The sequence below is a fragment of the Equus caballus genome, chromosome 27, assembly GCF_041296265.1.
Source record: "Equus caballus isolate H_3958 breed thoroughbred chromosome 27, TB-T2T, whole genome shotgun sequence".
Lineage (NCBI taxonomy): Eukaryota > Metazoa > Chordata > Mammalia > Perissodactyla > Equidae > Equus > Equus caballus.
This window is the reverse complement of record NC_091710.1, coordinates 48,667,150-48,739,238: the sequence shown is the minus strand read 5'-3', so window position 1 is coordinate 48,739,238 and position 72,089 is coordinate 48,667,150. Positions and strand designations below refer to the sequence as shown.

The 72,089-nt window shown below is 35.5% G+C and overlaps 1 long non-coding RNA gene across 3 annotated transcripts; it reads left to right on the top strand.

Moving 5' to 3' along the window:
- The first annotated feature begins 31,850 nt into the window (after window positions 1-31,850).
- Window positions 31,851-68,495, top strand: LOC111770889 (uncharacterized). Of its 3 annotated transcripts, none has more exons than XR_011433167.1 (5): window positions 31,851-32,044; window positions 59,969-60,217; window positions 61,107-61,201; window positions 62,062-62,210; window positions 63,798-68,495. It is a non-coding gene; the product is annotated as an uncharacterized lncRNA (long non-coding RNA). The 3 variants fall into 3 exon arrangements; XR_011433169.1 differs by having other exon boundaries at window positions 31,918-32,044; window positions 59,969-60,114; window positions 63,798-65,739; XR_011433168.1 differs by having other exon boundaries at window positions 31,932-32,044; window positions 60,994-61,201; window positions 63,798-65,739.
- The last annotated feature ends 3,594 nt before the right edge of the window (window positions 68,496-72,089 follow it).

Genomic DNA, 72,089 nt, shown 5'->3' with positions numbered 1-72,089 from the left:
ATTTCTGGTCTCTGCTGGCCTGTGTATGTGTGATGAGCACATCTTAAATACTGCAGCTCTACCATACTTTCTAGTAGCTAATAGGACTAGCCTCCTCAATGTTATTAAACTTTAGATATCTCTGCCAATTTTCATTTTTCATATGAAATTTAAGGTTAGTTGACATACTTGACAAACCTGTTAGTTTTTTATGAGGATCATATTTGTTTAGGAAGAATTGACATATTTACTATGCATGGTTTCTCTATGCAATCAGGGTTTATCAATGCAATTTATCTACTTTTTTATTATTTTTATCAGCAATGGTAGAGAACTAGGAGAGAAATAGAGAAGAAGGGATATGAATAACTTATGATTGCTTTACGTTCAGCTCTTTAAATTTTTGTTGCTAGTGAGACGTCGTTTTTTTCCATATATATTTATTGTACAGTACATCTTTTACTATTTTTATGTTTTGGTGAGGAAGATTGTCCCTGAGCTAACATCTGTGGCAATCTTCCTCTATTTTGTATGTGGGATGCTGCCAGAGGATAGTTTGATGAGTGGTGTGCAGGTCCACACCCAGGATGTGAACTGTGAGCCCCAGGCTACCCGATGGGAGTGCACAAACTTAACCACTACGCCACGGGATCAGCCCCTTGTCTAATATTCTTATTAATATAATACTATTAATTGTGTATGTTACTTTTAGATTCAACTTCCTTGCTAAATTATATTGCTCTTTTGAAGTGTTAACTAGATTATCTTATGATTTTTAGCTATCAAATTGTAAGACGAACACCTAATAATCACTTAGCTTCAACCATTTCTATCTTATCATTCTTACACTTTTTTCTCCTTCTCTTGTGTTTTTTCATCATCTATGCAAAGAGAACAATGTTAATTAATGATAATAATAATAAACAACCTTGATTTTTTTTCTGACTTCAGGGAAAAGTATCTTGGATTTCAGCGTTAACTATGACTTAGCTTTGGCTTGAACACATCAGCTTTTATACTAAACAACTGGAAGGGCAGCCTAGTGTAATAGTTCTGGGCACAGGATCTAGAGCCCTTCTCAGCTTAGCCACCTTTTCCTGTGCCCATGAACATGAGAGATTCTAAATGTTGCAAAAGAATTTGATATTATTCATATAATAATATTAACAAAGAATTATAAACTTTGCCTTAAATATTATCCTGTAAATGGTAACAGGCTCATAATTGTATAGATAAGTTTTTAAAAAATACTTCAAATAATAGTTAATTCCTTATTATATAAACCCTTACTCAGTAGACAGCATTTAAAAATATTCTGAATGCATTTTGAAAGGCTTGGATAATATTCATACCAAAAATAATGATGGATCAAAATACAAAGAAATTCACTGAAGTTTATTGAGAGAATAGTGACGAAAAAAGTTAACTTAGGGGCCTGGCCCCAGGACTGAGTGGTTGTTCCTGAGCTCCACTTGGGCAGCCCAAGTGTTCACTGGTTTGGACCCTGGGCTTGGACCTAGCACTGCTCATCAGGCCTTGCTGAGGCTGCGTTCCAGAAAGCAGGACTGGAAGGACCTGCAACTAGAATATGCAACTATGTATTGGAGGGGATTGGGGGAGAATAATAATAATAAAAAAAAGATTGGCAACAGATGTACCTCAGGGCCAATCTTCAAAAAAAAAAGTTAACTTAGGAATTAAATGGTATGATATTTTTGCAGGCTTATATTAATAGATCAGTGAAATACAAGAGAGTTTAGAAAACATATATGACTATATCTTCATAAAAGCGACATTTGAAAACAATGGGGAGAAAGATGAAAAATTTATGTAATAATATTTGTAGTCAGATTGACTCATGTATATATGACTATAACTACTTGTTAATCAAAAAATCGTCATGGGGTCAGCCCCAGTGGCATAGTGGTTATATTCAGCAAGCTCTGCTTCAGTGAGGCAGGTTCAGTTCCCAGGTGTGGACCTACACCACTCAGCTGTTAGTGGCTGTGCTGAGGTGGCGGCTCACATACAAAAAAAGGGAAGATTGGCAGTGAATGTTAGCTCAGGACAAATCTTCCTCAGCCAAAAAAAAAAAAGAAATCATTATTCTTATTCCTCAGGTTCTATGATTATATTATTTTATCACAGCAAGGGCTTTTTGTTGTTCTGCTTATTTTTAAAAAACACAAACAATCTAGTCGAACAAAACATTTTTTTTTCTATTGCTAAAGAAATAATAACAGGATAAGTGCTACTATAACAAGTCAAAATACTGAGGGATACTTTCCAAGAATTAAATTATTAATTATATTATGAAACTTCTGTGAAATATCATAAAGACCTTTAAAGCAGATCGCACAATCCATTGTTCCATTTTTATATCACAATATTGTTCCATGTATGACTGAGATAATGATTAAATATTGAGTTTATAATAAAAATAAAGTCTGCATTTTTAACATTATTCACATATTTACCTTCAGCTTCTATGTTAAGCACCTTAATGACTTTTAATTAAATTCAAGTTGTGATAAAACTAACTTACTACATCAGGGAAATGCAAACCAAAACTACACTAAGGCATCACCTTACACCCGTTAGAATGGCTATAATCACCAAGACGAAAAATAACAAATGTTGGAGAGGTTGTGCAGAAAAAGGGACCTTCATACACTGCTGGTGGGAATGCAAACTGGTGCAGCCACTATTGAAAACAGTATGGAGAGTTCTTAAAAAATTTAAAATAGAAATACCATATGATCCAGCTATCCCATGACTGCATATTTATCCAAAGAATTTGAAATCAACAGTACGAAGAGGTTTATGCACGACTATGTTCATGGCAGCATTATTCACAATGCCCAAGATGTAAAAGCAACCCAAGTGCCCATCACTGATAATTGGATAAAGAAGATGTGGTGTATATATCCAATGGAATACTATTCAGCCATAAAAAAGACAAAATCGTCCCATTCACAGCCACATGGATATACCTTGAGGGAATTATGTTAAGTGAAATAAGCCAGACAGAGAAAGACAAACACCATATGATTTCACTTATTTTTGGAACATAAACAAACTTATGGACAAAGAGAATAGTTTAGTGGTTACCAGGGGTAGGGGAGTGGGGTGTGGGCACAAGGGGTGAAGGGACACACTTATATGGTGTCAGGCAAATAAAAACGTGCAACTGAAATTTCACAATGTTACAAACTATTATGACCACCGTAAAAAAATAAATTGAAAAAAAGGCAAAGCTAAGTTAATCCCAAGCTGAATTAAGCACCTGATATGCTGCATCATTCTAAAATATCATAAAAGCAGCCCCATTTTTGTGGTGAGTTTAGACTTCCGCATTTGAGTGTGAAAAGCAGGACAAGAACAGGGGGAAAAAGAAGAGAGAAAGAAAGAAAATAGCATTATAAATGTTCGTATTCTTCTCTCATTCTCGTAGAAATTTTATTTGTGATTGATGCTTCCACCCATTTAAGTTTTATTAAATGATTTTGTCATTGTCCACGACAAACATCATAAACACCTTTTTCCTATGGATAACTACAAATCACACTAAATCTGGAATAATCTATGAGGGAAGTTTCCCTTGTTATAGCAATTATTCATAGGTTGGCTTCTGTTGAAATACTGTCTTAATGAGCTCTTTTCTTTTCCCATTATTTATGAGAAAGAATATGCAAAAGGCCACTGTTTGCTGGGGAAAGGTGATAGTTTTATATTGTCTTTTACACATAGATACAGTGATAGTATTGATTTTTCACTCTAAAAACAAAGTTACCTAAAAGTTAGTAAAATTCATAAATTCTTATGTTATATAGGGATCATTCCTAAAATGGCCATTAAAGGAAAATAATCTTAATACAAGTTATATTAAAGTTAAATTATCTTAAAGTTTCAGTGGAAATGTTATTTCCCAAATCTTCAAATCTTAAACTAATGGACAAAAAAGATATTGAAATCTGTACACTAATTATTATATTTTTATTCTCAGGCTGAACTGACATGTTCTTTATGAATATAATTCTCAGGATACTTCCTATAATTTACTGTCCAAATAGTGTGGAGCAAACTTCAAGCAAGAATGACATTACTTTTTATGAATATTAATACAAAATTAGAGAGTTCTTATTACTCACTTGAGACCAAATCAAAGGTTTCTTCTAAGAGGAAAAAAACATTGTGGATGGCATGAAATCAGTGTGCTAACCATTTACTCAATAAAACTCAGACACAATTTGTTGCCATATTCATGTATGCTTCAAAAGGACTGTTAATTTTCTTAAAGATAAATTTATAAAATAAAAAATGGGTGAAACAATTAGAAGAAAGTTTATTAAATGGATGAATATGGTGAAAATGGATCAATCATTTTATTCCATTTGTTATGTTATTAATATAAATGATTATTTTACAGAATATCTTGATTACTGACAGCTAAAACCGAACCAAGCTTACAGAAATCCCGTGCACGGGGATATTGAGATGGACCTTCACTGTATAACTCCAGCAGCCTTCTAGAGCAGATCCACTCCTTTAGTGGGACCCCGGGATCTCCCTTGCAGCAGTGAGTCTTCCTTGACCAGTGAGAATGTGAGCAAAGATCCTCCATTCAATCCTTATAACACCCTGTATGAACCAACCCGAGTGGGATACTTCCCCAAGGTCCAGTCTAACAAACTACAACTCTATGACATGAATCTCAATCTAGTTCACTCTTGATTTTAGTTCCCTGTAAAAAACAGTTTTGCTGGGTTGTCTGACAGTAGAAGAGGAAGCAAATGAGAGTAAACAGTTTTCTGACATGTTAAATTGGTCTGCTGCAAAAAAACACAGAGCTGTAATTTCTCTTGTAAACTCAGGCAGCAGAACCAGAGGGGATGAATAAGTCAAAGCCATGTCACAGGAGGAAAAGAAGCAGATGCCTCTACAAGTGTCCACTGTCCTTCTTGTGCTCAATCCCCTTCAATTTGGGCAAAATTTGAACAATTGATTTTGGATTATGAGGACTTTGGAGATAAATCTAGATAGGCCACATATTCTTGATTTGAATTTAGGCTTAACTTTTATTTTATTTGGAATCATGTGAAAAAGAAAAGTCCTGTTATTGTTTTCCAGTACCTACTTTTAGTGAGATTGAACACGATTACAATCTCTTGGTAAGGAGGTAGGGGATCAAAGGTAATCAGAGAAATAGGTAGGATGAGAATAAAGTGTTTATTGACTTGGTGATAGGTCAGGATAAATTAATAGATATAATCAACATGTTTGGACAATTGAGCTGAAGATAATTAGGTGTTTGTTTTGTTTTGAATTTTTAGCTCCTTTAATCTTCTCGAAAGTAGATATGAAGCTAAGCTTTAGCAAAGATATATAGCTCGTTTTCTAAACAAATGGCTTGTCTTTGATTTTTTCTCCTGCTCCAGCTGAGAAATTCTGATTTTTCACTTTCACATGTGAACATCAAGGTAGCGAAACAGACACTTGATCAGCAGGGCTGGTCTGAACCCTGACAGACCTCAGATGCACCCGTTCATTTGTGTCTTCTTGCTTGCACTGATCAAACTAATATTTCAGGAATATCTGTTGTTGACAGGCACTAAATAGAAAGCAGTGACAAAAATCAGGCATAGTATGCTTTCATAAAACTTAGACTCTTTTGAACCATAAAAAAGGACATGTAAAATTTACATATAAATTTACCATAAAATGCACACAGTTATGTTGTGTAGGGAAAATAAACAAGATAAAGAAACTAGAATGAGAAAGTAAAGTCTATTTTAGAATTTCATATAGGACAGTCTGAATTCTTTGTAGGCGTAGGACCTAACGGGAAGAGTGGCATATGAAGACTGGGAGAGGAGCAGTGGGAGCAGAGAGAACAATGGTGTTGAAGAGCAATGTAACTCCACAGGACATCACCTTGTACGAGCTGCTGAGGGCATAATGAAAATCTCCTGAATTCTAATTTAAAACGGGAGTTCTAACTTTTTAGGCCTTTTGTTGCAGCTATATATACACCATTTGTAACATATATGGCATTTCCAGTAAAAAAGCTCTTCACTGAATAGTGACACACATTCTAACAATAATCAAGGTTAACTTTTGCATTGTTATGCAGAGGTAATTTAGGTCAAATATGGTAAAATGATAAATTCTCTTAAAACAGTTATGTAAATGAGAATAATTCATAATTTATCTTTATAATGGCTTCACTGCATTTAGCCTTTTAAAAAGGGGATTAAGTCCAATAAGTTTGCGTATACATACACCAATTGAATATGGCTGGACTTTTGGCATTGCGTAGGTGGATTTGTGCTTTCCTTTTTAATTACACCATTTTTCAAATGCTGAAAGAATGTGTCATGACCTTAATTGTAGATCTGACTGTGAATTTCAGTTTTACACACATAGCAAAATTTTGCAGAAATTTATATTGCACTATCAAATAAAATGTCATGTCGATGTTTTAAGATTCAGTTTCTTGGAAACCTGGTACTTTCATGTTGTTTAAATCAACTATATTGAAAAATAATTTACATACAATAAAAAGTGCCAATTTTAGGCGTACAATTTGATGAATTTTGGCAAATGTGTGTAACCACCAATAAATTTCCATCCCTCGAAAAGTTCTTGGAGATCTGCTCCTTTGTAGTCAATTTTGATATGCTTTCCATCACTGAAACTTAGTTCTGCCTGGTCTAGAATCTACCAGAAATGGAGTCATACATGTTTTGGTTGGGTTCTTTCTCACAGTATAACATCAGTGTTGTTGTGGGCATCAGCACTCTGTATTTATTGCTTAGCAGTATATACTATGTGTGGATATGACCCAATTTGTTTATCCATTCACCACTAACGAACATTTGAGTTGTTTTCCAGTTTGAGATTTTTATGAATAAAGTGGCTACAAACACATCTGAACAATTCGTTTGTTCTAATTCCTTTTGAGCAAATATCAAGAAGTGGAATAGTTGTATCATACAGTAAATATATATTTCACATTGTAAAAAACTGTTTCCTACCAGAAATGTACTAGAGTTCCAGTTGCTCCAAATCCTCACCAATAATTAGTGGTGAGTCTTTTTAATTCGATCTATTATAATAGGTCTGTAAGAGCATCTCATTATATATGTTTATCACTGTAAATTTAATACATTTTTGACATGTGTTTACCCCCATGAAACCACCATTATAATAAGGTACTGAACATATCCATCACTTCCAAAGTTGCCTTGTATAATCATTTTCTTCCAGACCTCCCACCCATCTTGTCTATCCCCAGGCAAAAACCAATTTTCTTTCTGTCAGTTTAGTTTGGATTTTTTAGAATTTTTAATAAGTGGGATCATACAGGACATATTTTTTTTGGTACGGTATGTCTCATTCAATGTAATAATTTTGAAATTCATCCATGTTTTGAGGTACAACAGTAGTGCATTTCTCTTTATTGGTTAATGGTATTCTCTTCTATATGTGTATCAATCTGTTTATCCATTTACCTGTTGATACCCACTTAGGCTATTGCAATAAAGTTGCTTTGAACATTTTTGTACAAGTTTTGGGTTTAATGTGCACTTTTGTTTCTCTTAGGCAAATACCTAGAAATTATGGCTAGTAATAATGGCCCGTAATATTGTACCATTATTACTGTAGAATAGAATGTATATTATATAATTTATAATATAACATATATGTAATATATAATACTAATAATGGCTGAGTCATAATGTAGGTGTATGTTTAATGTTTTAAGAAACTGCCAAACTGTTTTTGAAAATGGTTGTACCATGTTACATTCCCACTACAGTATATGAGAGCTCTAGTTGTTTCACACCCCTCCTAAACTTTCTATGATTCTTTTTAATTTTTCCCACTTTAATGGATATGTAGTGGTGGTGCATTGGAGTTTTGATCTGCATTCCCATAGAGTCAAATGATACTGAGTGTTGTTTAATATGCTTCTTCTGCTACAGAAATCTTCTTTGGTGAATTATCTTTTCCAATATTTTGCCCAGAAACTTTTTAGTTGAAGTATTGTTCAAATATTTTTCCCATTTTTAACTGGGTTGTTTGTCTTATTATTAAAATATATATATATATTATATATTTTCTAGTGCAAGCCCTTGTTGGATATACGTTTTGCAAATATTTTCTCCTGGTCTTTTAAGTTTTTAAGTCACTTTGGAAAAGATAAAGTACTGACTTTTGATTGTCTACTTTATTGATATTTTTCTTTTATAGTTCATAATTTCTGTGTCCAGTTTAAGAAATCTTATCCTAAGGTCACTGACTTCTATGTTTTCTAGAAGCTTTATAGTTTTTGTTCTTATATTTGTTTAGGTCTGTTTGTTTTTACATTTATTTAGGTCTCTGATCCACTTTGAGTTAATTTTTGTTTGTGATGTGAGGTGAAGTCTGAAGTTTCTTTTTTTTGCCATGGGTATCCATTTGTTATATATACATACATATATATATATTTAACCTTTTACCATTAAATAACCTTTGCAATATTGTAGCTTTAAAATGTCTTGATACCAGGCAGTGTAAGTCCTCTCACTTAATTGCTTGTTTTCAGAATTGTTGGGGCTCTCTTCTTGGATCTTACGGTTTGGACATTTAATTAAATTAAGAAAATATGTTGATAATTATTCCTTAACCTCCCCTGCCCCCATTTGGGGACTTCAATTACAAGAATGTTAGGTGGCTTATAGTTGCCCCACAGCTCACTGTTGCTTGATTCTCTGTCTTCTTCAGTTTTCTTCAGACTTTTTCAGTCTTTCATTTGGGGAATCTTCCATTGCTACATCTGCAAGTTCACCAGTCTTCTCCTCTGCAGTGTGGGGCTGTTAATCCTATCCAGTGAATTTGCCATCTCACACAGTGTAGTTTGCATCTCTAAAAGTTTGATTTGCATCTTTGTATATCTTTCAGTATCTATAAAATATGCCATTATTCCTCTACCTTCTTGAACATAAGTAAAGTAGTTATAACACCTGTTATAATGTCTTTTTATACTAACTCTATTATTTGTGTCATTTCAATCTTTCTTTTCTTAATTGGTATTTCTCTTCATCATGGGTGGCATTTTCCTGCTTCTTTGCCTGCCTGACAATTTTTTATTTCATGCCAAACATTGTGAATTTTACTTTATGGGTACTAGATACCTTTGCATTTCTATAGATATTCTTGACCTGTGTTCTGGGACACAGTTAAGCAACTTGAAAACAGTTCCTCTAAGATGTTGAATTTGTTGGCAAAAATGATTATCATTTTAACACCTCTAGGATGATTATTGGCATCCTTTTGTAATTTGTGAAGTTTACTTACATTTTTCTCTTGGTTAGTTTTCAGGAATTCAATAATTACATTAATCTTTTGAAGGAAGTAATTTTTGTCTTTGTCAACTACTTCTAATGTTTATAGTTCTTTTCCTTTTCAATCATTTCCCCTATCTTTCATTTCCTTTATTCAAATTATTCTGAGGTTAAATGCTATTTGCTTTTTGAATCTTATACTGGTGGAAATTTTAACACATTATGATGCCAAAACATTAAAAACTCACTTTGTTGGCAATTTAGAATGTTCATACCTTTGTGCTTTAACCTAAAATAATTAGCCTATGGTATTTTGAGTGTTTCTGTGAAATGACAAAGCTATTAGTGATCATTATAATTCTTTATAAATGCAAATATTCACACAGTAATAAATTTAAAACAACCTACGAAGGATAAGATGCTGATTGAATTTTTGTTGTTGTTATTTGCTTGTATAGTTAAATGACTATGAAATTTGGGGAAACTCATAACATTATGGGATACAACTTAAACCATGCTTACTATGTTCTAAAATTACATTGGGAACAATAAATTTTATAAATAGATGTGAAAATTGGACTACCAACTAGTACTTACTTACTATATCTATCTGTACTTATGATTAAGTTTTATACAAATTAATGCATAATTCCAACAAGAAGTGACTTAAGTCCCACAAATCAGTTATATGAACAGGTAAATTACTTAACTCTTTATTCCCTCGTTTTCCTCATTTAAGTGGAATTTCTTAGTATCTTTCAGAGAGAATAAATTGATATATTAGCTGTGAAAGTGTTTGATGTCCTAAAATACTATAAAAATATAAATGCTAATATTAGAGCCAAAATCCTTTATGGGCCAAACTGAGTAAATATTCACGTTTTCTCTTAAAAATATGACCTTGGCTACCAAAATAATATGTTTACTTCAATCAATAAATACAGGTATAAAAAAACTTCATGCTATAGATAAAGAATTTTGAGTGGCCATTTTACATAAGGGTGGAACATTTAACTTAAATGGAAAAAATTGAGACCACAGCCTTGTAAGATGAAGGTACTTCGAAAGCATAAACATTTAATGAAATAGTTAAGCGTTAAATATCTTCTAAATAACAGAAATAACCCAAAATAGAAAAACAAGGGAAACTTCAGCATTATTTTAGAAATAGCTTATTTCATTATTGTTTGATGAAACCCTGGGGCACATCCTATAAAAACCAAACAATAACAAACAAGCTAACAAAAAATGAATAAATAGATGCATTAAACTACAAGTGTAATAAAAGTCACTTTAACGTGAGAATGAGTTTACCTAGATATTAAAGCCTACTTTCACATTTCACCATTTTCTCTTTGCTTTGTACAGATCATTTAACTCTGTGTTTATACATCTATCAGTCTTGACTCTTTCGATTTCTGACTAAAAAATATCAATACACATAATTATTTTAAAATATTCTTGGAAAATAAAATACTAAATGTGAAATGCAATAAACACCATGAAATAAGTTTTGTTTTGGGTTGCATATATTTTATCGAAAGTTTTGTAATGTGTAATTACCGCTATTGGATAGCACCCTCACTGACGGGATTAAATCAATTGATCTTTGATTAGATGCATAGCTATAGTCATTTTAGAAAATACTTTTTCCTTACTACCACATTACTAGATGTAAACATATATTGAATCTTCTCAAAATAAGCAATTTCAATAAGATGTATTGAATGCTAAACTGAGGCAAAACTAGACAAAATAGTAGAGTAATAATAATTCAGATTATGGACTTTGATGTCATATAGGCCTCTCTTTGAGCTCCGTCCAGTATCCAACTTGAATAAGTTATTAATAGTTCAATGTACTCATTTGTAAAATGAGATGAGAAAAATACCTGCCTCATAGAGTTTTTATGAGAATGAAATGAAATAAAGTTTTTGTCACAGTATTTGGCACACTATAGATGTTTGATAAATGTCAGAAAATGTTGTTGCAGAATTATTAATAGAAGGTAATCAATTCAAGAGCTACACATTGGTGGGGAGGAAAGTTAAGATAACTTTGTAATGCTATCAGAGAATCACCTGCGATCTTTAATCCACCTCCTCGTCTCCCCACAGGCAGGACTCTGATATACTCCCTCCCTGGAGGGACAGCCTCCCTCTCTTCTGAATAATATTGAAAATCATCAAGGGATAGCATGATCCAACCCTCAGATGTGTTGCTGAAGAACAAAGTTTGATAAACCCTGCTGGTAAATTCCGTTATCAGCAGTAGACAAAAATCATTTCAAAAAGCAGTTTCAACTGCTTTAAATATGGAAAGCTTACTGCTCGAGCCTGTTATTGTAAGCTCAAAATTGGGCCCTTATCATATGCATATGTTATCTTCAAACTTAAAGTAGACTAGAATGGATCATGCATGTGGTGGCAAATATGCAAACAATATAGTATTAATTGTATTAACAGAAAAAAACATTCTTCTGAGACTGTCAAAATTGAAAGGAATTTCTCTGAATTAAGTACTTTATCTGTACCAGGTGGAGGAATTCAATGCATTATGTAAAGCATTTCAGATAAAATGAAAACCCTCATTGCATAGTTTTGTGATTATTGGAAAAGAGATAAAGAGCATTTACTTTGTTGTACAAATACTATGTGTGATACATACAGTGACCCCAAAGCCTTGATTTAAACTCATTTTTGCCTCGTTTTCATTTTCTCATTCACTCCTTTTCTGAAAAGTCATTTTGGCACTTCAATGTCAGCCAAAAACAAACAAAAACCCCCTTACATTTACTGAGTAAAGATTTTGAGAAGTAATAATGCTCTCTAATATAGGTTTCAGTCTTTAGACACTAAAACAGATTATTTTAATTGTGAATGTATTGTCCCATAAGGAATTTTGTAATATAAATCAATGGAAGCATCAAACAATGATTTTTCACATCATCTAGTTAACTTGAATTGAGTAAAAATATTCAACACTACACTCTCCAAAATAGTTGATACCTAGTTGTTTTATTTATAATTATGCAAAGTTATACTTATTTCAGTAGACAAAGAGCCACGCCATAACGTTTTTGCTAAGACTAGAGTTACTTCCTATCACTTTTATGACAACATACAGGCAGAGACATCAGACATTTGTGCAGCGGGTATTTATTCTTCACACAATGCGGTTGCAGCCATCTTGATCAGTTGGATCAACTGCAAGAACATTCCTATAGAATATATTAACAATGTTTTTAACAACATGACTATTCTGCTCAGAAGCAGTCTTTTTTTAAATTTATTATTTATGTTTTTGAGGAAGATTAGCCCTGAGCTAACATCTGCTGGCAATCCTCCTTTTTTGTTGAGGAAGACTGGCCCTGAGCTAACATCCATGCCCATCTTCCTCTACTTTATACGTGGGACCCCTACCACAGCATGGCTTGCCAAGAGGTGCCAAGTCCGCACCCGGGATCCGAAATGGCAAACCCCGGACCACTGAAGCGGAATGTGCGCACTTAACTGCTGCGCCACCGGGCCAGCCCCAGCAGTTTATTTTTTAATGTGTTCACTTTATCACTTCTTTAAACTATTGGAATCCATTACAATTTTTATCTGACTGTAAAATAGGAAACATCGTCACTTTGGCACTTGGTGGATAGTACCGAAAAAGAAAGTTTATAAACAATGATAAACTATTTGAACTTTCCCTGGAAGCTTTTGAAAGCTATATTTTAAAAATAGAGTATTTCAAATTAGTTTGAAGGATGTTTCTTAATCAGAGGAGAATTTTCTCTCTCTTATCATCATGTAGGTGATAAGAATCAGACTAGAGAATGGTAACACAGGGATGGTACTTATTCTAGCCCCAGGTGGGGAAAAGGGTCTCTTGATAGTGATGGGGGTAACACAGCACCGAAAGGTCAATATTTGGATCCTACAGCAGGACCATACATAAAGAAAATATTTGGATTTGAAACGAGAAACAAATTTGATGTTTTAACATAGCTGACATCTAAGGAGTATGAATACTTTTAAACTGTTAAGCATCTTGATGAATTTGGACACGCAATTGTAAAATAAAGTGAGTACCGGAAAAGACGGAGAATTGGTCAAAATAATGGAAATTAATTGAGAGTTTCAAGGGCAATCAAGGATGGATGAAGGTGAGAATTGAGAGTATGAGAGGGGGAGAATGGAATAGGATTAGTGAAGTGGGAAATGACTGAGTAGTACATGAAGTAGATAAATAGTGGGAATGTTTCAGAGTGACGTAGGGGAGATCATTATTGTTAAACTCAAGCTGTTCCTCTCGATTTTTTTCAGTAGACTACACTATAAGCTACTACTCTCAGAAATCTTTTTATAGGAAGTTTTACTTTTATTTGTCAAAAGTATTTCCTCTTTTGGAAGGAAATAAATTTTTGATGAAACTCAATTTTATTGTTTGGGGCTTCATAATGTGAAATAAATTTAGTAATTACAGAAGATAGAGCCAAAGTCAAGGAAAGACCATGGTATTTTAGGTCCAGAACTGATTATTAGGCATTTGCCCAGGGCTTCGTGTTTTCACAAGTGTGGAATGAGTTTGAACCAAGCACACCTAGATTTCAAGGAACTAAGATATGGCCATGGATAATGACTTTCATAATATGAAATGGTTTACTTTGGTGGTGGTTATTTTGAAAAATAGCATTTGGAGATCAAGTAACAATGTGGAATAAATAAAATAAAGTAGAAGCAATTTGGGAGTATCTGTATGAAAGCATGAATATTTTAAAAATGAAAATTACAGAAATTCTATTAATGTAATGTGGAAAATGGCATAAATCCCAAATGATGATCTGGTATAATTAGATCAACTTCTCAATTAAGGAAAATAGAGTGACACACAGTTGGAGCAAACGGAAATGATTTGAATATCAAAGCGTTTTGAGAAGCCATTAGAAAAAGGTGATGAAATATCCAGATACTACTATTACGATTAGGATGCAAAAATCAACTGTGAATTAAAGAATGTAGTATTGATTAATCTATACTACCTCTGATCTGCGAATATTTTCAATACATATCTTTCGTCATCTCTGAACTTCTGCAGTATTTAACTAATGTATCAAACTCGGATTGGGATATAGGTATACAGGCTTCTAAATTGCTGCTCTCATGGCGTTGCTAATCCTAGTCCTTATTTTGCTATTTGAAGTGTAAATGGGCTTATATTTTTTCTGACCAAGAATATTATAATTTTCCTCTAAAAAATTACTACTAAAAAACTTACAATTTATTTTTGTTTTTATGAATTGGTTAAAAGTTGCTATTTAACATTTTGCTAAATATAAGGAAAATATATTTATTTTATGCTATTTAATTTTATTTTCCAAACTAAGTCCCCAGGAAAACTTCCTTCCCCACCTTGTTTGAAATATGATGCTCTCTCGCAGTATGATTCATGTGAAGAGGCATTTGTACCTGTGTTAATTATAGATAGATAGCAAGGACTCTTTATATTTAAGAAAATACCATTTATAGCAAGTTAAATGACTATAAGTGCAACTACATATAACATTAGAAATTCCATAAGAAATATTAAAGTTCTGAATTTTTTATATCGAATATTTGCAAGTTTCAGATTTTACCTGTCTTTGGTTTTTTGATGTGGGTTGTCCATTGTGCATGCCTCAAATTTATCTTCTAAAATACTGCTTTTTTTTTCATTTCTAGTCAAGAATCTGAGTGGTTTGTTACCATGGAAAACTTAGGCTTTTTTCTCCCTAGGTACCTACCATTTTCTCCCATCACGTAAATTGTTCCTTCTCGTTTGGGCTACTGTGGTCATCTGCAGCTGACTCTCATTGGCTCTAAACATCGCTGAATTTGTGCTATAAGAGACCATAAAATTGGACAGGGACATGGGACTCAACTAGTGCGATCTATTTGTTTTATAAATGAGGGATGTATAATCCAACGGTATTAAATGTTTGTCCAAGATCAAACTACACGGTTTTGCCCAACTCTGATACAGGATTCCATGTTCCTGCTTATTGTTATGTGCTATGTTTATTTTATTAAACAAGCTGCCTTTAATTAATTAATTAATTTTTTTGGTGAGGAAGATTGGCTCTGAGCTAACATCTGCCACCAATCTTCTTCTTCTTTTTTTCTTTTCTGCCCAAAGCCCCAGTACTTAGTTGTATATCCTAGTTGTATAAGTCCTTCTAGTTCTTCTGTGGGATGCTGCCACAATATAGCTTCATGAGGTGTGTAAGTCTGTGCCCAGAATCTGAACCCGTGAACCCCGGGCTGTTGAAGTGGAGTGCACGAACTTAATCACCATGCCACCGGGCGTCCCCTGCTTTTTATATCTAAAGATTTAACTTAAATTTGTCTACTCCAAAAGAGAAATTATTAAACGTATGGACACAAGCCTAATATTTTCTAATAGAGAAAATAATTAAGGTAATGGATATCACATATCATCTGACCTTTCCCAAACACCACTTTCTTCCAGTAACATTTCTGGGGGCTACTGAAATTACCAGGAATGGCTCCTTTCAAAATAGGTACGTCTTCAAGTTTCAAAAATCTCAGCCCTCAATTTGAGTCTGAGCACTTACGAAACCAAGGCTGTAACCCCAAATTTGAGGGTAGGTTTCCTGATATCATTCTTAGTACCAAGTTTTGTATTATTCCAGCTCAGTCAGAAAATCAAAAGTCACGCTAAGTATTTCAAAGAGAGAGAACTTAATTTGGTTCCATAGTGCCATAAAGCTGAAAGGGGAAAACTGGGATGTCGAGATAACTCACATTAGTGTCTGCAGGAAGCAGCTGACCTCCTGGGTCTGTTGGAGCTGGAGGGAAGAGGTGGACTTAATAAAACTTAGGGTACAGAGGAGGGGGTTATGGCCATTGCTTAAACTTAGGCAGCTGGTGCTCTTTTCTTGGAGGAGGACCTTCTCAGGGCAATGCTGGGAATGCCAAAGGAAGCTGGGAGCTGGAGTAAGTAGACCATTTGTTGCTATTGAACTGATTCTGAAAGGAACAAAAAATAGGAAAGAGGTCTTATCTCCCTTCTTCCAACTCTCCATTTCCCTGCAGTATCTTCAGCTTGTGGGATATAATAGGAAAACCCTGCTGGCAAGGGAGTCAGAGTCTTAGCCTCAGTATCACAGAAGGGGGATGGAGGGAGGGTGAGAGGGAGAGAGAGGCAGGGAAGAAGATGGGCACGAAACAGAGAGACAGTGGATTCATAGTTGCAGACCAGGAAGCTAATGTGGATGTCTTTGTGAACTCTCAAAATGGTACAAGGTAGTAGTAGAGGCAGAAACCTGATGTGTGAAGATATAAGAAAGAATGGGAGGAGAGAAAGTGGAAACAGTGAGTGTAGACAACTCTCCTGAAGTGTTTAGCATCATGAGTTACCAAAAAAATGGAGCAGTAAGGTGGAAGGTGGTTGATTTTTTCTTTTAAATCATCTTTATCAAAGTATAATTTACTATGATAAAATGTACCGCCATCAAGATAGAGAACATTTTTCACCTCATAAAGTTCCCTCTTGTTCCTTTTCAGTCATCCATACCCCCACCTCAGCCAAGCTCCACAGCTGGCCCCTAGCAACCAAGTTAACCTTGTTGATATAGAACACTACACCCAGTGACAGCAGAATACACATCCTTTTCAAATGCTTAAGAACAGGGACATAGATCATATACTGTGCCATCATACAAAGGTGAATAAATATAAAAGGAATGAAATCATACATAGTGTGTATTCTGACCACAAGGGAAGAGAATTAGAATTCAATTATAGAAAGTAATCTAAGAAATGTCCAAATATGGGGAAAATGAAAAAATACACTTCATATAGAATATGCATCAAAGAATAAACTATAAGAAAAATAGAAAAGATTTCAACTGAACAAATAAAATCAAATTCTCTTGAATGCATCTAAAGCAGAGTTAAGAAGGAAATTTATTTTCACACAAATATATCAAAGAAAGGGCTCATGTCAATGATTTTAAGCTTCCTCCTTAAGTTGTTGAAAAATTTGAACATACAAAATGAAGTTTTAAAAACAATATCAATTATCAATTAATACAATGCCTGTAATATCTTGGTGTGAACAAAATTTTAAACAGAATAATAATTTTCAAAATGAAAATTCTCATATTAATTTTTAAGATAATATGGCAAAAATAAGGCAATAGTGAGGTGATTGGCTAAAATCAGCCTGTTTTCCTATTTGTACATTCTACATTTGTACGGAAAATGTGATTAAAACTGAGTTCTGGAATATGACAATGAAGCATTACAATATCCAGAAATGTCCAAAGTGTCAAACTCATAATTGGTGCGTGGTATATACAGTTATTTCATTATCCCATTCCTAAATAATGCAAAATAATGATATTGACTGTTGGTGATTGTTTTATAGATCTGTAGGATAGATCTGAATTCACACTCAGAAGTGTGGTAGGCATTTCTGGCCAGAAGTGACAGATAGCAAATAGAGAATTTATTATACAGCTTTTCTTACATTCTTTAAGTTTTAAAGGCTATTCTGTGGCAATTGGTCCTGTGAAAAAAATGAACCCTGACAAGGCAATCCTTTTTTTTTTTTTTTGCTGAGGATGATTCACCCTGAGCTAACAACTGTTGCCAATCCTCCTCTTTTTTTGCCTGAGGAAGATTCACCCTGAGCTAACATCTGTGCAACCTTCCTCTATTTTGTACGTGGGTCGCTGCTACAGCATGGCTGCTGATGAGTGGTGTAGTCCACACTCAGGAGCTGAAGCCAGGCCACCAAAGCAGAGTGTGCTGAACTCAACAACTAGGCCAGGGGTCTGGCCCCCTTTTTTCTTTTTTTTAAGAGATGTTATTATCAGAAGAGAAACTACGTGTTTTTTCTAAAGTGATAATAAACACAATAGTCAATAACCACAGAAATCAATAAGTAACATGAATGCATATGAACATGCTTTCAGACAAAAATATTATAAAAGGCAATAGACAATGCATTATTTGGGGAAACTAGAATTTGTGGAGGGGTGACACGAGCCATTCACCTTTGTTAATTCGAGTTGCCTATTATTTGGCATTTTCTGTAGTTTGAATAATTTTTCTGATGACTAATTTGGGGAATGAACAGCCTAGTTAACATTCCAGGTGTTTAAACTCTAAAATCCTTAATTATCAACTTGGAAACTTGCAAATTTGTCTTGTTTTAGTGCTAAATTAGACGTTGGAAACTGGCTAGGCCCACAGATGTATATTTTCCCATAATTATCAGACCCCATGTGTCAAGTTTGAAAGTTGCTGCCTTTGTTATTGACTGGGAATATTTTACTATGTGTTGGGTGATATATCATTAGCATGTAAGGAGCTTTGCGGGCGTTGCTATTATAAGTCAACAACGGATATCATCTGCAGTCTCCCAGCCCTTTAAGGTGAACGTCACACTGATTTAGATCCCTATTCTACATCCTTCAGAAGGTCTGATACTGTCCTTGTTAATATGCGGCAGATTCCTAAGGAAGCATGCGTTCTTATAGTCAGTTCTATTTCTGACATTCTTCTTCCACAAGTGCTGTCTGTATTTTTTGCTTTCTTGATTCATGCATCCTCTTTGGACACATTCTTCCAATCAAAATACACACAAATGCACACCTACATACACACACATACACACAGAAGCCTGTGTGCTTTACATGTAGAGTTTGCCAATTAGGAAAAGTATCTATTTGGGCCTATTGGTTTTGAGTGAAACCAGTAATAATGATCAGCAGGTGATATTAGAAATATCTCACAGTCTTTAGCCTTTTTCCCCTCTATACAGAGGAATGAAAAAAATTTTCAGAAACCTAATCTCTTATAAATAGAATGATGTAGAAATAATGCTGTTTCTGAGTGAAAATTGGCATATAAATGGTGTCACCACGGAGGAGCTGGGGGAAGGGCAGCCAGGCTGACTTTGCAGCACTGATGGAAACTGCTTCTCTCTCTCGTCTCTGTGTGACAGCCAGTGGGCCTCCTTTGCATTGTTATTACAGATTCTTTCATACCTTTCAGTCTCTGGCCCTATCTCTGACTCTTTTTAGATTTCTTCCTACCCCTATTTAACAAACTAACTTCTTGGAGAATGCTCAATGTATCCAGCTCAGTGGTAAAGTCTTGAACCACAGTAGCGAACAAGGAATAGCCTCTGTTTTCAAGGACTTGATCTTATAGTGGAAAATAGAGAAGTGGACAATAGACAATGGAGTACATTATAGAATGAGAAAAAAAGTGAAGTGCAAGAATTGAGGTATGTAAGTGTTCAATTATAGCACAGATAATGAGTTTTAAGCAGACTGAGTGAGGTAGGAAGGGGCTATGCCCGAACTGTTTGTTTCTCTTCTTTTTCTAAGAACAGTGACCCTCCGTTGTGTAGTTGTTAATCTTTATCTTGCCTCACTAACATGCACAGCTCTATAGAGATTCTTAGGAAAACAACTATTGAGTAGATACATTCCTCTTAGGAATCAAATTATTCTAGATGATTCAGTTGTAGAAAAATATCAGAGAGTGAGTCAGCCAACATAGTATCAAGAAGAGTGGTGTAGCATGGTTTACAGGAAACGTCTATGCCATGATAGTCTCATGGGGTGACTATTGACAATGACCAAAAAAGGAGTCCAACCTATACTCATCCTCCTACAATCCAACATCAAGGGTTCTCCATTCCCACAGAGAAGAAATCATTTCTTCTTCTTTTGTCTTTATTTCAGCATTTATCCTAATGCTAGTTTCTCAGTAGTGATTCAGTATTTTTCAGTTGATGTAATTTAATTTTCAATTATTTTTGCCACAATATTTTCTTTTTATAGCCAGTATAAGAACCTGTAACTCTTAATTTTCAAGTTACTCACTTAAATCACTTTCATCTTAGAATAATTTACAAACATTTCTGAAAGTTCCCACCACTCTTCTCAATTAAAATAATAGTGAATTAAATTTTATTCAAATAAATAATGGTCAATAAAAATAATTAAAATAATAGTATTTGACGGTCTACCTTCTTTAGCCTCTCTCAGAGTTCTAAAGAGGCTGAGGCCATTTTCAATATTGAGGCCTTGAACAATAGTAAAAATGAATGTGTAAACTAGGGTACTAAATGTTTTCTAATGTTTTCCTCTGTGGTTTTCTTATCTGAGGAAATAAAAACGGTCTATCCAAAATCAATACTCACAGCACTTTTGTGGTTATTTGTGGACATGTGCTGAGCAGTGAAAAATTTGAGTTACCCAATGAGCACGTTTCCAGCTGAGGTCAAACAAGGCAATGCTCTGCCTTGTTCTTTCAGATCTCATGGTAAACAAGAGTTGTTTTTGCAGTACATTTAGGTTCACATTTTTGCATTTTTGTGCTTTTGATTGATGATTTTGTTGTTCAAAATGACCCCCGAATGTAGTGCTGTAATGCTGTCTCGTGTTCCTAAGACTAAGAAGGCTGTAAAGTGCCTTGCGGAGGAAATGTGTTTGACTCTGTTCAGGCAACAATTAACAAATCAATACTATGTATACTATATATATGAATACAAGGTGTCAAACAGAATCATATATAAACCAAGGTCACATATTGATAGGTTGATGAAATGTGGTGAGAGGCTGACAGGAACCTAACTCTGTGTTCCCAACTTGGAGCAACGGTTCAGTATTCCCCAACTCAGTATTCACAGTGCCAACCTGCAAAAGCAGAAACCGGCTTAAGAGGCAAAGCGTTTATTTGAGATCAAAGAATTGCAATTCTGAGAGCAGAGATTCAGGGAGAAACCCAAATAGCATCCCAATGACAGGAGAGGGGCTCAGGGTTTTTATGGGAAAAAGGGTAGAGGAGGTGAATTAAAGAAGAGTTCATTGGTGTGAGATGAGGCACGGCTGGGTTTGTACTTCAGAGAGTGGTCCAAGGTTTGATCATCAGGCTCAAGGTCAGACTTGTACTTCATTGATTGGTTAGTGATTGGTCACCAACAATTCTACTTCCATCAGTCCTTACAAACAGGATAATTTTGTCCTTACTGACTTCTTTGGAATGTTAGTGGTTTGGTCCCGTTCGGAAGATAAAGAGAACAAGACGTGAAAGGCAATTATTCTGAAATTATTCTGAAATGGCTACTCAGGCTCTTTTTTAATGTGGTTCCACTCATGTCATCTTTCACAACAGCAGCTTTACAGAACACAACTACCATGAATAATGAGAATTGACTTTGTGGCAATCTTTCTATCTATATTCAAGGAAAGACTTTTTTAAGCTTTGTGAAATTACCAAAAGGAGTAAAATGAGAATTCACGTTTTCTACGTCCCTAGTATGCACAAAGCATAAAAATGCAAATTCATTTGATCTCTACAACATGATTATGTAAACAAATGATCGGAAACATCAAATAACTGTCAGAGACCATCCAGCTTGTAGGTGAGACAGCAGGGACTGGAAGCATCTTTGTCTTGAGAGTGGACTTACTTTTTATTACAGCACACTGCCTCACAAACCCATTCCTAAATTTAGACAGTGTTACATTCCAAAATGTGAGTTACATTTTGAGTGTGAAATTCAAACTCAATGTCTTTTCTACCTTTCCCCTAATTGGCCATGTACATTTTTCCATGATAATTAAAAAAAATACATCTCTAGCTGTGCTTCACCTTATTATCCTGGGATTGAAATCTTGGGTAAATTCTCTTTTTCTCATTCTACATTCTGTTCTCTTCTCTAACTTCTCAATTCTTAATACCAATCTTTAAGTTATTTTTTCCATTTTCTTGTTCAAAAATCAAATTCTGCAGCTGCTTATAATTCCTCTGCAGGTGCCACCGATAGATAATTATTCCCTGTGGGTTTCTAGTACAATTCCACCAGGCTCATTTATCACATGCAATTACATCTATTCTACTTTTAAAATGTTTTTTGTTTTGTTTTGTTTCTGGTAGACTTACAAGAAACACCATTATATCAATTTTGAACTAACATCTGTGGATAAAAAGCATTATAATACAAAAGAAATGTCTTCAGGGTGCAGCTCAGCATTATGTTTCTTTCTTCACTGCTTAAATAGCACTACACTCATTTTATTGTGTTGAAATTTTGGTGGAAAAAAGAAAGAAACAAAGCTTATTTTACCACGATAAAACTTGATAGAGTACGGTTGGCTGTTAAGGACTAAAGGTTGGCAGGAGAGGAAACAAAGAATAGGGTTTTCTTGTACAAAGTTCTCACAATAAAAAGCAGCTATAGCCTTAGCTTTTTATTTTAAATATAAAAATGAGCAATAGAAGACCCCTGTCCCCGATCACGAACCCACTTCAGTAACCCCCAGTCATGCTATGTGTTTGTATACAGTGCTTGAGAATGATGGATAATGACAAATAGGAATAGAACATACTTTTCCAGGTATTTATGTCAAGCCTAATGTTAAACCTTTAAAGAGGAAATGGTAACTACCTCAGCCTAATATGCTTATATGGAAATCTTTCTTTTAAATTGGTTTACAACCATTGTTTTCTTGTGTCACAATCTAGCACATGCTATTGTAATTGGTCAGAGAGGAATGTTGCTTGAAAATGTGATCAATTACAAGAGCCCTTTCTGATAACAGAAGAATGGTGTAGTTTTATGAGTTGCTTAGTGGAGTCAAAAGGAGAAATTTTGCATCAAAATATCTTGAGAATCAGGATTAGAACCAGAATTCTCCTTACATCAGAATGGTGAAAATTAGAAGACATTGGCTTCAAAGCATAATCAAATTTTTCTGAAGTGTAAATTCAGAATAAAAGGTAAAATATGATAAATTCTGTTGCCATGTTGGAAGAAATATTTTTAAGAGCAATTTCAAGAATCCACAAGGAAGTCTAGCATTTGGTCTTTCAAAATCAAAGCAAGCATATCATCCCAGGTTATTCTAGAGAGAATTTTAGCTTATCAGTGTTTCCAATTAACTGGACAAGATGGAGCACTTAAAGAATCAACTTGTATCTGTTGGTTTGTAAGAGACTTTTTGGTTTGGAGCCGGAAGAAAAGAGAGGATGTCTTTGTGAAGACTCTTATGGAGCATGAGTGAGGGGCAGAGATGGAAGGGACTGAAAAACAACATGTGATCTTTCCCATACCCAACCGTATGTTCTAGAGTTTGTGACCAATGGAGAGAGGCTGCAGAGAGAAGCTCAAGAAACCCTTATAATGAAGTTCTCTGGGAGGGGACCACAAAGGGACAGGAGGAGACTCTGAGTCTCTAAAGTGTAAGTGTGACAAAATGTAAATTGATGGTACTTTTTCTACTTGTGGACAAATTAGAGGATGGATTTATCAATTGATATTTTTGGAAAACATGGAGATACCATCCTTGTGAAATAATTAATATTCTCACGTTAGCCACCATATCAGTAAGAGTGATGAGTCACCCTGGAGCGGATGTGAAGGGAGCATCAGTGAAGGTGGCAAGTCTGAAGGAAAAGAACATGGCTGGCAATCTGTTTCAAGAACTCATGAGACACATCTGCTGTGGACAGTCCAAGCTTGACTGGTAAGGCCTGAGCTAACAGAGTTGACACTTACATGGCTTCCTGCTCCAAGGAGTTGCCAGGTATTTGAGGATTTACTGAAGCTCTCTCAGATAAGACTCTAATCAGTAAAAGTAACTGATCAAACAGTTGCCTGCAGCTTAATGGAAGATTAAGCAGAAGAGTCTGTGTCTTGGAAGGACAATTTTAAAATCAAAAGCAAATTTTACCATTCACGTGGGTTTGGGTTCTTATGTCCCCCTGCCACATTTCAATACATCACCAGGATGACATCTCAGCATTCCTTATTCCTGGTGAGTTCAGTCAGTCTTTCAGGGTGTGCTTATTCCATTTTCTTCCTTGAACACTAGACCATTAATAATGCTTGTCTTGGATGACTTTTTCTTTTTGATAGGCATTGTTACACACTGGGCGAGAACATTCCTCTATGTTCAGACTGAGTGTGAATCCACTTACCAGTTATATGACCCTAGATAATTAATCTTTTAATGCCACAGTTTCTTTATGGGTAAAATAATGGCATCACACTCAGAGAGCTGTTGTGAGAATTAAATAGATCAACAGATGCAAAGTGCTTAGAATCATGGCTGGCACTTAGGTGTTATATAAGTGTTAGTTATTATTATGATGGTGGCTTTATAATAAAACGATATGAAGAACTAGAACATACTAGACATTAAATAAATATTAGTTGCTACTACGGTGAGGATGACACTTATAAATCCTAGCGTTAGAGCAATGTGGTATCAGAGATGTGTATCTCGACAAACGGAAAGCAGCGTCAAACAACTCGAGTTCTTTACTTGTTTCCTTGAAGAGCACAAAGGAGATAAACGGACCACAGCAATACTTTAAACATTTTTTCCCTAGTCCTAGCCATTGTACTCTTCATCCTTTCCTCCTGTTCTTTGTTATGAAATCCCTCCAAAAACTGGGTTGGGAAGGCAGCATCTTCTTTGAAGTGGGGATGAGCAAAATAACTAAATTATTCTATAGTAGGCAGGGAGAAGAAAGGCTGGATAAGGTAGTGATTGTTGTTGAACTGTTTTCCCATCTTCACTGTTTTGTTTTACCTGGCTTGAAGCCTATGACGCTTAAAGATCTCTTTCCCAAGGCTACAGCCTACTGGCTTTTTCAAGAATTAGAATCAGCCTAATTTTAAATACATTAATAACACTCCAAAACTGCTCCTGTGACGACAGTACCACTGATTCCTGGTTGTCAGCTGTCACAACTGTATCTCTTTAAGTCTTGCAATGGGTTGAGTGTGTCTCTTCCCACAGCCTGTCATAGCTACCAGACTGAATCTTCGTTTGAATTTGTCATCTCTTCCTATCTCTGCCAATTTCTGATTTTAGGCAGTTAGTGTTTAATGCCATATTTGAATTAGAACGAGTGGAAGAGATCAATCACATTTCTGTCTCTTGCTGGCTCCCAGAATATTCTGCCACTGGGTTTTCCATAGTCTACAAACACGACTTACCATAGGGAAGCAAACCAGAATTTGTGTTCTCAGTTGCTCCTTGCCATTCCTGGGCTCCATTCACACTTCTATCACATTACGCATAACCCTTAATTGTATTTATTGGTTTGCATTTTTGTCTTTTTCAGTAGAGGATAGGCTCCTGAAGATCAGTTCTATTCCATTCTGATTGAAGTCGCCTCACCTAGCTTAGTTCTTGGTTTGCAGTAATGATCAAAAATGCTTACAGAATGAATCAATGTGTAAATGAAAGGATTACAAAGTTGTTTGGTAGGGTGTTTTGTAGGAAAATATATGTAAGGCTGAAATGAAAGCAATTAATATGTCTTATGGCCCCTCTGAATTTCCTAGCGTCCAGCTTGAGGGGGACCCTCCTGACTGGGAACCATGACCTGGTCACTTATCTGTCATCACAAAAAAGTTTTGGATCTGGAAAGACAAAGATTTACTGAAAGACTAAGGATTCTACCGACTTTTGCCCTGAGGCTCGAGGGACCTCTCAGGATGGTACTAGGTAAGTGGTTACATGTCCTGTCTTAGAAACAACAACAAAGATCTTCCATATAGAATCATTTGGGAGAGACTGTTGTTGATATGCATTTTGCTTTACCGCCCATATTTCTATTACTTTACCTATTGATAAAACTATGACTTATGCTAAACTGGGAACTAGATGGGCAACTTGTCACTCCTACATCTAGAAAGAATGACAATAATGTTGTCTGATGCATTCATACATTTAGGTCGATTATTATAGTACTTTGGAATATCAAAAAGTCACAGAATGTCCCAGAGAAGGGTCACACTGATGACTGACATTGATGGGTTAAAGTATCAGAGATACAAAGGATATTTGTCATCATACTCCTGCCAATTAAATGAATAAGGACTGAGAGAAGAGCTTATATCAAATCTAGAATAAACCAACCAGAAAAGTAATAATAAAATGTTAATTTCATTGGTCTAGTAAAGCCAATTGACAAGAAAGTGTTATTGTGTGCTGGTAAAGATATTCACCACTTAGAGTTAAGGAAACAAGAGGAGACAGAAACCTTGCAAAGTAGCTACAAATCTGTTATAAGCCCAGTTGGGTAAGAGTATATTTAATATTGTTAAGATCAATATCAGTGGGAATAAGCTGGTTTATACTGTAAGTAAAAATTAATCCCCAAATCTCAGGGACTTAAGATCACAGGTTTATCTTTCTGTCATGCTTTATGTCTATTGCAAGTCAACTCTTCTCCTGCAGAGGTCGGTTCCATATTTGTGTTTGTACAATCGCAGAGGCAGAAGAAGGGCATTACAGTGAACGATGCACTGAATGTTAAGGTTCTATACAGGAGTAATGCAAGTCACTTTCATTCACACGTCATTTACCAAAACAAGTGGCAAAGTCACACTTAATGATTACAGGGAAGTTCAGTGCCACCATTTTTACTGAAATACTTGAACATCTTAATGACTCCCCATGACTCTGAATCCAAAACTTTGAAAATAGATATTCATCTTTGTATTTATTTCTAGTTTTCATTGGAAAAATAAGAGTAACCATCATACTTCCACCAAAACAAGTTTAACATATCGAGATTAACTTTCTAAGATGTTCCATCTACATCTCTTCAAAAAAAATTATTGTGGTTAGAGCACTTAACACAAGATCTACCCTCTTGACAGAAGTCTGTGTGCAATATGTCACTGTTGACTAGAGACACAGCGTTGTACAGCAGATCTCTAGAACTTACTCATCCTGCATAACTGAAATTTTATCCTATTCAGGAGTTACTCATCTGTATCTCTCTTATTCTCTTAATGGATGGATATAATTTCAGTGTACGAACTGCACAAATTTATTTTCTCTCTTAAGCATGATAGACATTTAAGTTGCTTCTGCATTTGTGCTATTAAAGATAATATTGCATGTACATTTTTACCTACTTATAATTTTAGAAAGATTCATAGAAATCAAATTGCTAGATCATAATGTTTGTTCACTTTTATTTTAAATAGACACAGAAAATTACTTTCTAAAAGCTTGTCAAATTAGCTTGCTTATAAACAGTAAAATAGCCACACACTTCTATTTGTTAAATTATGGGAAATTTTATGTGTTATCATTCACTTTGGTATTTTGGAATTTGAAACAACAACCTTAGTTTTGTTAAGGTTAAAAATCAGCTTTCACCCTTTTTTTGCTCTGCTGGAAAACTCAGGGTAAATAATAAATTCTACAAATAGAACAACTAACTGAAATATATCTTTTTGGTAACACTGAAATATGCAAATTTAAAATTAGGAATAAACTAGATTTGGTACAAATAAAATCAATAGCAAAATAGTAGTGGTTGAAAGACACACATTAAAATTTTTATTGACTGAAAATTAATGGGAGGATTTAACCTATACATAACCCACAGAAACTACTTGGTTGAAATAAGGCACCCAGGGAAACTTACAAGAGTTTCTGGCAAGAGTAATATTTTGTAAAAGTTGATATGCTCTAAAGAAACAATTAAGAAATCAAATATTTGAAATTTACACAAAAGTAATTCATCCTGATGAAAATTAATCGATCAAATCACCATGGAATAAACTGAAAACATGTAAATCTGCTATTAAAAAAGTAGAACAAAAGTGAAATTGGCTTAATTTTATTGGGGGCATACATATTTTCAGTGAAAATGTTATACACAAATTTTAGTATAAATATGATGGAAATGTTTGCATCCATGATCAATCCCCAAAGAATATTTGGAATCAAAATGGAAAGGCAGGTAGAAATCAGGTGTTCAAAACATGGGAAAAGAAAACAATGCTGACTGAGCTCCCTTATTAGGCATTATCCTCTGCTGTCTGCAACCTTCCGTCTCAGAGTTAGACAACATAGAGTGGGCGTGAAATTCAAGACTCCAAGGTTGGGTTGTACTTATTCTGTTTTCTCTCATTTTACCATTTGTTATGGACTGTATTATGTACCTCCAAAGTTCATATCTTGAAGCTTTTACCCTAAGTGTAACTGTATTTGGAGTCAAGGACCTTTAGGGAGGTAATAAAACATAAATGAGGTGAGAAAGGTGGGGCCCTAATCCAGTAGGACGGGTGTCCTTATAAGAGGAAGAGACACCAGAGATTGAGACCTCTCTGTCTCTCACATTCTCCTTGCATGCACAGAGAAGAGACCACATGAGGATACAGCAAGAATGCGGCCATCTACAAGCCAGGAGGAGAGAATTCCCTAGAAACCAATCCTGATAGTACCTTAATCTTGGACTTCCAGCTTCCACAAATGTGAGGAAATAAATTTCCGTTGTTTAAGGCACCCACTCTGTGGTCGTTTTTAGTTAGGGCAGCCCTGGCAGACTAATGTATCATTCTAAGACCTCTTTAATTTCTTGTTAAAACTTACATTTTTGCATTGTCTTCTATGTAATTGCCTCCTCTTTGATTATTAGTGGCATCATTTGTAGAACAAACCCCATCTCCCAAATATTCTTGCTTAGCACTTTTCTATAACTTAGGGCCCAAAAGGAAGACTTCCAAAGACTCTGGAAGAGTCAGACAGATTAAAATGCTACCACAAATCTGAACTACAAACACTCAATTACTTTGAGTTTCATAGGCAAAGTGAAAGAATTAGAACTGTATGGGAAAGATGAAAGCACAAACATATGTGTAGTCTAAGAATAAGTGTAATGGAAACAAAATATATACATGGTAGTCTTATATATAGATATATTTAGGTAGTATGAAAATCTATGATATCATCATACAGAGCTCTTTAAAAAAGATATTGTATCTCCCTTTATTATAGAGAAACTGATGAAAGCAGAGTAGACTCCTAATGGGAAGATATCTGTTGTAATCAAGGAAAAATTAAAACTCCCTCAACATCAAAATTTTGAAGGGGAAGAATTTCAATACACTTCCTACAAATTATGATATTTCTTTCTTGAAGGCTGAGGTAGAAAATATTGAAATAAAAATATAAGTGTGATCACTTCTAAGCAAATAGATGGTTAGGGAATTTTTAATAATTTATTTATTATTTAGAACCCACACACTTTCAGAAAAATTGGAAATATTTACTTTATATATATATAGAAGAGAATATATACTTTAGAATGATCTTAAAGCTGGAATAATAAGAACTATATAAAATAGATGTGTATAGGTTTGGGGCTTTTCCTAAATTTAAACTAAATGTAGTTATTACTTTTGTTCACAAATTCTAACTCTGAGAATTTGGGCAAAACTAAATTGAGTTACATACTTTCTATTGTCTGACCTAAGTATCAAAACTGCTTTTTAAGAAAATCAGTTTTCCAATACTAAATTCTAAAGGTAATGTGTTCCCTGGGTTCTTATATGAATGACAAAGAACAGGGTGACAGACAACGTCTTCAACGGCAGCTTATCTGCAAAGCTGGAAGCATTCTTCATATGTCCACTTATTGAATCTCCCCTTAATAAAAGCCAAGGGCATAACATCAAAAATAATGCAATGAAGGCATTTCTGCAGAAATTTCTGCAGAAGTTTGAGCCAGTCAGGTAGGCATTTTGATAATCCAACTCGATAAAATGGTAGAGTTTACACTAATTTGAGAAGTGACAGACAGGAGAGCCCTGAGCTTGGGTTATCTTTCCTGAATATCAGTTTCATCCTTTGGATGAAGAAAAATAACTTCAAGTTTAACTTCTTTGATACGAGCCAAGAGCATAGGAATTCTGGATTCCTGAAATAGTAGCACAAGCATTTTACAGTAGAGATTGAGAAGTATAATTTATGTTCTCCACAGAGTAATACAGAGAGGTGGGCCAGAATTTTCTAACTCAATTTTAGATCATTTTGAAATGTGTCCAGTTGAGAACACATACTGCGGACAAATATCTCCATCATACACGAACCTCAGAGTGTCTCCCTGAAAACTTCTACCTCCAAAACTGCAAAATTTTTTTCAAATTCCATATATCATTTGCTGGAACCCTCATCCAGTTAGATCCTCAAGACAGAAGCAAGACAAATATAATTTAGTTTCCTAAATTTCCCTCTCCCTCATTGTCCACTTCTAATCAACATCCAAGCTACTCCAAGTTTCTCTCTTAAAAATATGTTTATGATAGTTCTTCCCTTTTATCCCACTTATACAGTCCACATTGAAACTTCAATTGTAGTTACCCAAAACTGACCGTCTTGTCTTTTCACCTCACTTCTTTTCAATGTATGCTCCTCTTGGCGTTAGAGATCTTTTTAAGACATAATCATTTATCACTACTTACTGAGGAAAACCCTTGGACGTATTTCCCCCAGCCTATGTCTAAGGTCTTTAGCCTAGCATACAAGACACGTAACAACATCTAATTCTGTCTCCAGTCTCAAACCCTAATTCTACCTGCCCATTAGTTAAATACCAACAATATGGAAACTATTGAATCACTTGTTGCCTTAGCTTTTCCACATTTTCCCTCCATGTGTATGCATATTCTTTGGTTTTCCAGAAAATTCCCAAATGTTGTTAAAGACAATGCTCAAATATTTTCTGTGTGCAAAACATCTTCCCTGAAAATCTCACGCAGAGTTAATTGCTGTGTGGTTAGAGTACCAGTAAAATATTGGATGCCCCAGTCCAGATAATGAAGTGTAGCTAGTGTGATGATTGCTTTGGTAAGAAAGATTAGGACCTTTTGACAGATGATCACTTGAGGAAGGAGAAATTCAAGGTTGAATGAAGGGCATACATAGTATAACACCATGACGGGGAAAGTGGGGTTGGATTTTAGTGAGAAAATAGAAGATTTGGGAAGAAAATCTTTTGTAAGTGATGCTTCTCAGTTAATGCGGACTTAGAGTCTACATATGGGGAAGAATTTTCAATATGGCAGACTCTGGAGGCTAAGGTAGATTTTAAATAGAGCTGATGATGCATCAGACTTCACTCAAAGCCCTAATTTTTTATGTGCAATTTTATGCTCTTTTACTTTTATATATATATATATGTATACGTCATTGCATTAATGCAATATTGCATTATTGCAATGTTATTGCATTATTCCTAAATATATATATATTTTCCTAAATAATCTCTTAGAAATAATTCAAGCTCTGGTCAATTTCCACTTAAATTCCATGTAAAATGGAATAAAGATCTTCCAAAGATTCACTTAATTTGAAAGTAAATAATAATAATTTATCAGTAATAATAACTATCAATTATTAAATATCTATTCTGTGCTTTATTACGTTTTTTCTTTATAAGTATGAAAGATAAATTTTATTTTATCTTATAAATGTCTAAATCCCTTCGGAGAAATTAATTCTCCACAGGCCAATAAGAGCCTGTGCAAGGTTAAAACCCATTCCACATTGATTCTAAAGCCTCTCTCTTTCTACTAATTCACCAGCTCACTCAGTTTGCAGACAGGTCAGTTGCTGCATTCTGGCATCCAGGAATCCAGGACACTGATTTTGGACCCTCTGTTGTTTACCTTCCAAGAAGGAATTGGCTGATTCGGAACTGCTTGGCTATTTACAAAAGTTAGACGCTGTTGTTTACAGTGAAGTTTTCCTCACTGGATGGGACTTCGTCCCTATTTATTTTGCATTGATATGGACTGCTCACTACAACATTAGCTGCTGCATGCTTCATAATGAGACTGGACTGTTCATGGGTAAGGAGATAATGTGTGCTGGGAGTTGAAAGCTGTACTACTGATGGCAGGTAAGGGTTGGATTTTAATCCTGGCATTATTATTTGCTAGAACTGTAACTATGGGCAACTTCTAAGCCTCATTTTTACCATCTGTTAATGAGAATAATGATATTACACACCTGTAAGACTACTGTAAAAAGTATGTACAATCATGTATATAATTGCCTAGAATTTCCCCTTCCTGTCGCCTCCTCCCGCTTGCTGATTTTCAGGGGAAGATTTTTGGTCACGCTGCACCGTACAGCTTAATAGATTCCTGATATTTTTGGAGGCTGATTTTACCATCAAAGAATTCACCCAAGATGAAGAAAGAAGAAATAGGTATGTGCTACGGAAGGAGCCAAGTGATTCTGCTTTCTCCAGTCATTTTGAGGGTTAAGTACCTCTTTTTTCAATATTTATAAGTGAGATCAAGTAATAAAGTACATTAGCTGAATATGCAAACTAAGAATGGATAAAGCGATAAAATTTCAACGGCAAACAGCATAAATCTAGGGCTAACCTCTGCACAGAGGAGCAAGCAGTGCTCTCTGAGTTATGGGTTCCATAAACAACTCAGGTGTTCCAGCAGCTGCATCCTCAGCCTGGGCCATCAGCACATAAGGTCTCTTTGTGATGAACCTGAATAGATACCAGGTAGAGGTCAAAGTCCCAACAACCTGAAGGCTCAGGCCTTTTAGTTTAGCGGTAAAGTCCTAATGCAGGGGAGCGCGTCTCAACAAACTGAAGGAGACTCCGCTGAGCTCTCTGCTGGGGAGGATCCTAAATGGCCAAAGAAATATATCCAAACAGCACTGCTCTGCTATTTTAATCCTCCAAAGAATTCTCCTTGGACCAACACCAAAGAGTCAAATAATAAGTTTTAAAACTTACTTTTCTCTTAAATTTGAACTAAAAAAAAGGTGGAAGATCCAAAACTATGTGGAAAGTAAGATTTATTTGCATTATGTAGAATTTAAAATTATACACGCACATATCGAAATCTCTCTCTGAATGAAGTTATGGGTGGATTTTATCTTCTAATTTATTTTAAAAAATTAACACAAAGGATTTACGGTCCTTATAATCAGAAAATAAGAGCATTATTCTATCATTGCTGTTATACACACACGTAGAATGTTGACATTTATCCAAATAATTATCTTGATTTTTTCAGCTTGCATCACTATATGAAACAGACAAAGGGCAATTTAAATTCCATTTTGAAACCCAAATTAATAATGTGCTACATTTTATTACTTACTTTTAAAATTTTACGGTGGACCTATAAAGCATACATATGCCTTAATAGTCATCTATTATTTCTTCTGATATGAAATAGTACTTTAATCAGAAATGTCTTCTCTTTAAATTAAGGATATAAATCTTGCTAGAATTTTATCCTGTTGTCATATAAAGCCATCAGATTCAACACTTGATGAATACTGATAGCAATGTACTACTTGGAGTTTGATAAAAAGATGAAACTTATTTCACACAAATGTGCTAAATGGTACTAATGCATTCTCCAATATGTTTGACTCTATGAGATTTGAGATATCCGATGGCTACGTGACATGAAAGAAGTGGTCTAAGTGCTAAATAGTAAATGCCCAACTGAAGACATGAAGATTCACCCACAGCAGAAGGAACAATCAAACAAATTTACAAACCTCTTGGATTTATAACAGATGCATAGCTTTTTTACAAGATTAAATTAACTTAATATAGAACTCTACCTGCTTAATAAAACAAAGTTTCTGCGTTAATGTTCCTTTCAAGGCAATCTGAAAATTATGCCTTCTCACAAACCTAAGAAGAAAGATGTACTGGATTTATCTGAACCCCCTAGAGCACATCCTCATATTTTGGGGTTATAAAAAAATAAAGCAGATCCTTAGTGGACTGAGGGAGCTAAAATTAGGAGGAGGAGAGCAGTACCATGCCTGCCACAGCAGGAAAGGGCCCTGTCTCAACTCCAAGTTACTCAATATGAACAGCCAACTGAACTAGGGTAGGAAAAAATCACAATTTGAAAACATTTCCGTAAAGTGAATTTAGTTATATGGTCTTCATATAACCGTTCTCATATCAGAAGAAGCGGTTAATGACTGTCTAAATGTCTGCTACAGACCATAATTTAAGAATTTCTTTATATTTATGCTAAAAAACATTGTATAAATCGACTTCACTAATGTGTGCATAGCAAAAACCATATTTCCCTCTTTTAGAATACAGCGAAAAATATATGAAACCATTTTTGTTAATTTAAGAACTTTCTAGTACTCTTAGACATGAAAGTAAAACTGAATAGCAATGAGTAGTTTATATGCTGGTATGGTATTTTGTATTGAAGTTCTTCAATTTGATATCTCCACGACTATAAGAATAGTTTACTAATATTGCTATATATGTAGTTTTATGAGTTTCTATAGATTTTCCTCTAACTGATTAAGGAAAACTCAAGGTCAATCTACTCATACATAATAACGAGTGTTGGTTTCATTTCATGGATAAGTGTTCATGTTTGATATTTCAGAACTCAAAACAGAAAGATCTCAAGACCTATATTTCCTTTTCATGTTAGCACAATCTGCAGTTGTTAGGAGAGCTGTCAATCTCTTCTTAATACATTCAAGTCCTTTGGAGAAAAGCACAGGCCAAAGGGGAAAACCCACGGTGGAAAATTTCTGAAGCGAAGCTTATTATAGAGAAGGCTGAATGGTAGTCAAAGGTAAATTTCTAAAGGGATCTGATTAACATTGCTCCATCAAATAAGAACCAGAGAATAAGCCATTAATTTTATGGCATTTTTTCCCCCTTCTACTGTTTTTTCATAAGTTGGACTTCCTTCCAGGTTAATTAACCACTAAACATTTTACAAGCAATCCAAGTACGGAAGCAGTAAAAGATAAATTGCACTTACGAAGTAATTGACAAAGGGTATATTGGGCATTTTAAGCAATGATCGTGTGCATCCTAATACCGGAAGAAAGGCTTATGTACTGCCATTTGACAGATCATTAGTTAATCTCAGACCTCAGCATCAAATAATAGAGACTCCAGGCTCAGATGAACCTACCCACACTAGGTAGGGGTAACCTAGTGCAAAGAGCTTCTGAGAAAACAGTGTTCTTGCCTTGGTATTATCAAAATATCCCTGGTGTTATCTCAGATGAATTCCCTAGTGACTTTATTTTCTTTTGACAGTAAAGTTAGAGCTGACAAACCAAGGCAGTTCTCAGAGAAATTCAATTACTGAAATGTCTGACAGCTTGCATTGCTTCTTAGTAAAGTTTCCAAAGTTGCTTGCAGCATGTATAATGTAGTTTACTTGTCAAGTCATGCACTGTATTTTATAAATAAAATTAAAAAATGCTATCAAAAGATATAAATTTCAGAAACAAATTTTTGTTGAAAGAGAAACAGGTAATGATAATGTATTTAGAAATATTTATGATTTTTTATTGACAGGCTATTACCTTTCTAGATTGTTTATGGCAGTTGAAAGGTAGAATACGAAATTGTTTCTGTCTTTGAGAAGACTGAAATCTATCAAACATTTATGGCCGTGAAATTTGAAATCACTAAAATAGTTTGAATTGAAATGGTGCATTCCTAAATTTTAAATTTTTTTTTATTTCTAAATAACAATATTCCAGTGGTTGAATAATTACAGAGAATGACCATTGGGTCAAGTTCCAGTAGCATCTGAGCCATGTGACTCATCTCCCAAAATTGGGATAAATAGTGAATGAGATAAAGTGCACCATGTGTGTATGTGTATCATTATGCCATATATAATCTATATAAATTGCATTCATAAATAATTGTTATATAAAACAGGGTGATTTATATTATCATAAGTTAAAAATAATAAAAAAGAAAAATGCGCTTAGGAACAAGATTTCAAGAACTGCCTTGCTCCTACTGATTGCTTACTATATTAACTTAAACGCAGACCCTCTTCAACTAATTATAGTTCGAGATTAGGCTGCAGAGAAATATTAGGGAGAAGGAACGACATTGTGTCTACATTCCACCATTATTTCACCTAGGCCTAACTCCAGGGGAGTGGGCAATAAAGACTTCTTTTAAGGGTCAGAGTTTCTTCTGTAGCCTGCCTTAAAACATGAGAACATTTGCACTGACTGTCAAACTGGTCATTCACAATTTTCTTCTCTCTCCCCAGAGTTTCAACATTTCTAGAAAAAAAATTAATAGGTTTACTGGACATTTTTTTACTGAGTTAGGGCCTAAGAGATTTCCATCTCACCATCCCAAAGGTGGGCCTTTCTGAAACTAGATGTTGTCGGAAATTTGACCTGTGTGCACTTCATGATCATCTAGTCCCAACCTCTTCATTAACAATATGAGCAATTCAAAGTTAAACAACTTCCAAAGATCATGTGTCTGTTAGAAAAAATGCACTTGGGTTCTACACTAACGCTTATATCCTCAAACACCAGCTGTAGTTTTAACATATATAAAACCTACTCATACATCAGTTTTCAAATACCTAGACAACGTATTTCTTGATTTTACTTGATGTATATTTCTGAGAACAAGTTATGCAACCTATTTTCAATTATATCTCATAACAAAAAATGTAATTTATCTTAGTAACAAAATGCCAATATATATTCTTTCGTCATTTCTAGCACTTGGCTGTAAGCAGAATTAACAATAATAGATAGTGATTTGAAATACTGTAAAGCCTTTTCAACAAGTGAATAATAAACCATTGAATGTGACATATGATTCCAGCTTCCCACGTTTTCTTAGACAATCCATCCCTTTTATCTTTCCCTCTCCATTTCTACTCTCCCTGGAGGTTCCTCATCTGTGTTTTAAAATCCAGCTCTCTGCTTATACTGTGATAGACATTGGGAAGAAACATAACTTAGTTGACTGGTTTGCTTTATTCGCAAAGACAAACTGAAAATGAGCACCACAGCTGTTTTGTATAGTAGTATGTTTTCTTAGAAAATTCTGTCTTCTGCTTTTGCAGGTGACTATTTCGTACCTTCTCTTTTTTCCTTAAACTGCCCAAACATTGTCACCCCTTCTCATTCTCAGGTGATGACCGTGATTCTTCTACTAAGAAAGAGAAATAATCAGAACAGAACATCCATAGCCTCCCAACGTTAGAAATTAACCTATATGCAAACTGGGCATTTAGGCTCTGTGTTTTCTTCTGTCACATATGTTGAACAATCTAACAGATTCCATTTCCTTTCTCCTCTCCAAGGCCCTGGCTTCTGAGTTGGTACCTCTGTCTCCTGCAACATAAATTTCCCACTCTCCTGTGATGAGTTCCCATAGCATAACATACGTAAACCTATACATATAGGTGGCTAAGATGATAGATACATAGATATTGAGATAATCTACCATCTTTAAAATAAAAACTGAAACCTCCTCTCAGATTTACATACTGGCCAGACATTGCCCTGTTTTTCTTCTCCTACTTAGAGCAAAACATCTCAAGAGTCTCTGAACTCACTGGCCCCACTTGCTCTCCGATTTCCCCTAAAACCTACTCTAATCCTTTTTATCCTCGTCACCTCTAGAAACCATTCTGACAAAACTACCAGTGATGTAGAATTTCCTGAAACCGAATGGTCATTTCAACCTTCAGGTTACTCAAATTCTTAGCATTATTTGACACAATTGATCACTTCCTGCCTCTTGAAACACATTTCTCACCCATATTCCAAAATTTTACTCTCTCTCTCTCTCTTCCTCTTCCAATCCACTGGAAGCTTCTTATCAGTCTCCTTTTTGGGTCCTCTTAATATTCTTTACTTTCCTTAAGCTTTGTTTTCCCTCCTTCTACACTTACTCCATAGGTATTTTCATGCTATTCCATGACCTTCAATATAATATGTAGGTGGTTGATAATTTCCTCTGTCTTAGTCCATTTGGGCTGCTGTAACAGAATGTTGAAGACTAGGTAGGTTTTAAACAATAGAAATTTATTTCCTATAGTTTTGGAGCCTGGAAATCTGATATCAGGTTGCCACAAGGGTTTGGTGAGGGCCCTCTTCATGGTTCATAGCTGGCAGCTTTTAGCTGTGACCTCATATGGGACAAGGAGGAAGGGAGCTCTGTGTGGTCTCTTTTATAAGAGAATTAATCCCATTCATGAGGACTCTACCCTCACGACCTAAGCAACTCCCAAAGGCCTCACCTCTCAATACCATCACCTATGAGTGTTAGGATTTCAACATATGAATTTTAGGGACACAAACATTCAGAACATAGCGCTCTCTAAATATTATTTCTGGCTGTAACAGTTCCTGAATTCAGATTTGTATATCCAGCTGTGTACTCAATATCTCCACTTGTATGCAGTAACAACTCTTATAGAATGTTCCTTATGTACAAGGCACTCTGCCAAGCACTTTCTGCAGATTTTTTTTTTTTTTTTTTGAGGAAGATTAGCCCTGAGCTAGCATCTACCACTGATCCTCCTCTTTTTGCTGAGGAGGCCTGACTTTTTGCTGACTGGCCGTGAGCTAACATCCATGCCCATCTTCTTCTACTTTATATGTGGGATGCCTGCCGCAGCATGGCTTGATAAGCAGTGCATATGTCTGCACCTGGGATCTGAACCAGCGAACCATGGCCCGCCAAAGCGGAACATGAGAACTTAACTGCTGCACCACTGGGCCAGACCCTACTTTCCGTGTTTTTAGGCACATAGTCCCGCAACAATGCTATTGGGTAGGTACTGTGATTTTCACCTTTCTACATATGAGGAAACTGAAGCAGAGAGAGAAAGTAAGGAATTTTCTCAAAGCATCATCTGGCGAATGGCAGAACTTGAATTTTAACCCAGATATTCTGGTTAGACAGCCCTGGTCTTCATCATGCTGCTTTACTCATATTTGTTAACATATCCAAAATGGAACCCTCATAGGTACCTCTCCAATGTTCTCCTATTCCAGTGTCCTCCACCTCAGTAAACTTTAACTATATTCCTTCAACAGCTTTGGTAAAAATACCGGGAATAATTTCAATCCTGACATCCATTTAATCAGCAAATCCTGTTGAATGTACCTTAAAATTTATCCAGCATCTGCACATTCCTCAGATCTCCACTATTAGCATCCTGGTCCCAACCACCATCTCTCTGGCCTGGATTATGCGCTCTCATCCTAAGATATTTTTCTGAGTCAGCGTTTGCCCTCATGAAGGCTGTTCCGAACAATGCAGAGTGAAGCTAAATCCCAGTCTATTGAAGCTGGATATTGCATCTCCACTGCTGATATCCACAAAGACTTCCTATGTCACTCAATAAAGTGTAAAGTCCTTAACAGAGCTTGTGGTGCCTAAAGGACCTGCCCCCCTCTCTGATCTCGTCTCCTTCCACTCTCCTCTTTGCTTGTTGTCTTCTGTCTCTTTGATACCTCAAGATGTTATGCCTTCAGGACCTTGAAAAACTCTTACCATAGATACCTCCATAACTTGTTTCCTTGCCTTATGCATTAGAGGCTTGAATTGCACCCTTTCAGACTGCACTTCCAAAAGAGTACGCCCCATCATTCTCCTCTGATTTATAGTACCCTCGCACATTTATCACCAACATGTGTACATTGTACTGGTCTGTTTGTATGTCTGTTGTTGGTCTCCACCTCCCCAATTAGAATAGAAGCTCATCAGAGAAGAGCTTTTACATGGTTTTGTTCACTGTTGTATCCCCAACATCTAAAACAATGTCTGCCACGTGGTGGATGCTTGATAAATATATAGTAGATGAATAATATATGAACCACAACCCATCCCATTCAAGATTCAATAGTCTAAAGTTTGAGGGAAGAAAAAAAGGTTACCATTTGGTTTAGAATTTTGTATAGATCTGCTTTTCAAACCCAGAAAAGGAGGCACATCTTATTCACCACACACTGCAGATTCTCATTTACCAGGAACTAATTTTGAGCCATTTGGTTGAAAAATATAAGAAAAAATAATTTATGAAATGATGACACATAAATATAAAATGATATAAATCTACAGGTAGACTAAGTAAAATGTGCCATTTTACCCTGTCTCTGTACAAATAGTAAGACTGAAGGCAAGCAAGGAATGAATTTGGATCCTCAATATTTATAACAAAGGAATTTCTTTTTTCTGTAACATTGTATAACTTGAAATTTGAGCCTGAACAATAAATTAGTGAAGGGGCATTGGGAATACTTCCCCACACAGAATCTTTCTTCTGGCAGGTGGTCATCCAATTTCTGCTAGAAATGTCTTAGTAACAGAGAAATCACTGCATTAAAGATGAAATGAATCCTACTATTGGACAGTTATAATTGTCAGAAATATTTTTCTTTTATCAAAATTAAATCTGCCTCTGGTCACTTTCTTCCCTTGGTCTTAATTTTGTTATGCTAAGTCTAATATTTTTTAAAAAAAGAAATGTTGAGATGTATGAATATATTTAACACTTTCTTTCTAACTCTTCTAAGCAGAGCTAAATCCTTCCTTTTTTCACATTATATATGGGTTTACACACTTTTTGACTGCGTAAGTTACCTTCTTTTGAATTTACTAGAATTTGTTAACATCTCTCTTATACTAGGTTTCCTGGTATTCAATGCAATACATTTTAACAATAAGCATCTACATCTACTAATCCAGACTGGCATTAAAATGACCACACAACTATAAAAATAGTGAATAGCTGTCCCAGCAATGGAAATTAAAGTAGCAGGCCATCCACTCTTCAGAAGCTTGAATAAATTTCTTCTGACTTTAAAATAGGTGATACTGGATAAAAAGATGTGTTCACTCCGTGACTTGGAAATTCAGATTTACTGAAAAAGGCTGCATAATGTCAGGGAAACAGGTCTTGTCAGAATCACACCATCCTTCAGGAGTGGAGATGAGATAAATGCAAGACACAGAAAAGTTTAGGCCGGCCGTTATTCATGACTCTGACTGCTAATTTGAGTAAACGGATATACTAGAAGACCTCACATCCACATGATCGGAGAGGTGGAGTTTGGCGGGCATAACAGTGCAGGAAGGAACCTTTCAAAGGACCAGCTGTGGTTGTAAGGCCAAACTGGACTCACTGCTTCATCAGTATAGGGAAGAAACCATGTTGAGCAAATACTCACTTCTATAGACTAACCATGATCCATTGGGTTCCATTGTTTTATGTCAGACTGAACGTATTATCATAAACTTATACTAACTAACCTCCTGGTTTAAGGTCTTAAGTTCTTTAGTAAGACAGATAAACAAACAGAAAGTGAGGGGATTCAAAAAAATCATCCCTCTCTACTATGAGGAGAGTGGTTGAAAAATGATCATGGGAACAAAAGAGCCAATCGAAGAAACCCTTGTAAATATTTTGGGAACAATTCCTCAAAACTCATCTATAAAAATTACGTTGGTTTTATAGGTAAGATGTATCAAAGGGTCAAAAGACCCATGATTCCCTAGCTATTTAAACTATTTTAAAAGAATTAATAAGGGATAAAATATTCCCAATCATTTGACCCATTTGAAATAACTGAATCCCCAAATCTTTCAAAGACAGCTCTCAAAGAGCAAATAAAAGACTAATCTTATTTGTGCATATGTCAAAAATTTCGCACTGAATGTTAGAAAAGTCAAACCAAATCAAACAAAAGCTATTAAAAAAATAGACCTTGAACAAGTTGGCATTTTTCCAGAGGTATAAAGATCATTGAACGTTAAGAAATCTATTTATTTAACTCTGTTAACATGGCAAAGAAGAATAAGCTTAGTTACATCCTCTAAGTATTGAAAAGGGCATTTAAAATTTCAATATCCATTATTATTTAAGAAAACCTTTATGATAGGAAAAAAGATAACTCCCTAACTTTATAACAATATTTATATGAAATATAAAGCCAAAATCCCACTTAAGAATGTAACACGAAATACATCCTCATTAAAGTCAGGAAAAAAAATATACAATTACAATTTACTATTTCAATTTGCATTGCTTTGCATAATTTTTGCTGAACGTAGTGAGATGACATAATAAATAATTGAGAGAAAGTAACAAAATATTCTGTATTTTCAGATGACACTTGTTTACCTGGAAAACAAACAAATCATCTACAAATCTGGCAAAATTACTAAGACCACTTAGCAAGATTTCTGGATACAAATCAATAGGCAGCAATCAATAATTTACAGTTAGAAAGTATATTTTTTAAAAAGAGAATCCATTAACACTAGCAAAGATCAATATAATGTGAAAAATAGACTGAAATATTCAGGAACAGTATTTTTCGAAAAAGACAAGAGATCTTTACTGAGGGTCAATAAAAATTTTGGATGAATAAATTCAAAATTACATAATCATCAATTCTCTCAAAATTAAATCATTAATTTGATATATTTTCAATGAAAAAAACTGATTTTTGGATAGAATTCTGAGAAAAAATATAGATATTTACCTAATATAGTATTAAAATTAGCTAAGAAAAATTAGATAATATAATTGAAAGAGTAGTTGTCTCCCAAATTATTAAAATTGCATAGAATAGATAGATCATTGAAAGATAAAGTATCAGCAAATTTTCAGAATTTTAAAATGTGGTAGTTGTAGCATGACATGTGAAAAAAGAAAGTGAGAATGAATGAGTGGTATTAAATTACGTATCAATCATCAAGAAAAACATTATTTATAATGGGTAGAGTCAAATAATACACATTTCAGAAGTATTAACCAAGGAAAAAAACAATGAAATAATTAGAAGAACAGCTTTTGGTTATGTTAATATAACAGAGTGAAGAATGATGTTCATTCAGGTAGCAAAACAAAAGCAAAATGTAAAAACTAAAAATTCATGGGATTTTCTAACAAACATTAAATCTGTATAAGAAAACAATGACAAAATATTAAATATAAAGCTCAAGCTAAGAAAAACACTTTGAACCTATTTGACCACCGAATATTCTATTGTAAGTGTCTAAAGAGTTAGGTTGTTGTTAGTGCCGTCAAGTGGATTCTGACTCCTAGAGCCCCTGTACACAACAGAGTGGAACCCTGCCTGGTGTTTTTGCGCCATCCTCTCCCCTTCCAGTGCTGTATCAGACAATGCTCCATTGCTATTCATAGGGTTTTAATGGCCAATTTTTCAGAAGTGGGTGACCAGGTCCTTCTTCCTAGTCTCACTGAGTCTGGAAGCTCTGCTGAAACCTGTCCACCATGGGTCACCCTACTGGTATTTGAAATACCAATGGCATAGCTTTCAGCATCACAGCAACATGCAGCCAACACTGTATGACAGAGGATGAATGGGTAGTGTGGTTCCCTGGCTGGGAAACAAACCTGGGCTGCGATGGTGAAAGCACCAAATCTTAACCACTAGACCACAGGGCTGGCTAAAAAGATAGTTTAATCAATAAAATTGTTACTTAAAAAAAAAAACAACAAACAAAGGACATGAAGAGGCAACTCACCAAAATGGAAAAATGGATGTATAAAAAACATATAAAATATTTAAATTCAGTAGCAAAAGAATGCAAAATGATCCAAGTTAATTAAAATTTTAAGAAAATGATTAAAAATTGGAAAGAACAAAGTAGTCAGTGATACTGAGAGTGAGTGGAAACTGATAATTGTATTTATGGTAGTGTGGTTGTACATAGACTGTCTGTACAATAACATGGTCACTTTTACAACAACCTGAGTAACATGCGATTAAATTTGGGGGAGTTAATATTAAGAAAATAACTGAAAATTGATATAAAGTTATTTTTGTAGTATTATTTAGAGTAGCAAAGATTTGGAAAGTGAATAACACTTGATTTGTTGACCAAAATGGAGTGTATATTGTGGAATGTATTGATTCAGGACATTTTGAAGAGAAAACATTTCTGGGTAGAGATGATAGAGTGAGCCTGTATTATTGAATCTCCTTTCCTCAATACCTTACAAATAGCAAGAAGTAACCACACACACACACACACACACACACACACACACACACACTCAGGCAGCAGAAATCAAATGATTAAAGTAGCACAATTTGTTTAATAAACATTGAAAAGTGGTGACCAAGAAAAGAAATATCCCAACTCCACACCACTCTTCATAAGCAATTTGAGAAAATAAAGATAGATGAAAATATTATAATTATTTATGAACAGAAATGGCCCCTACTCTTTCATGGCTGATGGGAAAACCTCCATAATTCGTGTGTCCTCGTCCTACTGCAGCAGGAATGTTTGAGATCGGGGAGCGTCTACTAGAGCAGATCCAGGAGTGGCTATCATGAGGAAATCACTCCATATTAATCCTTGATAGATCTATAGTAGAAACAAGACACATTGTTCCTGGTTCTCATTTTTAAGCCACTGTTATTTTGGTGTTACTATTACAACAAGATAAGCCAGCCTATTCTGATACAGCGATGATTCAGGAAGCAAAAGATACAACTGCTGTCTCCAGGATTGTTGCACATCTACTAATAAGGGTTACCTGTACCAGCAATGTAGATTTCCTATACATTGTACAGAGACATTAAAAAAAGCTGGGAAGCAGGCACTGGGAGTCCATTGTACCTGGCCATGCTGTTCATTGGAGGCCAGGGAATTAGTAGAAACGTGGCTTCTTCCTGAGGAAACCTTTGCCTACCAACTATCTGGTGAGTCACTTTGCTGGAAGCTATGCCATGCACGAAGTCCAAATGCTATGGAAATCTTGTTTTCATTGCCAATGTAAATAGGGCATGCTGCAAAGAGTGGGCAATGGCGTTGATTTGAGTATCTGCCACAGCATATTGCTTTGACTATACAGTATATACACATAAAAGTCTTCCCGTAATTAACTTTGAAAAAGAGCAGCAGCAGCACTTGCCTGCTGACATATTGCTGTGACAACACTTACAAAGAAAAATGGACCATCCTCTCCTCAAAAGTCAACTCATCGACCTTGAGTGAGGTGTATGCTTTATCTGTTTCAGTCACAATCCACTATTAATCAACCATAACCAGCAGACTAGATTATTAAGTCAACAACCTTATGCAAAATAGGTAAATGTTAGAAAGAACTGAGAATTATTTAACGTTCCTAATTATATGCAAGAAAGTATAAGGATGGCAGAAAACAAGAAAATGTGGGACATTCAAACCATTTTGCCTTCTCCTCTCCGTGGACTTTTCCCGCATGCTCATGAGAACGCGTGGGGCACAGGGCACAGAGGACACGTCCGCTGGTGGTGCCAGGGTGGAGGAAGGGAATTGCTGCAATGGCAGGAACACTTCCGGGGAGGCTCCCCCAGTAATAGAGTCTTAAATCCCCGGAGGAAAGACAGCAGACCTTATAAGCTCAAAGACTTAGGTAAAGCCTCATCATAGTCGGAGGAAGAAAGGAAAGAAGAAAACAGGTAAAACAAACCCCCTATTTCAGGGTAGAGTCTGGAATCCTGTTTGGGCCCAGACATTTAGAGGCCAGAGAGTCTGGGAGCCAGTAATAGATAATCTACTGATTGCTGGGAATTTCCACTACAAAGAAACACTCAGGAAATAACAACAAATGGGCACATCAGTGTACCTGGCTCACCACGAGACCAGCTTGGACTCAAAGTCCATCTAATTTATCACTTGACCAGGATAAGCCAGTCAGTGACTATAGAAAACATGGCAGTGTTCTGTGTCTCCTAAAAAGAACATTACTTCAGAGCCTTGGATCATTAAGCTAAAAAGATGTAGGTTTTCCATTTTTCAGGGTACAATAGTTTTAATAAATCGCCCTACACACTTTTGAGGAAGGCTAGGAAGAAGTTACATGGTGTGCACCTGTGGTGGTGAGGAATTTTAGCAAGCTGTTTTATTTGAGAGGTGCTGGCTTGTTAAAGGCTTGGGTCTGGAAATGAGGGGAGCAGCTACGATTATCTTGGTGGTTCAACACAGGCCTGTGTGTCTCGATCTTGACCTTCATTATTCAGCTCAAGAAGGGTCTTAGTTAGCTACCTATTTCTTGCAGTGGTCAAAATACTTGTTTTTCACTCCAGTATTGCTGTCTATTATGGTAATCATGCCTATCTTGTCTATGCCAGATAAATTTTTTTAATTTGGCTTCTATCCCCCAAGATTTCATCATTTTCTTTGAAGTCAGGTAGCCCATTTCAAGGAATAATTATCCACTTGATATCTTGGCTACAGAGGATAGCCATCAGGAAATTTGTAAGGATTCTCCCACTCCATCCTCGTGGATTAGCTTCTCAATACAATGGGAAAGGAGAGTCCTCTTCAAGGGACCCAGAGTGTAGGTGTGTCAGTAGCACAGTTTTCAATGCACTCCAACATTCCAATATTCCTATATCTTTGGATCCATTCTTTTATATCATGCCGAGGGACTTCTTTCACCTCAACTTCATTCAGGTTACAGTTCTGTTCAGATTTTGCTCAACCAATTGTGCAACCTGTTTGAATTACTATTGTCTGCTTGAACTAGCACACTGAAACTAGAATCCCTCATCATTCTACCCACGAACCCTTGTCATTCTACCTGTAACCTTGAGAAGTTTAGCCAGATCTCAAATCGTATTCCTTTCTCTCTGCACTGCTGTATTTAAATTCATTATAACATATATTTTCCATTTTGTTTGTTTGCATTTTTTTTGGTGAGGAAGATTGTCCCTGAGCTAACATCTGTGCCAATCTTCCTCTATTTTGTATGTGGGATGCCGCCACAGCATGGCTTGATGAGTGGTGTGTAGGTCTGCGCCCAGGATCTGAATTCACAAACCCTGGGTCACTAAAGTGGAGCACACAAAGATAACCACTACACCACTGGGCTGGCCCCATATTCTCCATATTTCTGCTGATATACATTAGTAAAAATTTTGTAATCCTACTTCTGTGTGAGCATTCTCATCTGGGTGTGATATTTTTGTCCCCTTGGCTAACTGTTATTCTCCTCTTAGATCTGTAGTTCCAGTTTTCACTGAGCACAGAGCTGCCCAATTAGGCAATATATCCCACAGCCTCTCTTGTAGCTAGCTGGGATGTGTGACAAGTTATCAACAGCTGAATATGATCAGAAGTAATATGAGAAAATTTTGTGTCATTTGCTTAAAAAAAGTTTTCCTCTCAATTCTTCTTCTTTGTACTTCTTTGAAGCAGGATCCAAGATATGGAGCTGAGTTAGATTCTATCACATGAAAGATATTTTTCATGAGTTAGTAGAAAAATAAGGTAAAAAGAATCTAAGGAGCTCCTTTAAAAAACATGTTGGAGGGGCCATCCCAGTGCCATAGTGGTTAAGTTCACACACTCTGCTTTGGTGGCCTGGGGTCTGTGGCTTCAGCTCCCAGGCAGGGACCTATGCACTGCTCATCAAGCCATGCTGGGTTGGTGTCCCACATACAAAATAGAGGAAGACTGGCATAGATATTAGTTCAAGGCCACTCTTCCTCACTAAAAAAAAGGTGGGGGAGGGGTAGATTGGTAACAGATGTTAGTTCAGGGCCAGTCTTTCTAAAACAAAAAGAGGAAGATTGGTGGGGCCAGCCTGGCGGCATAGTGCTTGAGCTTGTGCACTTCGCTTTGATGGCTCAGGGTTTGCAGGTTCGGATCTCGGGCATGGACACACACACTGTTCATCAAGTCACCCTGTGGTGGCATCCCACATACAAAATAGAGGAGGATTAGCACAGATGTTAGCTCAGGGACAATATTCCTCACAAAACAAAAACAAAAACAAAAACCCCAAAAAACATGTTGGAGCAGAACCACCCTGCCAGCAAATATCACTCATGTTTTGACCATATCTGAGAAAGAAATACGCTCATTTTATTTTTATGTCTCTTTATTGTGGCAGTAAAGCATATATTCTAAGTATTACAACCTTCTATGGCATGTAAGGACTGAAGACAATGAAAGTTAGTAGGGGTAGGGCCATTAGGATATTTGTTATCTAAGAGAAGGGTAACTACCTCAGGTGTGGTTATTACAGCCTTTAAACAAGGTAAGAATTAGTATCAAGGGACAAGTTCTCTTGATACTATGTTCCTTTTCCAAAACTCCCATACGATGAATCCGTTGAGTGGGTGATAGCAAATTTGAACAATGCAGTCTCTAGCTTTCTAGTTTTTTGCAAGCAGTAAGATATCTTTCAAGAGGGTTAAAATGCAGTAGCTTAGTCCACATAGATTTCTGGCTCCCTTACCAAACTTTAGGAATGAAAGTGTCATTAGTCATCCTTGCAGGACAAAATGTGACATGGAAGAGGAAAATTAAGGGTGGACTAATACTTCTCCAGAGAAACATTAAATGACAAGAAATATTTTAAAGCATGTATAATATACTGAGAGAAAAATGAAGCCCAAGAATACTGTACTCAGAAAAGCTGGTGATCAAGTGTAGGTGAGAGGTCGATAACTTTAAGTGTGTGAATTTCAAGAAAAACAGTAAAATAAACCTACAGAGATGTGAGTCAAAATCACTCAGGAATGTAAACCACATTAGAGGTGTTGATGCTAAACACTGAGGGCAATTAGGCACAAAACCAAAACTAACATTTGTGGGATTTATGGATCACTATAGGGAATGGTTTTAACTCTAACGATGGTTATTTGAGATTTGTGGAGTTTTCTAGCGTTTTCCATTCTTTGTAGTATTGTTTGATTATTCAAAATAATAATGTTTCTTTTTAATATAATTAAGTTGATTTCCAAGATTAAAGAAGAAATAGAGTTATTTCCCAAGAGTTGTTACTAGCAAAATAAATCCATGCTAGTGTTGAATAATTATGGACTCCCTGTTGAAATACCCAATCTTGTGTCATCTATTTTAAAATTTGATCAAACTAACAAATTGTTGAAACAGATCCTTCTAAATAAAATGGAACTGTTATATTTTTCTTAACATTTATCAAAATCTCAGAAACTTGAGACCTTAGGCTTTTTCTCACCATTCTTGAAGTTTCATATTAATTGCTCTGTAGTGATGATGGCAAGCAACCATCAGAAACTGTGAAGCTTGTTCCGTTGGTCATCAACGACTCAACTCAGTGAACACCTTTGTGTAAGACAACCAATCCATGTTAGACTTTGCTTCTGAAGTTAGCAGTAAGAGACAGACTTGTTCCATAAGCACACCTCTGAGCATCGTTAATGAACAGCATCTCACCTGAGTAACCACACTTCTGCAGATAATGTCAACACATCTTCCCTCTGAAAGACCGTCAGTCCCTGACTCCATGATTCCCAGAACTCTAAGATCACCAGCCTGGTCTGTACAGGAGACTGTGTCTGACTTTACTAAAACAAGAAATAAATTCAGAACAGTCTTTTTATCCAGATATTCAATGGTCAGTACTCTTCTGAGCATTTCTGGAGGTTTGTTTTAAAGACTCAGTTGATGGAATCCAGGAGGCTCTCGACCAACAGGCGTGCTCACTGGGTTCTTTATGCCCAAATCCCATTTTTCCTTTAGGTCTGGTGAGGCAGTCTCAACAATGATCTAAGCTCTGAATAGTTTCATTGAGCAGTGTTGCTAAATTTATTTTGTTATCCTAGCATACATAACCAAATAGGTTTTTGTATAAGGTCATTAAACTTAGATTTTTATATAAGGTTTTCAAGCCTGGATCTGTGTGTAAAGTAATTTTGGCTGGAAGGTACCTCATTTGATCCATTAAGCCTAGGTTTTTGTGCAAAGCCTTCAGACCTTAGCCTTCCAGCTGAACCATTGGAAGGTGTACAATTGTTTGCTACTAACATGTTCTTTCTCCTGCTGCTTGCGGTACTTTTGCTTTTGTTTATATGTACAAAGTTTTGTACATAAATGGCTTTTGTTTTGTCCTTGGTTTTCTTCTTTCTGTTGAACACGCATAAAGGGGGCTTCCACAGAGAATGGGTGCAGACAGTTTCCCAATAAATCTCCATATAATCTAAGTCGACTCCGAGGGCTAATGGTTGGAGACCATCAGACCAGTAACCAGTCATGAAAACACAGTAGCCAAACTTTACCCTATGGCCCTTACAAAACCCGCAGGAGGGCAGCCTCTGTCCTGTCAGGTTGTGGATCATATGACCCCTTCCTAGCATCTGTGTGTTTGGGGAACCCAAGACAACATTCATAAGCATACATGATGACCAAATGTGGTGGTTCTGCTTTCTTATTTGTCCTGGATTTATCTTTGTCAAAATCTCACTGTCCTTCTTAAAGAAAATCTGATTTCTATTTAAAGTCTCATTATAATTCTATCTCTTGCGCTTTTCTTGATAAATAGCCAAAACCAAAATCAACACAGAATATCAATGGCCTTTAGGGGAGAACTTCTGACATGTAAAAATTAATGAACTAAGAGACTTATGAAGAATTCTATAAAAATTAGAGAATAAAACACCAAACATTCAAAAGTCGGAGTATTTATTTGGAGTACTGAGGCCTCAAAATAAAATTTTAACTTTAAGGAAGTCTCTCTTAAAGATTTGTAACTTTTGAAATTTACCCTCCTTCCATCTCCTCTGTTTATCAGCCTTACCTGATGTTCTAAATGAGCTACCTTTTCTTTAGGCTTTCCTCAGAAAAAGAAATACCACATTGTAAAACTGCCAAATCGGAAGGCACTGTGAGATTGCTAAACTCTGGTCAAGAGCCAAGTTAAGGACTATAATTAAGGATTTTCCCAAACTTTAATAACACAGGCAGAACATTTGTTCCTGGATGGCCGATCTGTAGCAATTAGTGCTGTTAACTATTAGCTGCATGGATAGGGGAAAACGCTTAATAATAAGATAGAAAAGAGAAGAGTTAAATATACTCACTGAGTAATATTTTTGAAAGTTACCTTGAAAGGGTAAGAAAAAATAATGCACTACATAAGGCAATTTCATAATTGATATGTTGGGTAGATTATACAAGATTCAAAATTATAAACTAAATGAAATCTAAGTGCAGAAACCATTGCAGGGAGAGTTGCTTCCAGAGCAAGCTCATCAGGCCTGGGTTCTCCTAACAAATCAGGTTATTGGTGCCCCATACATGCCCCTGTCTGTCAATCTACGCGAGAAGCCACTGTCCATATTGCTTTCTGTGTTCATGTCTCTAAGTACTCAGAAAGGTTACTGCCTATAACCAATCTTCAAGATATTTTTTAGCTCAAAATCCCTCTGCCAATTAGTATTAATTTCGATTGCTAACCTATGATGGGGGTAAACAGAAGTTTTAATTTGCAAGAGAAATTCTTTAAAAGAGAGCATCTTTGCTCTCTCCCTGAGCAGGGCAAAATTTTCCAGCTCTATCTTGAAGGAGAACGTAGCCCTTTGAAGGGTTGCTACGTTAAGCTGGGGGTCTCAGTGACGAATCCTGCCCCTCAAGGAGGAGTCCAGCACCTCCCATTCCGTTCCCGTGTGGTGTTCTAACCAAGCCCCTTGCAAAACCATAAACTATTCAAATATGTTCAAAACCATACAATATGATTAAGAATTTGAACACATATGTGTAGTTTTTTAATTCCAGAAATTATATTAGTATAACATTTCATTATAACAAACATGTAGCTTAATATAACCAACGTAATAGAATATAAGGTAACATGACCTAATGTAATTACTTAGTACGCAGGGTATGAAATCAGATCTGGGCTACATAGCATCATTTCCATGTGACTATAGACAAATTATTTAACCTTTCTAAATTTCTATTACCTTATCTAAACAATGAAAAAATAACTACCTGATTTATATTGATGCTATTAGGATTAAAGATAAACTGCTTAAAACAGCTTCACTCATATAATAAGGCTAATAATTTCTTAAAAACTTTTAGTTATCATCACCAGTATTATTAGTTGTGATTTTTTTTTCTGAAGAAGATTCACCCTGAGCTAACATCTGTGTGCCAATCTTCCTCATTTTTTTTTTTTTTTTACTTGAGGAAGATTTGCCCTGAGCTAGCATCTGTGCCAATCTTCCTCTATTTTGCAAGTGGGTCACCAACACAGCATGGCTGCTGATAAAGAGTGTAGGTTCGTGCCTGGACACCAAACCCAGGCCATGGAAGTAGAGTGTGCTAGATATAAGCACTAGGCCACCAGGGCTGGCCCCTAGTTGTGATTTTTTTGATGTTATTTTAATCTAGTGAGATAATAATAATATGTATGAAAGACCATATACATGTAAAAGTTAAGGTTATGAAAGAAGCCAAGATATTAAACATTTATTTTATAGGTCAGTGTCTTTTCTTAATTTTTTCTTCTTAAAATCAAGTATCTTTTCATATTTCTCCATAACCCTTCAATTTGATAAAACCTTTATTTTCATATTTAAGTTCTATTAAAATTGTTAACCGTATAGACAATCAGAAATGAAACAAATAAAAAAATACCTGACATGTAAAAAAGAAGTTTTGGGGTCTGGCCGGGTGAGGTAGTGGTTAGGTTTGTGCGTTCCGCTGCAGCAACCCTGGGTTTGTAGGTTTGGATCCTGGATGTGGACCTAGCACTGCTTGTCAAGCCACACTGTGGTGGCATCCCACATAAAATAGAGGGAGATCAGCACAGATGTTAGCTCAGCAACAATCTTGCTCAAGCAAAAAGAAGAGGATTAGCAACTCATGTTAGCTCAGGGCCAATCTTCCTCACAAAAAAAAAAAAAGGAGGAAGAGGAAGTTTGCATTCAAGAAGTTTACATTTCAAGATACTAGCATTCTGATTTTCAGCAACTCCATCTATTTCCTTTAAAGAAAGGTCAAATTTTACATTTCTCATTCACATCCCTATACTTTAAACACCTAAATTGTTTGGACTATACTGCAAAGTAACAACATAGAGAGAGCAATGAAAGTTGATTTAATGAAAAATTCTAAAAGTTCGGGGATAGTTTTAAGGTGTCAAATAAATGTTATGTCAGCATTCTTTCCTTTTTAAAACCTTCGTTATTAGCATTAAATATATCAAGGTATCAATGTCTCCTAAAACACCATCATATACCATCCCAGAAGAGGCAGGTGCAAAACTAATGCCCGACCTTGTCCCGGTAGGATGCAGAAGTGTCACTGGGCATCTGTCTCCGTAACTTTTCCCCAACTCTTCATTGTGTCAGATGGCGCTGAGGTACTCACCATTGTGCTCCAGGAAAAAGTCAAGGGAGAGGAAAGTATACCCTATGTTCTACCCACCAATAATCCTTAAACATTCCACTTCCTCCTTTTCTTAAATTGACCTTCCCCTCCCACAAGAAGGCTCAAAACTTGCATCACGAATTTGCATCATATTAACTTTTATGGAGGAGAAAACTGTGGTAACAAAAAATTAGGCGATTGACTAAAAGTCAAAAATCACTGTCTACATATCTTTATACCTTTTCCTGCTTGACATAAAAAGCAGGGCATAAAGTTGGGCATAAAAAGCAAGATGATTATAGTTTTACAAAATTAGAAAACTTGGCCTCAATCTCATTATGAGGACGGAAACTTTGCAAAGATGAGTACCTAATAGGATATCAATTTATATTTAGATAAGATGAAAGATGTATCACAAAATGAGAGCATGCAATTTTTTTCTTAACTTTTGAAACAGCTGGACATTCTAAAGAAACATATTTCAATGGAAGCATTTATTGAATCAGAATCATGTTCTTCCTCAAAAAATTGGGGAAAAAATATAAGAGCAAAATTACCACGTCAGGATTGACATCACTGCGTACTCTAGAAAATCATTAGTTAGGATTTGAGAGATTCAGTGTAAAACTGAAAATTCTATTCTTGCATGTAGACTCTATGATCCATTTTTTAAAATTCCTTTGCCTTATTATTTGTGAAGAAAACCTCACTAAGGAACCACTCTCCGTCTCTGTCATGTGAGTCTACTCTCTTCTTCACTACATTCAATTTCTTGAGGGGAAACGTATTATCGCCACCTGAGCCTCAGGTTTGGATGGATCATTTCTCACAGAATCTTAGAATTTGTCGATTGAAAAGGGCTTCTATCAGGCCAGCTAGCTTGTCTCTCTTCACATAGTTATTTATTTTGTGATATCTCTTAATCATTTCTAAAATAGGAATACGTTGTAATTCTGCAACTTTCTTTTGCCATTGATTTCCTCTGCTTGTTCAAACATATAGTTTGTTTTACTATATGTTTTTCTTAATGTTAACACGCTTTTGTTCTGCTACTCACCAAGATAGCAAGAATCAATTTTATCAGACATCTAAAGTTATTTTCTGTTATCATTTAGAAGTACTTGTTATCATATTATCTTCTTTACCTAGATGTTTCTTCTAGATTTTTAAAAATATCATATTTATTACTGACAATCTTATGACCATAGAGCACTGAAAGATAAGTGTTAATAAGTATGTGATACACAGTTAAAATAATGTTTAATGTAATTTGATGAGAAGTAATTATTTAACCATTAAAAAGCAAATTATTAAAACACTCAGTTATTGAATATCTGTCATAATATAAATTATTTTATAGTATAAGTATTATAAGGTAACTCACAAGATTTCAAACTATCTTCCTGGTCCAAAGACTGTAATGCTGTAAACATTCGAAAATTATACTTTGGAAAGCATACGTAGAACATTTTCTAGAAGTCGTATCACTTTTGAATAAGTAGGCTTAGAGAGACAGTATATGTGGAAAAGACAGGAGAAGATTGATGGAGTAGGAAAGAGTTAGAAACAAAAGAGAGACAGAGAAAGATAGTAAGACAGGGAGACAGAATAGGAGATAACACCCAAATGAAAATTGATAGTGGGGAAAAAGAAGCAAGAAAAGAGTAAGAAAGAAAGAGCCGGAAAAAAGAATAGTACTTCAGAAAAGTTGATGTCCTAATAGCTTATGCAAATAACTTGTTCAATCTCCTTCAAAATCAATGAAACATAAATTAAAACCAATTAAAACGCTTAGACACACAAACTCCAATAGCTAAAATGGAATGGATTGATAATACCAATTATGATTTAAATTGACATCATTTCTTTAGAAATCTGGGTGCCATTATTTACTAAGGCTATCTAAGCACAAACTAAGATTCAGCAATTTCATATGTAGGACAAATATACATATATGTGTATCAAAAGACATGGACAAAAGTTCTCAGCAGCATTGTTCAAAATAGCCAAAACTGGAAAAAATGCAAATGTCCATAAACATTAAAGTGGGTGAAGAAAATCATGATATCTTTACAATAGAATATTATGCAGTAATAGGTAAACGTGAAAAGATGAAAACAACAACAAAAAAACCCAATCTGTGATTAGACACAACAGCAGGAAAAAAACTCCACAAACACTATTTTGAGTGAAAGAAGCCAGACACAAAACTATCTAAAAGAAAATATTGTAGGGGCCTGCCTGGTGGCATAGTGGTTAAGTTTGCAGGCTCTGCTTTGGCGGCACAGGGTTCACAGTTCAGATCCTGGGTGCGGACCTACCACCGCTGGTCAAGCCATGCTGTGGTGGCATCCCACATAAAATAGAGGAAGATTGGCACAGATGTTAGGAAAAAGAAGGATTTTGTTGATAAAATTTCGACCAAACTAAAAATACATGTTTTTACAAAAATAAATAATTTTGGGTACACACACACACATGCACACATATGAAATAAGTGAAAACCAGGTAGACTTTTAAGAATAAATAACTGCTATGTGTTTCAGATAAAACTATTTCTGGTTTCATAAAATGTGGATTTAAAATAAAGGACACATTTTATTGATACAGTAAGAATCGAAGGTCTCCCAGCTAGTTCCAATGAAATATGAAGAAAGTAGTTTAAAATGAAGATGAGGCTAAGGTACCGAGTGATTAAATGTTAAAGAAAAAGATGAAGTTACTCAAAATGAGAAGTCAGACATATCTCCTAGGCATTTAAAATAATTGGAGATGAGTTCTCAGTAGAGAAAGTAGGGGGATATCTTTTTTAAGATAGTGACTAAGGAGAAACCATTCTTTAAGGAGACTGGCTCAATGAAGCAAGCTGGGAGGACTGTGTTCACACAGCAATTCATGTTCTTTCTGTCCTATACATTTCCTTCCTTGTGTCACACAGGGAGAATGTGTTTAAGGATCCGGAGATCTCGTGCCTAGAAGAACTATGTTGCTTTTAGGATATCTGCTTCCCCTTTCTGTGACCTTTTTTCTGTCTTTAAATTCAATCTCTTTCAATCACTGAACTAAGCCATTAAAAAAAGGAAAATCACAGCAAGGGGTTCTAACTTAATGTGTCACCACTTACTTGAGAGTTTGAATTTTTAAATATGACAGTAATTATTGTCGGCTTGGGAGTTATTAAAATAAATAAGTCATGCTCCCTATCCTTGAAAAGCTCATGACCTACTGAGTTTGGAAAACCAAGGGACGATTTTAAAATGTCTAAAGAAAGAAAGAATGGATTCTAAGACGAGAAATAGAGATTTCTGGGCAGGACCATAAGCTCAAATCACAACACATTCTCTGCCAACGTGAAAATGCATGCCTGGGGTAAACTATTATGAGAAATTAGGGACAACCTTGGATATAGGCTTCAAACCCTATGAGGAAAACATAGACAAGGACAACGATGGAGTGGTGGATTTTATTGCTTGATAATAGGGATATTTTAAATTGTTTTTGCTTACTGGTCTGCTTCAGCATGTCTCTTGGGAGTATCATTTTAAGGTTTCCTCTCCCAGATTCTTTCTTTTCTTGGCAGTTGTTTCAGAAAACTGTGCCTGTAGCTACATTCCACTTGGTAAGAGGCCTCGGTTTACCTGTATACCTGTGTCTTCTAGGAAAAGCAGCACTTGTGTCTCACTTATACATGAGCCCAGTTCTCCAGGGGCCTACACTCAGGCTTGGTAGTGTTTGGCAAAGAATGATTTTGTCCAGACTGTCTTCCCTTGTGGACTTCCAAGAATTTGCCTGCAGCCGTTGTAGACAGCTAGCCAATAGAACTCAGCATCCTAACACATGAACAGCCAGCTACAGTGGACTTTAAAACTCCTTTAGGTAGGCCTTTAAATCAACTCAACATTTAAAACATAATTTGCTCACACATTCCAAAAAAGTAGGCTTCTGTCTTGATAGAGGAGGCTAATGGGACTCATAGGTGACAGAAACGAGGGGAAATATACATAAAGACAGTTCCATCAACTGTAAATTACTAATTTTAGTCAAGAAAATAGCCAGGAATGTGGGTTTGGTAATTAACTGGGATTGAATTAAACTCAACAAACACCTATTTTCCTTCATATTTTGGTTTAATTAAATACAAATCAAGATTCAACTGTATTCCCCAAATACTCACTTACAGCATCGCAAAGGCAACTATAACTTAAGAGAAACGCTTACCTTTGATGGATAGTGCTTAATTGTTTTCCTAAAATATCACATGCTAATAAAACTTTTCTCTATTTCACTATTTTACATTAGTGATATAGTCAGATAACATTGAAAAATCACATTCATACTGCTTAATTTACAGTAGCTCATTTGTTTTTCCCTAAGCTCAAGTTTACAGAAGATAGAGTAAGATTAGATAAATACATAAGACAAACAAAAGACATCCAAATGAATCTCCACATAGTTATATTGCCTTTTGTCAATGCTATTGAACAGAAAGTTTGAAATTCGAGTGTCATTACTAAATCCTCTGTACAATGACATTCAGTCAAACTCCGATATTCACATAAAAGAGAAACAAAAATATCTTACCTAATTAACAACTGATTTATCATTAAAACTTCAAGCCACTGCGACTTCATATGAAGCAAATGCCAATTTTCTCCTAATTTTGCAGCTTGCAGTTAGCGTTGTATTACTATTGAAGAAATTAGAGAGAGAAAGACTGATTCCGGGTCAGAGGATTTAAAACCAACACTATTTAAAAGAAACGGAAAACCATAGATTTCTGGATTTTGCCTTTTGACTCAATATGAGCTACCAAGAATTTAATTACATTGCTTTCTTCCCAGAACATTAAAAAACCAATTGCATATTTCTACTACATATCTGGAATCCTTGCTTCACTGCCTGTCAAAGAATGAGAGTTGTCGTCATAAAATGACACCAAAGGTTACAATATATATATATTCATTCCCTTATTATCTAATTGGCAGAGAAATTCTTTCTATAAATGTCTAGCAATGACAGGATATCTCACCACTAGAGAATCCAATAATATTCTGGTAGACTTCTAGAAAGACGGTGAGAGAGTGCTAATTATGGAGAAATTGAAAGATCCATTGTTGTGAGAATTGGGAATTATCCTCAAGGAAAGGAACAGAACTAAATATTAGTAAAAGAAGCCATAAGAAAAATTCATTATAAAAGAATATAATAATAACAATTTATTTCATTTTTAGAAAATCGTATGGTCAAAGTTTACTTTTAAAATGAGACTTTCTCCCAAACTCTAGCCAATCAATGACCTAAAAGAAAAATCTACAAATTGGCATGATATTTATGAAAATAATAGCAATTTACAGAATCATAAAACTTTGAACTGGAGTTCAAATATACCTGGTTTATATTTAATCCAGCAACCCACTGCTGTAGCAAGAGTCCTTCATACAGACACCAAAAAGGTGATCTCTGTCCTCTACCTTCATGAGTCTGTCTCGGGAGTGGGGTCAGTTCCTCCCAAGAAGCTGATATCATTGTTGGACAGTCTCATGTTACAAAGCTCTTAACACTGCATTAAATATTATATTCATAGAATTTCTTCCAACCAGCCCTTGCTTTGCCCTAGAAAGTTCAAGTTCTCTTAAAAATGAAGTACAATTTACAGTACATTATATTCTCTAGAATTCTGTAATTTCCCAGTTTAAGACAGACCGTCATCTAAAAGCTTATCAGTTATTTGTAATTGAGCAATTGTCTGTAAAAAAATGAGATATGCCATGGCCCCATGCTCTCTTTAAATCCCCATAAATAAATGACACCTACATATACACACACATGCATTAATAAATTGATAAAAAAAACTATGCCAAGAATTTATTTCTATAGAATCTAAACATTTATTTATGGACCAAATATTTTAATCTTCTTTACATGAAAGTCACAATGACAGAAGATAATATCAATAACATATATTTTGTATGTGGAAGAAAATGCATGCGAATATTATATTATAGGTATTATTTATTACACATGTATTATTTATATAATATATAGGTATTATGTTACTCTGGGAAAAGGTACTCAATAGTTAAGTTCTGGATGCTAATCTCCTATAGAAAAGTGGCTGGAATCAAAAGTAAATAAGGTGAAGTCTTAGAAGTTTCATTTTAACCTATGGGAGCAGCTACACCAGGCAACCCCCAGGAGCAGCAGCCACATTTTTGTCTATGAGAATGGCACATCTGGCAATTGTGCAGTTTCCATCTAGTGTGGGCACATCCCTGGGGAGTTTACCAAAGGATTGCTAAGAGAAATGAGACTATCTAAAAATGACGTCCATCTGAGAAAGCAGTGTAGGCTTTGGAATTAGACACGCCTTTGTTTGAATCTTGGCTATAGTACTTATTGACTATATGAAACCAAACAAGTTAATTAAAAGTTCAAGAATTCTTACCTTAAATGTAGGTATATAGTAAAATCTCTGTGGAAAAATAAGTGAAATTAATTATCTGCACAGCCTTAGTCCTCTTTCAATGACTTGTGGATGTTGGAGGAGGTCATCGAGAGGACGTGACCACTAGTTGACCCCAGAGCTGGACTCGGGCAATGGGAAGCTTCTCCTTCTCCTACCCTTGGAATGTACATTCTGCCCCCACAGTGGGAGCCATTTTCAAGGACAGAGCCTTGGGAGAGCAACGTGTTGTTGAGAGCATCTGGACAGTGTTCAGCAACTGAACCCATTTAAGGCTTCTACAGAAACTTAAGATTCTGGCAGATGGGTGCAGAGATCTTCTTGTCTTGGGGCCACTCTAAGTTCCCCTGCTTATTAAACCTGCCACCTACCAACACGGAATGGTCTTCCTCTTTCTTTGTTCTCTCCTTGCCATCCAGGTATGGGGGAACAATTTGAGAATCAACAGTGAATGAGGAAGATAAACGTCTGCTCTAAGAAGTAGACAAGTGGACATGCACATTCCCAGCTGGAGGAAACCATCAAGAAGTGCAGGGTTGACCCTGCCGGACAAGTAGAAGACTGTGTATGTCTAAACAAGGATTGCTCGGCACCCTCACAGACGAATGTGGTCACCTTGGCATTCCCTCTGCAGGGAGCTGGCATGACTGAAATGCAGTTCTATAAATGCATGTATTTTTCTCATCTTTCGTGTATAGTTTATGAAAGTATTAATATGCTTTTAATAAGTGAATATTTTTAAGTTACAAAACTGACTTATGATCATTATATAATAAAAATACAAAAACTCTGAATTCAAAGAAAAAAATAAAAGGCTGTGTATTTGGGGATTGCATAAAATTAGCTATGCACATCCTAAGTAGAACCCCTAAGTCAATCTACGGGAGCTGAGGGCAATTTTCACCTCGACATCATAATGCTTCAAGAAGAAAAATCCACTGGTTATTAAAATTTTAGATGTTTTATTTTCGTTTATATTTGATAACGACATAACATTTTAGTTACCTGTTTCTCTGCTCTCTAAATCTCTCCATCAAAATCATTTAAAAAATATTTTCCAAATCAGTTAAACATATTAATGCAATTCTTTTTTTAAGGATTGAATTTAAAAAAAGTGTCCTTCGTTAATTCATGTCTGAACTTAACCTTCTAGTAAATTTGGATTTTTTTATTGGATTATTTTACACAGGGTACACTTGTAATTAGTAACAGCTGTGAATCTCTATTTTGTAAAAGTAGAGAGGACAAGTTATCAAATTAATCACATTTGGACAAATCTCAAGTTTTTAAGAGGAGAGATTAGAGCAGACTTTTTGGCAACGTTTTGAAAATACTAAAAAAAAGGTACAAGTATTTTAGCTAACCTTGTTCTCAAGGCAAAATATGAATTATTTTTCCTCTCAACCCCAAGTTAATTATGCTATTCACCTCTTCCCTCCTGCAGAGATTCCTCATTCTCTGGAACCACTCTAGACATTTATTTTATCAGCTCTGTATGTCCTTAGATGCATACTCATTGTTGCAAGGGAAGCTAACTAGATCGCCCATTGTCTGCAGGGAGCTGGCATTTCAGATGAGCCCAGGAAAATCATCTTAACATTAGGCTCTAAGCAATTTTGAAAATGGAAAGTAGAGCATATTTGCTACACCTGGTGAGTCTCTAATTACAATGGTCTATATTCATCATTTACACACATTTGTCATTTTAATTAATTACTCAGGGCTCAATTTAATCCCTTTGTTGCATTCTAAAATTCCCATTGATTTAAAAAGGTATAATTGTTGCTGTAGAGTCATAGACTTTTTGGAATCAGTGGTTTTTATACCATCAAGAACTTATTCTATATAGTTCAGGCCCTATGTGGGGTTCAGGTTCCTGCCACAATCATTTTCTTTCTTTTTTCCTATGACTATGCATACAGAGAATGCATTTAGAGTATTTTAGAAAGTAATTTAAAAAATTCAGTCTTACAAGTCCCATGTTTAACATCATTATAAGTATGCATAGGGATTATTATTATAATATATTGTGTTTTGTTAATAATTGCATTAAATAAATATTAAAGGCTTATTTGGTAGGTAATATGTTTGCTATGGGCAAATTCATTCATAGGGATATCAAGATTAATGCTCAAATGCAATATAAACATTCTTAATTATTTATGTAATACCTTTCATTCTTGAACTACATTTTAAAAATTTCATTATAAGTATATTCCTGGGTTTTAATATATTCAATAACTTTAAAATAGAGATTTAACAAATGTCATAAAAAAGTCATTCACAACCACATGACAGAATTCCTTAGGTTTTGAGTAATATGAAATTCTGGAGAAAAATGGAATCTTTATTGGCCTGAATTAACTAAATCAGTATTACACTAAAATTAAATTGATTTAAGTTGGTTATATTTGTGCTTCCTACGTGCACTACTTATTGATATTAGCCAATTAAGTAAAGCATGTATGTTGCCATTGATGATTTGTAATAACTATGTTTATTCTTTACTTAGACTGAGGCAGGTGCAGCCCTAGGTGCTTTATGTGGAGAAACTGACTTAATCATCACCAAAAACTTGTCAATAAAGCCTATTTTCACCCCCATTTTATAGAAGAGCAAACCGAAGCACAGTGGGGTTATGCGGTTTCCAAAGTTCACACAGTAAGTGGCACAAATTAGATCTGACCTTGGCCTCGGTACATCAAGAGCCTGCACTCCCCCCATAACCTCCACTACCACCATGTTTTCATTTTTTAAATTATATTAAAAAGTGTTTAGTGGTTGAGACCTAGTCTTAGGCATCATTTTTATCTCCCACAAGGTCATTAAAAAAAAAGTACCGAATATTTTTATTTTTCATTGACACATCTTATTAAAATCCAGCACGATTAGTGGCCAACTCAATATGTGAACTGGGTCCCTTACTAAGTCCAAAATTGGTTTGTTTGTTTCTTCTGTTTTGTTTTTCAATAGCTTTATTGAGTGATTTTTACCTCCAGAAATTGTCATTTGTTTTAAAGGAGCAATTTGATAAGTTTTAGAGTATTGTACATATTTGTGTATTAATGACCACAATGAAGATGCACAATTTTACCAATAACCCAATAAGTTCCCTCAAGCCCTATTACGGTCAACCCTCTTTCTCTAAACCCTAACTACCATTGATCTCTTTTCAGTCAGTATTATTTACTCTTTTCAGAGTGTCATATAAATAAAATCTTGCAATATGTATTATTTTGCATTTCAGTTCTTTCACTTAGCATGACGTTTTGCAATAGATCCAGATTATTACGTGTCAACTGTTTTCTTTTTATTGTAGCACGCTTTGAATAGAATGGAAGATCCATAATTTGTTTAGCCATTCATCAGTTGATGGACATTCAGATTATTTCTAATTTTCAGCTATTATCAGCAACGCTAGTACCAACATTTGTGTACAGGTTGTTGTGTGGATATGTGTTTTCATTGCTCTTGAGTAAATCTCTAGTAATTGGATTGTTGGTCAATATGTGATTTTAGATTTAACTTTGTCTCTGATGCTGATATGTTTTCCAAAATGACCGTACAATTTTGCACTCCCACCACCGAAGTATGAGAGCTCCAGCTGCTCTGCATGCTCACCAACACATCTTTTAATTTTAGCCACAATGGAGCATAGTGGCATGTCACTGGGGTGTTAACTCGAATTTCTTTGATGACTAGTGATGTTGAGTATCTTTTTACATGCTCATTGATCATTCACATATCATTTTTTGTAAAGTAATTGTTAAAATGTCTACTCATTTTTGAATTGTCTTCTTATTGAGTTGAAAAAGTCCTTCAAATATTTAGAATACAAATCTCTTTTCAGATATATAGTTTGCAAATAATATCCCCAATTCTATAGCTTGTCTTTCACTTTCTTAATTTGTCATTAGAACAGAAGTTTTAATTTTGAAAAAGTTCATCTATTTTTTTCTTTTATGATTGGTGCTGTCTTTCATAACTCAAAGCCATAAACGCTTATACTAAGTTTTCCTTAAGAAATTCTTGAGCTTTAGGTCTTATGTGTAGGCCTACTGTTCATTTCCAGTCAATTTTTGTATATAGTTTGAGGTAAGTCTTTTTACTAAATTCTTGTCACACAAACATCCAGTTATTCTAGCACTATTTGTTGAAAAGATTGTAATTTCCCCATTGAATGTCCCTGGCAGGTTTGTCAAAATCAGTTTTCATATAAGTGAGTCAATTTTTTTTTTTTTTTTTCAGGAAGATTAGCCCTCAGCTAGCATCTGCTGGAAATCCTCTTTTCACTGAGGAAGACTGGCCCTGAGCTAACATCCATGCCCATCTTCCTCTACTTTATACGTGGGACACCTACCACAGCATGGTTTGCCACGCAGTGCCATATCCCCACCCAGGATCTGAACTGGTGAACCCCGGGGCGCCGAAGCAGAATGTGCTCACTTAACCGCTGTGCCACTGGGCCGACCTGTCAATTTCTTATCTATCTATTTGGTTCCATTGGCCAACCTTTCGCCTGTGCTACTTTCTCCTGATTACTGCAGCTTTAGAGTGGCTGTGAAAATCAAGTCATAAGGGTCCTCCAACATCTTCTCCTTGTAAAAAATTATTTTGGCTATGCAAGTTCCATTGCCTTTGCACATTAATTTAAAAGTGCTAGTAATCTTTGATGTTCCATAACTAGTAGAAGCATCACCCTGATCTCTGCCTTTATCTTTACATGTGTTCTCCCTGTGTGCATGTCAGTGACCAAATTTCCCTTTTTGATATACAAACCAGTCATACGGGATTAGAAGTCCACCCTACTCCAGAATGACTTCATTTTAACTTATTACATCTGCAATGATCCTGTTTCTAATGAGAGTCACATTCTGAAGTACTGGGAGTTAGGACTTCAACAAATAAATTTGGCGTTGGGGGCACAGTTTAACCCATAACACTCTTCTTCCAGGAATCAAGTTACATGTATGTTAAGCTATGTGATGTGATCTAACATGTACCTGAATTAAAATTTTTTTCTAAGTGACAACTTTGACGTATTTTCAAGGTCACTGCTTCTTCTCTCATCACCCTTCCCCTAGACGCTAGTCATTTTTTTAAAATTTCAGATATTGCATGTTTTCATATCTTTAATTTTCATAGGTTACCTTTTATTGTTTCTATCCTGCTAGTGATGTTTCCTACATTTCTAATTTTTAAAAATATAGATATGTTTTATAAAGATATATATAGACTTTATAAATACGTATCTTCTTTACTTTGAGAGTCTTAATATTAGCAGTTTTAAAATCTTTATCATCTGCTTCATCTTAGGTTTAGTTTCAGTTGATTGCCTTTGTTTTTGAAAATGAGTCCCAAATTACAGATTCTTTATATATCAGGTAATTTTGGAGTGTATCCTAGACATCATCCATGTTAAGTTATGGGACTCTGGATTTATTTGTGTTCCTGGTGTTATTTGTTTTAGCAAACTTTTTATTTATTTAGATGCAAACTGTGCACTCTGTGTTTTGGGTAGCCACTCGTGAAGCCAATCATCAAGTTTTCTCTTTAGCTGAATGGTTTTATTCTGTTCTGTAAATGCATGGTTCAGGGGTCAGCCAGATACATGGAAAGACATAATTTGGGTGCCCTCTTTCTGTCTCTTTCTTTTCCTGGATTTTTCCTTCTCTCTCCCATGGTCATGGTTGCCTTACACTCAATTTCCTGGATTCTGAGTCCATAAAGATTGAGTTTTCTACTGACAGGCCAGTGCTCTGTGCTAACTGCCTGCCTCCAGTCCAAAAGGAGCAAAAATACATAAATCAGTCTGTTACTCCTTCCTCTGAGTGTGAATATCCAACTAGAATCTGCTCCTTTTATTCACCCTCTGATGCCTTTCAAGTATCAGCTTTTTGCATTATTTACAGAGTTTATGTTAGTTGCTAAGCGTCTGTCCAGTAGTCTCTTATTCTACCATTGCCTAAAGGGGAATTCCTGTTCCATAGTTTTTATTATACAGTATAATCATTTCTCTAAACCAGTGACCTTTGGCCATGTGAAGAGTCTTAAAAGGTTACCATGTGGACTGTGGTTTTATAGTAACAATTAGAGGAGCAGGATGAGAGATTTCATAGTAATTATGGCAGTAATAGCAGTGGTATCAGTACTAATAAAATAATAATCAGTGAATACTTTGGAATAGGCACTATGCTATGTGTTTCTCATACATTTTTTCATTTAATCTTCACATTAGTGTTGTAAGTTAAATGATATTATTGTAATTTATCCAAAGTCACATAGTGCAAGATAGAGGCTTTGAAGCCATATCAGTCTGACTTGAAAACCTGTGCTTTTCACTTCTACGTTCTTGATTTTTTTTTTACTTATAGTCATAGAAGTAGCATTGATACAACATATTTATAATTATTGCACAACATATATTACTGCAACGACTTGAAATGTTTAGAAAACCAAATGCTCCCATCATCTGTGTCTCATTAGTAGTATAAAAAACATTTAAGAATTTCAGATGTTTTAAGGGAGAACTCTCAAGTGTTGACTGAAAGAAAAAAAGAATATTACTTTGGGCAAGGAATACACAATTTGAAATGGCTGAGTTTGGGATCACGTTGAAGACAGGGATGATGTCAACAGGAGTTCTCACTTTGGTTAGGCATTTCGAGGCAGGGTTTAGGGGTTAGAGTTCAGGGAAGTGAATTTTAATTTTAGTAAGCATTTTCTTTCAACTTTTTCTTATTTATCTCTAAACATATTTCCCCAAATGCCAGGAGGCAGATATTTAAAATGAACTATTACAAAATATTTGTCAGTTAAATAGCAATTATTCCAATCTTCAAGTGTTAAAGTTGTGTTTCATAATAACCTCAGTAGTCTTATCAAAACTATAATTAATATCAGAAACTTAATTCGTGCAACAGACCCATGGTTAAAGAAGGAACCATCAGCCATTTCAATTTGCTCTGGTCATCCAAGTAGACAAGAGTTGGATGTATTTTGAATGTTTACTATCAATTTTATACAGGCAATTCAGTGTTTATCCATAGTAATCATCTAGGAGGAAAGAAACATTCTCCTTTTTGCTGAGGAAGATTCACCTGAGCTAACACCCATGCCAACTTTCCTCTATCTTTTAGTGTGTGGGCTGCCAGCACAGCATGGCTGGGGTGTAGGTCCACGCCCAGGACAAAACCTGGGCCACCAAAGCAGAGTTTACCGGACCACTAGGCCACTGGGGCTGGCCCAAGAAATGTCTTTTATCCTATTTAAATAAATATTAAGTTTATTATAGAAAATTAAACCCCAAAGATGGACAGGGTAAGAGCTCTCTGCTATTAATTTTTGTACATTGCACTCTGCTTTACTCTGAATATGTATTCAATAGATATGTTCACGTAGAAATTTGGTATAAGATAATCAATGGCCTCATTGATTTAAATGATTATAAGGATCTGATTTATATTTTTGTTATGAGATATGAATAAAATAGATTACATATGTAAGTTTCAGAAATTAATTGATCAGATATATTTCATGAATTAGACAAAATAATCAACCCATTCATGCAATATTTTACTTTTTAAACTTTCTAATATCATTGAGAAAACCAGATTCAAATTTCCAACTTTATCTTCCAGGGAAAATAAGTCAAATGTGCTGAAAGAATCGCAGTTCAGAGTATCCCCTAGCTTCCTGTGATGAAGTGTAAATGTCCTTAGAATTGAGAAGAACCTGCAATAGCAATAAAAAGGGAAAAAATAAGATCCCTGTCAAATGAAATACAAACCCTGAGGCTAAAAATATTTAAAATGGTGGATTGAAAGGTATTATAGCTGTTGAACCCAAATGTTCTCTCAGAATTAAGATTTCTTTTCTACAAACTTTAACAGATATTATAAACACCAGTTACATATGGCATTGAGGACAAATGCAATCCTGAGTAAAGAGTTAAGTTTTAAACTAAATAGTATGCTTTTTCCTCCTTAGCAAATGAATAACTATGTAAAGAGTAAATGTTCAAGTTAACAATTGAAGTTCCTTAGAGAAAGACAGAATTCTAAAGCTGATTTAATGTGAAACATTTGCAAACACACACACACAGAGTCAAAAAATCTTTAAATATATTTTTGTATTTGGACGTATATATAACTAAATAATTATCTCTGATTTCATTTTCCTTTTCTTTTTCTTAATGGTACGAATTCATTTTTGAAACCATATACTCAGAGGCATCGCATCAATAAACCAATAAAATATGGCAAAGGTGATGGGATGTCACTCTCATGATTTGTTACCTCATAGGACGTGCCATCTTGCTCTCAGACTCACTCTCTTGCTCTCCTGCTGGCCTTGAAGGAGCCAGTAAACTTGTTGTGAACGGCTTATAGAGAGGACCACAAACGAGGGGACTGTGGGTGGCTTTTACAAGCTCACGGCAGCTTCCAGATGACAGCCAGCAAAAATCTGGAACTCTCAGCCGCACAACCATAAGGAACAGATTTCTGCCAACAGCCTAGATTCCTCCCAAGTTAAGACTCTGAAAGAGACCACAGCCTGGCTGATTCCTTGAAAGTAGTCTTCTGAGACCCTGAGGAGAGGAATGTGCTAAGGCATGCTGAGACTCTTGACCAGCAGAAACCAATGAGATAATAAATGTGTTTTGGTTTTTCTTTTTGCAAATATAGAAAATTTCATTCTTTATTTATTTACTTTTTTATTGGCCTGATTTTTATTTTTTAAATTTTTTTTATTGTGGTCTAGTTTATAACATTGTGAAATTTCAGTCGTACATTAATATTTTTCAGCCACCAGATAAATGTAAACCTGCACCCCTTATGCCCACCCTCGCCCCCTTCCCCCTGGTAACCACTAAGTTGTTCTCTTCATCCATAAGTTTGTTCATATTCCACTTAGGAGTGAAATAATACAGTGTTTGTCTTTCTCTGTCTGGCTTATTTCACTTAACATGATGCCCTCAAGGTCCATCTATGTGGCTGTGAATGGGAAGATTATGTCTTTTTTATGGCTGAGTAGTATTCCATTGTATATATATATACCACATTTTCTTTATCCAATCATCAGTCAATGCACACTTGGGTTGCTTCCACATCTTGGCTATTTTGAATAATGCTGCAATGAACATAGGGGTGCATAAGTCTCTTTGTATAGTTCACCTCAAGTTCTTTGCACAGATACTCAGTAGGGGGATAGCTGGGTCATATGGTATTTCTATTTTTAATTTTTGAGGAATCTCCATACTGTTTTCCATAGTGGTTTCACCAGTTTTCATTCCCAGCAGCAGTGTTTGAGGGTTCCCTTTTCTCCACAACTACTCCAACATTTGTTATTTTTTGTCTTGGTGATTATAGCCATTCTAATGGGCATAAGATGATATCTAAGTGTAGTTTTATAAATGTGTTTTTTAAAGTACTAAGTTTGTGGTAAATTTTTATGTAATGCAGCTAACTAATAGAGCACTATTTTAAAATCATATTCTATCCTTTAAAAATACATTATTCTTAACAATTTCATTTATGTCTAATTGCCAAGCTATTGGGAGAATACGCTAGTTTTTATTGAGTGGCTTGCCCTAAAATCATTATTGAATTAAACAAACAAAATTATTTTAAACTTTGTTTCATATCTATGGCTTGGTTTCTATAAAGATTTAACATCTTACCTTGACTCAAGCATGGTCTATGTAGCCAAAAAACATATTGCCTGAATGTATAGTTGTGAGTTTATTTATACACAACTATATACCTATGTATTCACATATAGATATATTCTTTTTTATAATTCAAAATTGCATGTATTTTTGATGTCACATATATGTATGCACGTGATACCATATATATGTATGCATATGTATATACAGAGGTACACATGTGCGTACATATATATGATGTTCATTTCGATAATTCAATCACTTTTTAAAAACATTCTATCTGAAATATATGTAGAGTGTTTCAAATTCACTTAAACAGCTTATAACTGATCCTGAAACCTGTATCAATTTTCGGATCTATAAATTAGCTGCTCATACCTGTAGGTTTATTTATACTCAAAATGTGGAAGATATAAAAAGCATATGAAAAGTCTGCTTGTGTGAAGTGCGGTAGATCAGGGTAGGACCAATGCTCTCACTGCCAACAACTAGTGAAGGAAGGTCAATTATAAAGCTACAATATCACATTTTTTATTAGGCCATCAGTGAGCTTTCAAGTCAACAAGCACTAGATGGCCTCAATTTATATAAGGGGAAGACTGTCCGGAAGTGAGGTAAGGATTGACAGCTAATATTTTTTCCTTTTTTTCCTTGCTTTTTATCTCCTAGTTGCATTCGCGCATTCAGAATGCAGGCCTGGATGAGGCTGACTGTGTGTGTCTGGGGGATGGGAGCAGGGTGAGAAGGAGAAAAGTTTTTGGCAATTGTGTAGGGTTGCTTAAATAAATTGTGGGTCCTGATGGACCTCCAACTCAAGATTGATTTTCCCCAAAAGCATTTTACTGCATTTTGAGGATGTTAAAGAAGATATAGAATTAGAATAAGGGCTTCTTGAAAGCAGAGGGAATATCCTCTCTGCTGTGGTATGCAGTGGACGAGGACGTGCCTGAGCAGGTGAGCCTGTGGAATTGAAGAACTGGAGAGACGGTTGGATCTGCAACGACAAATGTCATCTGCCTTTGTGTTGAATCACTTACTAACATGGAAATAGTTATTGGCTCCTATCAGAGAGCCACTACTGAAGGACAGTCATCAGCAGAGATTGTGGTGGAAGTTTCTAAATTGGAAGCATGAGAGTCCTTAAAGACACAACCAGTATCCCCCTGGAGAGAAAATATGAAGGATCTGAAAGACTGAAATGAATTGCTAATAGTCTTTCAGAGCTAAGGATCCAAAGTCCAATCAGGCTATCCATTGAAAGGTCTTGATGGTCATATTCTGGAAACAGGAATAAACCACAGGTAAATTTAAACTTACAAACACTGAAACCCAGCCTGGATTCAGCTCAGTCCCTGACTGGATTATGCTGATACACCTCAGACTATGTGCTGGATAGAAGAGAGCATTAACCCTCTCCTGTGAAAGCTAACATAATCAGAAACTTCCAAAGTTCCTTTTTACCCAGAGTCCAGCATACGTTAAAAATACATATGAGAGAGGCAAGGTTACATAACTAATAAACAAAAGAAAATCCAGACAATAGATATGAACAAACAGGTGATCAAGACAGGAGAGAAAGGAGACAATTAACAGTGATGAATTTATTGCAGAAAATATGGAAAAGATGGAAGAAATAAATTGGTGAAAAGATGGAAAATTCCCTATAGAATTTTAATCTATAGAAAATAATTAAGTGATTTTCTCAACAGATCTGTATGATATTTGAAATTAAGTACTGAAAGGATGGGTTTAGCAACAGATTGGATACAGCAAAACACAGATTAGCAAAGAGAAGATACATCAAGAAATAAATCAATCTGAAGCACAGAGAAAACAAGAGTAGAAATATGCATATGAGCTTAAAAGATCGATAGAACACACACAAAACTCCTAACAAATTTGTAATTGAAGTAATAGAAGGAGAAGGCAAAGTAGGAGGTGAAAATCAAAATTTGGTGACATAATGTCTAAAAATTTTGCCAAATGAATGAAAGACGTCAATCCCAAAATTCAAGAACCTCACCAAGCCTCAAAAAAGGATAAAATGAAGAAAACAACACTCAGATAAACACCCCATTAAAAACCAAAACAAAGAGAACCTCTTAAAAGCATTAAAAATATATGGCTGAACTATGTCCTTCCAAAATTCATATGTTCAAGCCCCTTCCCCTGGTACCTCAGAATGTGACTGTATTTGAGGGTAAGGCCTTTAGAGAAGTGATTCAGTTAAAATGATGCCATTAGGGTGGGACCTAATCCAACATGACTGATGTCCTTATAAGAAGAGGAAATTTGGACACACGAGGTACTAAGCATGTGCCAGCACAGACGAAAGACCACGTGAGGTCACAGCAAGAAGACCAGCATCTGCAGGCCACCAGGAGAGGTCTCAGAAGAAACCAACCCTCTGACACCTTGGTCGTGGGATTCTAACTGTGAGGAAATAAATTTCAGTTGTGTAAGCCACTCAGTCTGTGATACTCTGTTATGGCAGCCGTAGTGGACCAATACACATACTTTCAAAGAAGCAATAGTAAGACTGACAGCTGACCTCTCCAAAGAAAAGTTAAAAGCCTGAAGATAAGGCAATAACATACCTTGAATTATTGCTAAATAAGAGAGCAACACCTAACCAGAAATCATTTAACTGAAGTACATGCCAAAATATTTAGGAATTCCAAATGTGTAACATTCTGCTAAGAAAGCCAGAGACAAAGAAGTAAATGCTGCATACTTCCAGTTATGTGCAGCACAAAAGTAGGCAAAACTAATATGGAGTTGGAGTATTCATTTTGGAGGTTATTTTTACTGAGTGTGGGTCATAGTAATGTTCCTTTGTGAGTCTATTTTTTTTTAAATTGGAAAATATT